We start from the raw sequence: 72,089 nt of genomic DNA, 5'->3' as shown, positions 1-72,089 counted from the left end.
TCCTTGAGGTGGTGAGCTCCGATGAAATAGCCAACTTGGAGCTCGAGATCACACTCCAGATGTACCACGAGCATGTCGACCGCTTGGACGAATGCTTACACGAGTTCAGCCAGAGCCAAGAGCTACCGTAGGCAAGGGCTGCTGGTCATGGTCTCATGGACGCGTTTTATTTTGTTGAGTCGTTTCGATGTGGATAGCTATGTATTCACATCAATCATACTATTGCTCTATTTTTGCTCTGTTTCAATGTGTGTACTCTGTTTTCTGTTCTTATATGTTCTGTTTCAATGTGTGTTTGTACGCTTTCCATTCTGTATATGTGGATGATAACAGATAGATTCAAATTAGTATATAGAAACAAATTGAAAATGGAATTCATAATATATATAATATTAATTGTTCATTAGTTCATCACAGAATATATATAATATCATCACATATACATGATGATACTTAACTACTAGGTACAATGCATAAAATTGAAAACGAACAAGACTAAAACTAATAATCCCTCCTAGGGCCATTATTCTGGCAGCCCCTCACCAGCAGCTCCCTGGTGTGCGGCGTATTCCCAGAGCGGAGGCAGTACTCCGCCTCCTTCGCCTCACAGCGCTTGATGTGCTGATCTGCCTCTTGCAGGCGGACGCACGCGAACGATCTTGCCATTTTGTTGGGCACCCACTAGAGCTCCTCATTAATGGCACGCTAGAGCTTATCGGCCCAGCTCCACGTAGCGATGAGGCGCCTAGCGCCTCTGGCCTTCCTCGCGAAGTACCCCTCTTCGTACACCTCCTCCGCACGACAACGCACCCGCCCCCAAAGCTCTGCCGCCTCCTTTTTCCAGGCGGCATCACGGGCTTCACAGGCCGTTTGGTACCTGGCATCCTCCTCCGCCATCTCCTTCTTGAAATTTACTTGCCTGGCTTTCTTAGCCGGCGGTAGCAACTTCCAAAGACAAAGATCGTACTCGCCCCAAAACCAATCCAAAGTTGGGGGGTCCGGCGCAACCTCGTCCGGCGGCGCGTAGGTGTCCTTGTCGCTGCTCTTCAGGTGAGCATCCTCAGGGGATGGCGACTCCTCGTCGGCGCGTGGGCAGACCGGCGGCGCCGTGATAGAGATTTGAGAGAGAGGGAGGGAGGGAGAGAGAGAGAGAGAGAGAGAGAGAGAGGGCGAGCAAAGGGAGGATCTAGATGAGAATGCAGGCGGGACGACGTGAGCAAGGTAGTATTTATTGGTGGCCAGAATCTAGATCGATGGGAACAGTACACACGCCGGTCACTGGAATTTACGAGTACTATAGTGTGAATTACACATGATTCTCGCAGCAAAATCCGTGTGTGAACATAATAGCTGACTGTTCCCAATGCAGAACCATGTCTGATTAATAAAGCCCACCACTCACCTTCCAAACCTCGAGGCACGAAATAGAGTGTCAATCGTGTGGGCCGGTTGTCTTGCCAGATTTTACATTTTCTTTTTTGAACACCAAATATTTACATTGTCTGATAATTTTTTAACTCACACACAAGTACACAAATATGATTTTTCAACCCGTTATGGTTAGCCGTTGCATGTAGATGTAGTTCAAATTTGAATTACGGTCATTAAATGGCTAGAAAATCACTTAAATGTCTTCAAAAGGTCAAATGACCCCTGAAATTTTCCAAGTTTCCACATGACAATTGTATTAGTGCACATTACACGTAAAAAAACTGAAGGCCGTAAGAGGAAGCTATCTGTCGTTCATCATCAAACATGCATTGTTCCCTTGTCGGAACCACGAGCCTTCTAGTGAGTTGCCCCGGTTTGTGAGGGTGTGTGTCCAAACTTTTGTCAAACAGGCCAATTTTTTTTACCACATAACCTTGGTGGCATGACATTACATCAAGCAAGTTTCATGTTTTCCTGATCATTTTTTAATTTTTTGGAATTAAAATGCATGTGTCCATGTCGTGAGACCAATATGCTTGAAAATTCCTTCTAATTTACTGCACATGGAATTAACTCTCACACAAGTACACAAATATGATTTTTCAAACCGTTATGGTTAGCCGTTGCATGTACATCTAGTTCAAATTTGAATTACGATCATTAAATGGCTAGAAAATCACTTAAATGTCTTCAAAAGGTCAAATGACCCCAGAAATTTTCCAAAATTTTCACATGACAGTTTGTATCAGTGCACATTACACGTAGAAAATTTTTGAAGGCCGTAACAGGAAGCTATCTGCCATTCGTCATCAAACATGCATTGTTCCCTTCTCGGAACCATGAGCCTTCTAGTGAGTTGCTCCGGTTTGTGAGGGTGTGTGTCCAAACTTTTGTCAAATAGGCCAATTTTTGTACCACATCATCGTGGTGTCATGACATTATATCAAGCAAAGTTTCATGTTTTGCTGATCATTTTTTATTTTTTTGGAATTAAAATGCACGTGTCCATGCTGTGAGACCAATATGCTTGAAAATTCCTTCTAATTTAATGTGCACGGAATTAACTCGCACGCAAGTACAGAAACATGATTTTTCAAACCGTTATGGTTAGTCGTTGCATGTACATCTAGTTCAAATTTGAATTACGGTCATTAAATGGCTAGAAAATCACTTAAATGTCTTCAAAAGGTCAAATGACCTCTGAAATTTTCCAAATTTTCACATGACAATTATTATAAGTGCACATTACACATAGAAATTTTTTTAACGCCGTAAGAGGAAGCTATCTGCCGTTCGTCGTCAAACATGCATTGTTCCCTCTCGGAACCATGAGCCTTCTAGTGAGTTGCTCCGGTTTGTGAGAGGTGTGTGACCAAACTTTCGTCAAATAGGCCAATTTTTGTACCACATCATCTTGGTGGTATGACGTTACATCAAGCAAGGTTTCATGTTTTTAATTTTTTGGAATTTAAATGACATGGCACTCCATGCTTAATTGTGTCATAGCCGTTAGACCAATATGTTTGAAAATTCCTTCCAATTTACTACACGTGTGAAAGTGCTAGTATTCGACTAGACGGGGGGGTGAATAGGCGATTTTTATGGAAGTCTTCAAAACAGGGATGTTTCAAAGACAAACGATAGAAATGAACCTATTGATATGCAGCGGAAGGTAGACTACACTAGACATGCCATAGTCAAGTAAGAAATGAAGCAAAAGTACGAAGACTATAAGCAGCTAGGTAGATTGGATCAGGATGGAAGATAGTATGAAGCCAAACAGACAATTGTCTTCACTCAGTGAAGTCAAACAGATAAGGCAAGTAGGCAAAGACTTCACAAAGACAAACTGTAAGTAAGGCAAGAGAGGTAGGATAGAACCAGTTGCTCAGAGAGGACAAGGGATTTGTTCGACCAGTTCCAGTTGTTGTGACAATTGTACGTATGGTTAGGGAGGCTGAGATTTAACTCAGAAGACTGCGTCTTCACCTTATTCCCCTTGAGCTAAGAGCACTTAGTCCTCGCCCAATCACTCTGATAAGTCTTCAAGGGAGACTTCCAAACCTTCACAGACTTCGTTCACCGGCAATCCACAATGAATCTTGGATGCTCAGAACGCAACGCCTAACCAGCTGGAGGATTCACAGTCCTCAAGTGTAATAAGTCTTCAGATCACGCGGACAGAAAGACTTCAGTGATGCCTAACACTCTTTGGCTCTGGGTGTTTTGGGCTTTGTCCTCGCAAGGATTCTCTCTCTCAAAGGCTTCGGAGGTGGGTTGCTCTCAAACGACAAAAGCCGTGCACTAACTCTGAGCAGCCACCAATTTATGGTGTAGGGGGTGGGCTATTTATAGCCAGGAGGCAACCCGACCTGATTTGTCCAAAATGACCCTGGGTCACTAAGGAACTGACACGTGTCCAACAGTCAGATTTCAAACACACGCGGAAGCTTGACTTGGGCTACAAGTAAAGCTGACTCACCCAACTCTGGATAAGATTTGCTCTCATTGTCTTCGCTCGAAGACATAGGATTTGGTTGAGCATCACATCAGTCACTCTGACTTTGTTCACTTGGACCCCACTTAACAGTATGGTGGTTCCTATGACTCAACAAAGAAGAAAAGGAAACTACGAAACAACTATGTCTTCGCACTCCATAGTCTTCACGCGATGTCTTCTCATGTCATAGACTTCAATGTGAATATCTTCACAGACCACCATGTCTTCAATGTCTTCACACGTTTTTAGGGGTCATCTCTGGTAGGTAAACCGAATCAATATGGGACTACTACCTGTGTTATCCTACAATTCTCACAAACACATTAGTCCCTCAACCTAGTTTGTCGTCAATACTCCAAAACCAACTAGGGGTGGCACTAGATGCACTTACAATCTCCCCCTTTTGGTGATTGATGACAAACTAGTTGAAGTTTTCAACGGGGATAAAAGTATGTGAAAGTTTAGTGTTGTGAGTATTGTCTTCATACATAAGATGAGGCTCCCCTGAAGATGTGCATATAAATGATTTGCGCTTGAATGCAAATGCACATGGCAGGTTTTGCTTTGTGGAGGCCATCATCAAAGTGTTAAGACAAAGCATTATGCATATAAGAAGTAACGAAGATAATGATATGCATAATGACAAATGGTCATCTGCAGAATGACTTCATGCGGGATTTATCATCACATCACAGGATCGCAAATAAAGTAGCAGGCGACCATGAAGTTTAAGTGTTACAACTCAGAGAACCAAATGTATCAAAAGACGAGAGTTTTAAGACTTGGCAAAATAATGCAACCACCCATAGGGACCCGAAGACTATCAACTCATATGCTTCTCCCCCTTTTGTTAGTAATGACCAAAAAGGTTTGAAGACATAGAGCGTCTACTCATTCCCAGAAGGAGCAGGGTCGATGTTGGAGTTTGGTGGTGCAGACGGGCCTGGTGAAGTGTCGATACATGCTAAAGTGGTTGTTGGTGATGTAGCATCGTCTTCATCATCGATGACTCTGGCATTGACAGTTGCTACCAAAGAGGAGTACTCGGAATCTTCGAGTGAAGGAGTCCGACGTAAGACAACATTCCTGGGAGGAGTGGAATCAAACTTGAATCGCTCTATGAAGCCATCTTGTTAAAGATCTTCTTCAGAACTGAGGAGTGTCAGACTCTTCCACGAATGCCGACAGGTTTCATCAGTGACAAATGCATTCTTGGTGGCAAGATTGCTAATGCAATTAACATCCATCAAGAGACTCTGCATCTTTCACTTTAGCCAGTAGTGATGCTTATTGTGTTTCTGATGTAAGGCCACGAGGAGCTCTTGGTCATTGAGCACACGAGATTTCTTCCGAGGCCTTGGAGCAATAGTGCTTTCAGTGGCTTCAGTACGAGCACGACAAGGTGCACGTGTATTTCTAGACAAAGGATAAACATGAGTGGCAGCATGAACTCCTTCAACATGTTAAGAGAAACTTTGACGATTGACATTGTGAAGATAAATCGCCTCCTTGGCAGGCTCTGGGTATATGGCTTCTACAGACATATCAACCTCTAGCAAGAATAAGAGATGGTTGCGTGCAGATGGCTGATAGTTAACAGCAGAGTGAAGCTTGATAAGACGCATTACCCATGGAGCAAAGAATTTCAGATCAAATATATCTGAGCCAGATGCAGCAAGTTGGCAAATGAAGAAATCCTGAGCATTGAAGTTGATGCCATTGAGAATATAGAAGACCAAAGTCTTCATTGAGCCTTCAAGCTTTGCTGGAGAACAATGTCCTTTGACGGGCCATAGGGTTCGCCTGATAATGTGATAGATGGTGCGGGGCAGATACTCTAGGTCATCAACAAAGAACTCCTTAGGATATTCAGCATCTTGTGGCAGAGACTTCATCATACTCAACATTTGGCTCATCTTGGGCTCAGGCTTTTGGAATATGCTTTCCAAGGCATTGCGGTGAAGCTGACAACCAAGTTCATATAGTTCACCTGGAGTGGGCAGGCCAGTAAGCTCAATGAGATCAAGAGCTTTGGCTTCATGGTGCACATTGCCTGTCATCCATTCAAGGACCAAGTTTTGATGTCCTTGTTGTAGCCGCGGATGTGAAGTGTAGCATAGAATTGTAATAGAAGCTCTTCATTCCAATTTTCCTTGTCAGTCATGAACTGCGGAAGGCTAGCATCTCTGAAGCAGTCTAGGGCTTCTTCCAAACAGGGTAGTCCAGCAATGGCTTCACAGTCAAGACGCATATGAGGAAAAATGCTCCCTTGATTGTATAAGACACAGGAATAATAATTGCGTTGCTGATAGCTCTAGAACCGATTAGATGAAATTCTGGGTTTTGAATATGGGTTCTTGGATCTATCAAAGAAAGTGTTGTGTTCAATGAAGCCATTTGCATTGAACGATCCTGGCGTAGATGCAGTAACTGGAAACCTTGGCAGCCTTGGTTTTGGCTTCTGAACCTGAGGCATGTGCTCCACATGATGATCAAATTGAGGTCTGAGAGCAGGCGGAGGAACCAGAATGGGCCATCTGATAGTGACAAGCTCGCCTTGATAAAATGCTTGCTCAATGGTGTGTGGCCTTGGAGGCGGTACAGGAGCAGTGGCATTGACAAGGGCTTCAGGCTGCACATTGGTGGAATGTGTGTCATTAGCTTCAGGCACCGTGTTCACTGTAGGCGCCACATTAGCTTCAGCCATGACAACATCATTGGCTTCAGTAGTGTTGTTGGTGGCCGCCTCAGTATTTTCAACCTCCACTTGAGTAGCTGGAGGGTCGGGCACAAACACGTTCTCCTCGAGAACATTTTCTTGATTGGTGGGGGGTGTGACAACACGCTCTTCCTCTTCACGGGGTTCTTGATTTTCATCGGCTGATGTAGCCGGTATATCTTCAACAGTTTTGGCTTCAGACTTAGAGACATTCACAGTAGGAGTGGCTTCAGGAAACACTTGTCGTGCTACTGAGTTGGGTTGCACTGCTCCTGCTGGAACGCTCGACATAGCAACTTGTAGCCTTGGTCCTTTGCGAAGCCTACGGAATGCAGGCATCGCTCTTGGAGTGGTAGTTGGATGGACCACATAGTCATCATCATCAAGAACCGAAGTGGTGACTTGAGGTGGGGGAGTACTTGGTGAGCTTCGACTTGGAGTTTCTGGTTGGGGGCGATTAGCCCATGATGCATCCTGAGCAATTGGCGTCAAGGGACGACCAATGCTGATGATTTCGCTATTCGTGAGAACAGGCAATGATACCATATTATGCTCGATCTGAGGAAGAACTTCATCATCTACTACATTGTCTTGGGGACCAATGTCTTCAGCTGTGGTGGGGTCAACAGCTGGAACTTCTCCAGCTTTAGGAGCCTCTGTGGAAGCAGTCTCATGAACAACTAACTGGCGCTCTTGGAGGGGGATGCAGGACGAGCAACTGATAGGAGCTCGACAAGAAGGGGCTCTGAAGGAGCAGCCCGATTCTTCTTCAAAGACTTTGTCTTCCACTTCTTGGTCAGTGGAGCATCATCAGAAGCATTCTTGTTCTTGTGTTTTCTGGCTTCAGCCTCGGCTGCCCTTGTCTTCTTCAGTTCTGAAGCCACTGTGGGGACCTTAGGCTTCGAGCATGTCATGCTGGCAGGGAAGACAATGCGAGGTGCTTCTTGTCTTGATGCCTCAGCTTGAGTCACAGTAGGCTTCTTCCTTTTGGCAGCCATCTTAGGATCAATGCCCGGATACCCAAGGGCCTTGTGCTTTTCATCTTCATTATGATCCTGAACACACTTGGCAGCAAGGTGTTTCATCCGCTCTCTTGAACCTTTTGCTTCTTCACGTTTCTTGTGAAACGCTTCCTTGAGATCATTCAACAACTTCTTGAACATCTGAACATTAGTGACACTAAACTTGGCCATGTGCTTCTTGAACTGAGCCTTTTCATAGTCAATTTTTTTCTTCTGAGCCAGAGCTAGCTCATTTGCAATGGGGCTGTGAAAAGCGACACTGATGCCAACGGGAAGTTGAAGATCATCAATGCTGAGATCCGGATTGGCAAACCATTCATCAATGAAGTTTGAGGATGTCCACATCAAAGAGGGGCAAATCATTGAAGATTTCTGCCTCTTGTTTGCTCTTTATCAGCAGCTCAAGAGCATCTTCACCAAGATCATCGTCACTTGACAGATCAATGGCTTCATTCTCGTTCCTCAAAACGGCAGCTGGGGTCAATGCTTGAACAGAACTCAGGATGGGCTTCTTCTTTTGCATAGACTTCTCGGCCTTCTTGGAGACGCGAGAGAGGTCTTCAGATTGCATACTTGATGCAGGAGGGGCAGTTGCCAATGGCTTCACACGTGAAGCTTTTAGTGCAGCAGAGGGTTTTGAAACCTTAGTTTTCTTCTACTTTTGTGGCTTAGGAGGAGCTGGCGCTTCATTAGAATTTGCGTCATCAGCTGAGTGAGCCACATTTGCACCTTGGACTGCAATGTGAGTGATGAGGCCTTCGAGGTTGTAGAAGGGGCCGATTCTGTTTTGATTGGCTTCACGGGTGCCATCATCTCAAGGAGCAGATGGACCAGGGTTGAACTTAAGTCCAAATGCCTTCTTGTTCTTCATAGCATAATCTTTGGCAAACTTGAAGTTGCGCTTGAATAGATTGTCTTCTCGACGCCATAGCAGAGAAGATGGGTCAGCATTCTCTGGCTGTGGTCTACGAACCATGCACGGATAGAAACCTTGATCAACAGCTTCTGACAAGAACTGGGGTTGAAGATTTTTGTATAATATATCTCCCCAGGGCGGCTTGATGGCATTCTTCTTAGCATACTCAGTCGTGACAAATTTGTACTTGTACCACTCTTCAGCCCAATATCTTCGAATCCATTGGATTCGAGTTTTGCGTTCACCATAAGTTTCTTTAGGGTCTGTCTTGTACATTTCATGCAGATCTGGTGGCAAATCCTTGGATGTATTCCCACGGTGTTGTCTGCCGCCCTTTCTAGCTGACTTTTCAGTTGTCATGAAGCTTAAATTGAATGGCTTCAGAACTTCCAAAGGCTTCTGACGGCTGGTCAGACAAGAATTGGCTTCAGGAGAATTTATGTGGCATTACAAGAATTCTGCAAATGAATGCAGACTATGAGAACCAAGGGATTCTCCCGCGGATATGTACCTATGACAGCATTAGAGGTGCAAGGGAAGGGGAAGAGGTCATATGCATTCTTAGAAGATTTTGTAGATAAATTAGTTTGAAGACATTGACCTCATAACACGAAGACATTCACTTATTTGTTGTGAGTTGGTTCCAGATTTGTACGAATCCAAGAATAGGTACAAGTGAGGAATCTAACTTGTAGTGAAGCATAAGTGAATATACTAGGCATAATATGAGAGGCAGAACATTGATAGATTCAACTTTGGAAGCATAGAAACCACTTTTGGTAGAGAAGGATGAATCTATCAGATCAAAAAGACAGTAAAAAGTGAGTTTTAATTACCATACGAAGAACTGCTAGACAGAACGGAGTTGGAGGCCGAGCAGTTCAATCTCCCGTGCCCTAACTTGGCGATGAAAGACACCTACGGCGGCGGCGGAGAAGACGAGGTCCGTGGCCGGCATGAGGACGGCGTCGGTGAGGTCGCGGCAGCTAAGCGCTTTGTCACCGGCGTCGTCATGAGCTAGTGGTGGCGCTAGGGTTTTGAGCGAGGTGCGGAGGTGGAAGAAGGATTTTTTTACCATGATGTGATGTGTATTTATAAGGAAACGGATAGCACAACACAATTACTCAGGTGCCCCTGGCGGTTCACATCTGATGTACACATGGCAAACATGCAACGCATTGGAAGTTGTTCCATGTTCCCACGCACGCCTGGATTGTCGGATGGTCGTTCCTATTTCTCCGGTTTTCAGGCAATAGGGATGTAGCATTAAAACAGATTAAATGTTTGTCAGATTGACTTCAGCTGACAAGGTCTCAGTGAAGACAATCGACAGGTTTCAATAGAATTCATATGATTTGGATAGATAGAGTTGAGGTAGAAGCATAGACAGATTAGGGTCCGATCACATTCACTTAGATCAAAAGATTCAAGAGTGAAGACATAGCTATAAGTGAGTGTTGTAGAGGACAGAACACTAATTTATATGCATATGTATATGAACCAAATCAACATTGTGAAGATAAATCATGAAGATAGTTTAATGTTGAAGACAATCCAAATTTGAAGACTTTGCAATTTTAACGCCAAGAGAAACACTTCAATAAGAATTTTGGTGGTGGTGTTACCCACCGTATAGGAAGTATTAGACCTAGACACGGCGCACAATTATCGTGGCGCTCCGAAGTCAAATTCCACATTAATGTATTCACACTCAGAAGGTAAGTCTTCATTAATTGAAGATATACATTACTTCGTGTGTTGCACATCTAAGTCGTCAACATGCATAAGCGTTAGGATGTGTGTCCATTCACAGGACATTCGAGGATTCTAGGATATTTAGCTCACACCGCAACTTGCAAAATCTTTTCTCATCCAAGGGCTTAGTGAAGATATCTGCCAATTGTTCTTCAGTGTTGACGTGAATGATATCAATGTCTTCCTTGTTGACATGATCTCTGAGAAAATGATGACGGCTCTCAATGTGCTTTGTCTTCGAGTGTTGAACTGGATTCTTGGAGAGCTTGATGGCGCTTTCATTGTCACAAAAGAGTGGCACATTCTTATTGTTGATGCCATAGTCCTTGAGAGTTTGCTTCATCTATAGAAGCTGAGCACAGCATGATCCAGCAGCAATGTATTCAGATTCAGCAGTGGAGAGAGACACACAGTTCTACTTCTTTGAAGACCAACAAACAAGTGATCAACCGAGAAAGTGACATGTTCCTAAAGTGGACTTGTGATCAACCTTGTCACCAGCATAATCAGCATCAGAATAGCCCATCAGATCAAATGTTGAGCCCTTTGGATACCATAATCCTATTGTTGGCGTGTAAGCCAAATATCGAAGAATTTGCTTCACTGCTAGGTGATGCAATTACTTTGGTGCCGCTTGGAATCGGGCACACATGCAAATGCTAAGCATTATATCTGGCCTAGATGCATATAAGTAAAGTAAGGAACCAATCATGGAGCGGTATACCTTTTGATCGAACACTTTACCATTGACGTCAGGACCCAAATGAGTGTTGTATGGCAATGGCGTCGTGTATCCTTTGTAGTCTTGCATTCCAAACTTCTTCAGGCAATCTTTGAGGTATTTTTCTTGCGATATGAAGATGCCATTCCTTTGCTGATGGATTTGAAGACCAAGGAAGAACTTCAGCTCACCCATCATGGACATCTGATATTGCTCTTGCATCATGTGCCCAAACTCATCGTTGTATCTCTTGTCAGTGATGCCGAAGATAATGCCATCCACATAGATTTGGCACACAAACAGTTCTCCATCATATGACTTCATGAAGAGTGTTGGATCTAGTGAACCAGGTTTGAAGCCTTTGCTCTTCAAGAAGTCTTTGAGTGTGTCATACCAAGCGCGAGGAGCTTGTTTGAGGCCATATAGTGCCTTGTTGAGCCTGTACATATCAGGATGTTTTGGATCTTCAAAGCCAGGTGGTTGTGCAACATACACTTCTTCTTCAATCTTGCAATTGAGAAAGGCACTCTTCACATCCATTTGATACAGAAGAATATTGTGATGGTTGGCATATGCAAGCAGTATGCGATGGCTTCAAGTCTTGCCATAGGAGCAAATGTTTCATCGAAGTCAATCCCTTCAACTTGAGTGTACCTTGAGCAACCAGACGAGCCTTGTTTCTGACAACTTGACCATGTTCATCTTGTTTGTTGCGATAGATCCATTTGGTGCCAATGATATTATGCTTGCGAGGATCAGGACGCTTGACTAGTTCCCAGACATTGTTCAGCTCGAACTGATGAAGCTCTTCTTGCATGGCTTGAATCCATTCAGATTCCATGAAAGCTTCATCAACTTTCTTGGGTTCAGATATTGAGACAAATGCAAAGTGCCCACAGAAATTTGCTAGTTGTGTTGCTCTTGAACGAGTGAATGGACCAGGTGCATTGATGCTGTCAATGATCTTCTCAATTTGTACTTCATTTGCAACATGGGGATGTACTGGACGAAGATTTTGCCCTTGTAGATCATTGTCTTCAGCTTCAGCATTGACTTCAGGCTGAGCATTGTCGTCAGGTTGACTTGGTGCAATGATGAGTTCATCTTTAGCCTGAGGTTCGGACGGTATGATCTCTCCAGTACCCATGAGCTTGATAGATTCACTAGGAGGAACTTCATCTAGCACATTTGGCAGGTGCTCTCTTTGCGAGCCGTTAGTCTCATCGAACCGCACATCCACAGTTTCAACCACTTTATAGTGAAAGAGGTTGAAGACTCTGTAGGAGTGCGAGTCCTTTCCGTAACCAAGCATAAAACCTTCATGTGCTTTCGGTGCAAATTTTGAAGTGTGATGTGGATCCTTGATCCAGCACCTAGCACCAAATACTCTAAAGTAACTGACGTTTGGCTTCTTACCAGTTAGCAGCTCATATGATGTTTTCTTCAGAAGCTTGTGAAGATAAACTCGGTTGATGATGTGGCATGCAGTGTCAATGGCTTCAGGCCAGAACTTTCTTGGAGTCTTGTACTCATCTAGCATCGTCCGAGCCATCTCGATGAGGGTTCTGTTTTTGCGCTCCACGATGCCATGTTGCTGAGGTGTGTAGGGAGCAAAAAACTCGTGAGTGATGCCAAGTGTATCAAGGTAAGTGTCAAGGCCAGTGTTCTTGAATTCTATGCCATTATCACTTCTGATATGCTTGATCTTGACACCATAGTTCATCATGGCACGATTGGCGAAGCGTCTGAAGATATCCTGCACTTCAGTCTTATAGAGAACTATATGCACCCAGGTATATCTTGAATAATCATCAACAATAACAAAGCCATAAAGGCAAGCAGTGGTAGTAAGAGTAGAATAGTGAGTAGGGCCGAATAAGTCCATATGAAGCAGCTCGAAGGGTTGATATGTTGTCATGATTGTCTTCGAGGGATGCTTGGCCCTAGTCATCTTCCCAGCTTCACAGGCACCACACTGATGGTCTTTCTTGAACTTGACGCCTTTGATGCCCATGACGTGCTTCTTCGAGAGAGAGTGTACAAGTTCTTCATGCCCGCATGTCCTAGCCTACGATGCCAAAGCCAACACTCTGAAGCTTTTGCTAGAAGACATGTGGCAAGTTGTGGTCCTGCTGAGAAATCTACCATATACAGATCATCTTTTCGATACCCTTCAAAGACTAGAGATTTGTCAGATTCCATAAGGACAAGGCAACGATATTTTCCAAATATCACAATCATATTCAAATCACATAGCATTGATACAGACATTAAGTTGAAACCAAGGGATTCAACAAGCATCACTTTATCCATGTGCTGATTCTTTGAGATTGCAACTCTACCAAGACCCAATACCTTACTTTTATCTGACGGTCGAAGAGTTGAATCCATCAGAAGACTTTGATCACCAGTCATGTGGTTGGTGTAGCCACTATCCATAATCCATTCTGAACCTTGAGGTGTCATAGCCTATAGTACAGTTTGGGGGATAGGCTTCACCAAGAGAGTTGTGAAGCAAAAACATTTGACGAACAAGCGGAACATAGAAGTTCAAATCTTGGTTAGGATAGATAGGATGAGTGTCAAGGAATCCCGGGACGAAATACATAGTAAGACCATTTGGGCATTTTATCTTGCGCCCCACAAGATGTTTAAGGTCCCCAGCATAAGCATCATACGCCTTTGATTTCCGGCTGGAGACCTTTCCCTGCAAGAGAGAGTTAAGTTTTCTTAACCACCCATATTTTCAGGGGTGGCTTAGAAGCAATGAGTCTAAGTGCAGCATCTGAGAACTTCGGCCTTGAAGCCCTAGCAAATAGCCTAGCAGGAGGAGAATAATACTCATAAGAATATGCAGAAAAGTTCTTAGATTTGTGAACATAGCGGTTTGATGAAACACGCTCATATTCAAAGGTTTGAGTATGATTTCCCTGCAAGATAGTGGCGTAAGGGTGACTCAGGTGAGTCCTATGTTTGTATGAAGCCTTTGGACCATATGAAGCATTTGGTCTGGGGTTTGTCTTCTTCCCAGGTGGTGTCATAACGACATTCACGGGAAGACTCTCAAGACACCTTTTGGGCACCCAGATCTTCTTCAGAGGTGATCCAGTCCTGTAGTTAGTACCAATATACCTGGCAAACACTTCACCAATCTGATTCCTGAACAGTTTATAGTTTGCATCAAAGGATTCACCAATGATAATTGGGTTAGCACTAGTGAAGTCAGATAAGGTAGATGGATCTACTGAAGGTCCCTTAGCAGCAACCCATGTGGTTTTGGGGTACTGCTCAGGCATCTAGTAAGAACCATCGACATTCATTTTCCTCTCGAACCCAACACCCTCTTTCCTAGGGTTTCAGTTCAGAATCTGCTTTTTAAGGACATCACATAGTGTGTGATGCCCTTTGAGACTTTTGTACATTCCTGTGTCAAGTAATGACTTCAACCTAGCATTCTCATCAGCAATCATAGTGGTATCCTTAGATGAGGGGTTAGTTACCACATCAGCAGTTGAAGATATTGCAACAGTAGTAGCAGTTGAACATTCAGCAACAGATATAGCATTATCTCGCTCAATACATTTTAGACATGGTGGTTCAAATTCTTCCTGAGCGGAACTGATCTGTTGAGCGCGGAGTGAATCATTTTACTTTTGAAGATCTTCATGAGCCGATCTCAATTTCTCAAGTTCCTACTTCCTTTGAATGTAATCATATGAAAGCTTTTCATGAGAAGTTGAGAGCGATTCATGTTGACCTTCAAGTTCCTGGTACTTAACATGAAGATTTTTTATGTCTTCAATTAAGGACCGGGATCGGGTCATTTCCATGTCCAATAGGTCATCGCTTTTGTCTAACAATTTTTGAATATGTTCCATGGCATTTTGTTGTTCAGTTGCAATTTTAGCAAGTGTTTTGTAGCTAGGTTTAGATTCACATTCAGAGTCATCTTCACTTGATGTTTGAAAGTAAGCATCACATGAGTTTACCTTGGCACCATTTGCCATGAAGCAGTAGGTGGGGACAGAGTCATCCTCATACTTGGCATCAGCGTTGGTGACGAGGCCATTGTCTTTAGTGTTGAAGATGGACTTGGCAACGTATGCAGAAGCTAGAGCAAGGCTTGCCACTCCAGAATCAGATTTCTCCTCGGACTCCACCTCTGCCTCCTCAGATGCAGATGTCACGCCCAATATGCGATACTATCCTAAAGAGACTCGAAGGTCCCACCAAGGATAGAACCGCATATTGAAATGCTTTTGCAAGGTGGATATCATTACATCAACATTACATAATAGATGGGGATACATACAAGAGGCATACAATGCTATACATATATAACATCACAATACATCAGAGCATCATCCGACTACAGATGAAACACAAACAGAAACTCAAACGACATCCACCCTGCTAGCCCAGGCTGCCGACCTGGAACCTATCCCCTGATCAAAGAAGAAGCAGAAGAAGAACTTAAGACAAGCGAGCATCGCCCTCGCGTCATGAACATCGCGTGAACCTGTACCTGCAACTGTTGTTGTAGTAATCTGTGAGCCACGAGGACTCAGCAATCCCATTACCATGGGTATCAAGACTAGCAAAGCTTAAAGGGAAAGGAAGGGGTAAAATGGTGAGGCTGCAGCAGTGACTAAGCATATATGGTGGCTAACATACGCAAACAAGAGCGAGAAGAGAGTAAGCGGAACGGTCGTGAAACTAGCAATGATCAAGAAGTGATCCTGAACTCCTACTTACGTCAAACATAACCCAGAAACCGTGTTCACTTCCCGGACTCCGCCGAGAAGAGACCATCACGGCTACACACGCGGTTGATGCATTTAATTCGGATCTGGTGTCAAGTTATCTACAACCGGACATTAACAAATTCCCATTTGCCTATAACCGCAGGCACGGCTTTCGAAAGATTATACCCTGCAGGGGTGTCCCAACTTAGCCCATGACAAGCTCTCGCGATCAACAAAGGAATAGACCTTCTCCCAGGAAGACCCGATCAGACTCGGAATCCTGGTTTACAAGACATTTCGACAATGGTAAAACAAGACCAGCAAGACCGCCCGATGCGCCGACAATCCCGATAGGAGCTGCACATATCTCATTCTCAGGGCAACACCGGATAAGCTAAGCGTACAGGTACCGACGTAACCCAATTTGCCAAGGGATGGTCCCGCACGGTGCTCTAGTTTGGACCAACACTTGGACAAGCATTGGCCCGGGGGGGCTGTAATAAAGATGACCCTTGGGTTAATTACTCCCAAGGGAAATATAGGTGGTGGTGAGGCAAATGGTAAAACCAAGGTTGGGCCTTGCTGGAGGAGTTTTATTCAAAGCGAACTGTCAAGGGGGTCCCATAAATCACCCGACCGCGTAAGGAACGCAAAATCCGGGAACATAACACCGGTATGACGGAAACTAGGGCGGCAAGAGTGGAACAAAACACCAGGCATAAGGCCGAGCCTTCCACCCTTTACCAAATATATAGATGCATTAATAATATAAGAGATATTGTGATATCCCAACCAAAATCCTGTCCACCATGGAGAAATCTTCAACTTCACCTGCAACTAACAATGCTATAAGAGGGGCTGAGCAAAGCAGTAACATAGCCAAACAACGGTTTGCATAGGAAAGGTGTCAAAGGTTAGAGGTTCATGGCAACATGGGATGGCTTGACAAACAGATGATAGGTAGCGCAGCAAAGTGATAGAACGAAGCAACTAGCATAGCAATGATAGTAGTGAGATCCAGGGTAGCGGTCATCTTGCCTAAAATCCCGCAAGGAAGAAAAACGAGTCCATGAAGAAGACAAGCGGACATAGTCGAACGAATCCTCACAACTCCGGAACGAAACCGAAGGCAACCCGGAAAGAAGCAAACAACATGGTAAACACACATCACATAAACATGGCATGATGCACAAACAAGTATGATGCATGTCCGGTTTAATAAGGCATGGCATGGCAAAGTGCAACAAACAATGCTACAAGTTAAGTGGAGATCAATATGTAACTAGTTGCATATTGACGAAACACCACATCAATTATTTAGTTCTCTCTCGGTTTTGTACCCAACAATATTAAATGTTATTAAACATGGCAAGAGGTGAAGCATAATTAATCTACCTATCTAGGCAAGTTTAAGTGAGGCCGGAAACAACAAACAACAATTCCGGAAAATCCCCATATGCATATTTTAGATTCGGTACTGTTCTGCCTATTACATAATTTTAGAGTTGTTAAACAGGAAAATAAAGTGCACCATGTTAATCTAGGCATTTTTCCACCCCATTTACATATAAAGTTTATTTAAAACCGAGCTACGGTTATTTAGATATGAAATAAATCATTTTAACATGGCATTATGCAAAATGAACACAAACAGCATGTTAAACATTTTAAACATGGATGAAAATGGCATATTATTAATCTACACAATTTTCTGAGCATTTTACATATATAAATTATTTTAATCCGATGCACGGTTGTGGAGTTATTATATGCATGAACTTCAGGGGTTTTTCTGAAAATCTGTTAATTCTATGGATAATGTTAAAATCGCTGGACAGGGAAAAAAATAGCAACGGGCCAAATCTAGTCAGCCCACAAGTGCACAGGAGAGGGGGCGGGGGCTGCTCACCCTGGGCCAAGGCCCGGTCGGTCGGAGCTGGGCCGCGGGCAGGCTGGAAGGGGGCGCTGGGCCTGGCTGGCTTCGGCTGGGCCTGGCGCTGGCTGCGGCTGGGCCTGGCGCGCTGGGCTTGAGGCGCTGCGGAGGAAGGCCCATGCGGGGGAGGTCGTCGGCCTTGCCCGAGGCCGAGGCGAGGCTTGGCGGCGGCGGCGGGACGAGGGGAGCCGGCGGCGGGGCGAGGGATGGCCGGAGGAGTCCGGGATGGGGCGGATCCGGCGGATCCCGACCGGATCCATCCGTTCCCGGTGGCGGCGGTGGCAGAATGACTCCGGTGAGGTTCCTGGAGAGAGAGAGAGAGAGAGAGAGAGAGAGAGAGATAGACAGAGAGAGAGAGAGACCTGAGAGAGAGAGAGAGAAGCGAGAGGGAGAGGGGCAACAGGGAGGCGCGACCTGGACGGAGGTGGTCGGCGACGGTGAAGCCCGGCAGGGTTCCGGCGGCGCGCGCCGGCGCGAGGCAGCGGCAAGGCGGCGGAGGTGCTGGGCGGCGGGGCTGGCGAACGGGAGGAGGTCGGGCTTGCGGGAGAGCGGGGACACGGCGGCGCGGGGTCGGGCCGACCCGGGCCCAGATGGGCTTGCGCGGGCCGCGCGCGGGCTTGGGCGGATGGGGCGCTGGAGGGAGGCGCAGGGGACGCGTGGAAGGCGGGGAGTGGGCGCGGGGGCGGCGCGGCTGACTTGGCGGCGGCGCTGGGTGGTTAGGGGAGGATGCTAGGGGTAGGTTTAGCCCAAAATGGCAAGGGGAGGGGGTTTATATAGCATTTTTTGGCTAGGGTTTGGTCTAGGGGGGTTTTTAGAGCCCTCCGATCTCGATCGGGCGGTTCCGGACGCGAGGGGGGTTAGGCAGGCCTAGGAGGGATTAGTGGGTTGCGAGAGAGAGGTTTTGAGCTGAGGGGAGAGAAGAGAAATGCAGCCCGGCAATAGTTTCCGAATACCGAAAACGTCTGACGCTAGACCGACTATATCGCGGTTATAGGTTTAACGGTTGGGCTATCAAATGGACTCCGAATGCGACAAAACTTGGCAGGCGGCCTGTCTACACTATAATAAGACCGCACGACAAGTTGCAACCCATTCCGAGAACATTTTTATGCCACTTATAAAATTAATATTTCGGAGGTGTCGCGGGCGCGTGCGAGTGTGTCTGGCTCAGAACGGACAACGGAGAGAACCGGCGGAACACGAACGGATGCAAGTTTTATGAAAACGATGCTGATGCAATGCACATGATGCTATGAGATGAGATGCATAACAAGAACAAAATGCAAAACAACAGATAAAACCCAACCACGAAGGAAATATCATATAGCATCTCCAGAAAAGGCAAGAGTTGGAGTTACAAATATGCAAAGTTGTATCCGGGGCGTTACAACACTCCACCACTACGAGAGGATCTCGTCTCGAGATCTAGGATGGCACCGGAGGGAAAAGGAAGAGGAAGATAAGCGGTAAAACTAAGTTGCTTCTTCGACCAAAGAGTGAAACTAAAGAACCTTGAGAGGTTGAAAAGTTGAAAGAAAGAACACAACGGAATTGAATACAATTGAGAGCACTGCGGTAGAGAATAGAAACAAGGGGCACCATGTGAACCTTGGAGGTTGCGAAGACACAAATCAGGAGTTTAATGGACAAGAAGGAATTGAAACCACTCTGGTTGAAACGAGATAAGAATGAATAATAATGATATAATTTGGACAGCACTCCGACTGTAAATGGAAGGAATTGAACATGAACATGAGAAGATGGGAAGATACTTGATGAAATCAACAACACACTGCCTCCAGAACCATTGAAAGAATGGCACAATGGGTAAGAAGGATTTCAGACAGCACTCAGGTTGAAAAGAGAGGCAAAAGTTGATAAGATGAAAGAACTTGAAGAGATGACACAATACTCCGGTTAAATGGAGAAGCAAAGAGAAGAACATGATCTTGCCAAAGCAAGATGATGAGTGAAAAGCGCAACATCACAATGCCTCCGGAATGAAAGAATAGAAGCTAGATTGTTGGGATAAAGGGACGGAGACGAAAATGACAACTTCTTCCACAAATGAGCTTGGAAAGCACCCTTCCAAAAAGGTTACAACGGGGTTGTTGGAAAACCAACAACGAGAAGGACAAGTTTGTAGTGGGCTTATGGAAACATCTCAACATTATGAGGTGACAACCGACCACTAAAGGAAACAATTGCTTGTTTGAGATCAACGAAGAGATGAAAAACCTCTTTCACCGAGAAGGATATGGAGAAAACTTGGATCAATGATAAGCACCACAAATAGCAACATTCCCAATGGAAGGCTTTAGGTGAAATATAACCCAAGATAACTCCAAAAAAGAGATTGATGGATTTAAAATACCTCATTCTTGAAAACAATATGAATCATGAACCATGAAGGAAATTGTCAAGAGTGACATAACACCACCACAAAAGATAAGGTAGAAATAATTGCACTTCAAAATGCAAGATGAAGAATACTTGCGCTCCTCAAAACAAAACATGTGTTGAGCACCATGTTTATTTTAGAGTATAGCTTGGCGGGTCATTACTTCGAGAGAAGTCTTGAAGAACAAAATGAGAATGAAAGAAATCCTTGATGAACCATCATGTAGAGCCTCCATGAAGAACTCCGGTAATAAAAAGATGATAAAAAGAAAGAGAAGTTGAAAACACAAGGTGCTTGCGATGATTTAGATGGAGCTTTGCAACGATATAACCAAGAAAACTTGGAACTCTGGAAATAAAAGAATTGAATCACCTCGAGGAAATAAGAATAAGATTTATTGTATGCTTATCCTTCATCAAATTAAATTGATGACAAGCAATGGATTTGGCATACTACTTATTCTCGTAGAAAGGATTAAAAGAGATATAGAGCAAACTTGAGAAGGTCTTGATGGAACCACCGGTGGGATTGGAAACAACGAATGAAATGATACGGTAGCAAAGGAAGAGGAATCTTGAACGAACCACCGTAAGAATTGAAAATGAAAGTAGCAAAGGCACAATTCCCCGGGAAGAATTGGAAAACGAATGAAGATACTTGAGGGAATTTGATACAAGAGAACGAAGAGATCACGAGCTGATTAGAGGGTATTTGAGCGATGCACCGGAAGAATTCCAGAACGAGAGTTGAAAGCTGAGAATGAATAATTCTAAGATGATGGGCTACGGAGAATCAATCTGAAAAGACTCTTGAATTGCTCCGGATGGATGAAAAATTTTTAAGAGAACCATGAATCTTCGAGAGAAGGGACAAGATTTAGAGGAAACACTTCTTCGGTCTTCAAATGTTGAGAATGAAGATGAGAACCACCATGACAATTTATGCGACACTCCGGAGCAAAGAAGAATAGAAATGTTGAACCAATGATGAAAATGTTTTAAAAGCGATCTTGAAGAAGGAATATGACTGATGATAATTCATTCTTACGTCAAACTTCGAAAGACTTTGGGAATGGCTCCAGGAAAATTAAAAGAGTCAGGTAAGATCCTGGGAAAAGACCTGTGGGTTAGGGCCCACTAAAAGATACACCGTTGAACAATTGATTGAAAGGGGGGATTGCACCGGTTGAATTAAATGACTTGAATGAGATAACAATCTCGAAATAACTTGAACAGATTAAGAATGGAAACATGAATCTTGTGAGATATCTTCAGCACTCCGGAACAAATGGAAAGCGAGAGGTGAACGATTAAGAGATACACCGGCAAGAGAAAAACATTTGAAACAAGGAAAGGATATGATCAACACTGAAAGCTTGAATTAAATCCACCGGGAAAAAATACGAGAATGAAAAATAATGAACTGGAAGCTCGTGAGCATCTTCACGAGGGATCACCGGATCAGGACAATGATTGAAAAGAGTGAAGAGACTTCACATGAATAAATGGATACTTATTAAAATATATGAGTCCTTGAAGAAAAAGGGTGGGAGGGCGGGAAAACAAAGGCAACTTGGGGACGGATGAAACCGATACCGTTGAGAAAACTTAGAATTGATCTCGCGAATGTTGAAATGATTGGAACCACTTGAAGAGAAGCACACCGGTTGGAAAGAATTGACATGACAATCTCGATGATCAAAAGGATTGGTACTCCCATAGAAATATGAGAACACCATTTAGAAAAGGTATGGAATCAACACTTGACTTCGAAGCAACTCGAATACCACGAATAAAACAAAACAAAGGATTTGGCTTGAGGAATAAGCCGGAACAAACATAAGATGGAGATTTTGTTCGAAGTTTTTGTGGTGGGGCCCACACGGGCTCGAGTGTACAGCACCATCATGTACAAGGCAGTGCACATGACATACGAAGTGTCCCCGAACCAGCATAGCCAAGGGTTCTTTAAGACACAACGAGACCACTGTAAAAACGACCGTAGAAAGGCGGACCACTAGACGTCGAACCCCAATCTCATATCATGCATCTGTCAAAAAGATATTCTAGGAGCTACTTGAATTCCCACCTGTAAAACTCCCGAAACTTTCTGGTTATGCAATCTGGTGTTGGGGATAGAGGGGAAGCAATATATCTCACCCAAACTAACAATCCCTACATCCAGCTGTATCCATCCGTCAACACATAACCAAGAAAACTCCGGAAATCGTGTACCTCAACCTTCGAAAAGCATCCGTTATACGAGTTATGGCAATACTCCCAAACTCCCCAGTACTGGGTGACGTTGAGGTTATCTCACCAACAACTGCATAAAAGAGATTTTCGATGTCGGCAAAACTCAGGTATTCCAGAACTGCAACGATAAAATTGTGACGACAACACCTCGGAGCTCAACTCCCCGGGACACTGCCACAACCCCTAAATGTCAGGAGGCACCAAGAACAATGTTCTCGTCACAAGACTATCGGAATGATTCCAAGATACCCGCGTGATACTAAAAAAATTCATGAAATTTGAGGAGAGGAAAGTCAAAACATCTACATCAAGATACCTCACCAGAGCGACGAAGGGGCTGAGGAGTAAAAAGAATCCTACTCTCCGATATATATAATCCTAAGACTCAAAATAGTTTTCTTCTAGACTTAACAACGGCCAACAATCAAGGGGGCTCCTAAGGTCGGTCGAGGCTCTGATTACCAACTTGTCACGCCCAATATGCGATACTATCTTAAAGAGACTCGAAGGTCCCACCAAGGATAGAACCGCATATTGAAACGCTTTTGCAAGGTGTATATCATTACATCAACATTACATAATAGATGGGGATACATACAAGAGGCATACAATGCTATACATATACAACATCACAATACATCAGAGCATCATCCGACTATGGATGAAACACAAACAGAAACTCAAACGACATCCACCCTGCTAGCCCAGGCTGCCGACCTGGAACCTATCCCCTAATCGAAGAAGAAGCAGAAGAAGAACTCAAGACAAGCGAGCATCGCCCTCGCGTCATGAACATCGCGTGAACCTGTACCTGCAACTGTTGTTGTAGTAATCTGTGAGCCACGAGGACTCAGCAATCCCATTACCATGGGTATCAAGACTAGCAAAGCTTAAAGGGAAAGGAAGGGGTAAATGGTGAGGCTGCAGCAGCGACTAAGCATATATGGTGGCTAACATACGCAAACAAGAGAGAGAAGAGAGCAAGCGGAACGGTCGTGAAACTAGCAATGATCAAGAAGTGATCCTGAACTCCTACTTACGTTAAACATAACCCAGAAACCGTGTTCACTTCCCGGACTCCGCCAAGAAGAGACCATCACGGCTACACACGCGGTTGATGCGTTTAATTCAGATCTGGTGTCAAGTTATCTACAACCGGACATTAACAAATTCCCATCTGCCCACACGCGAGGGATGGCCGGACGAGTCCGGGATGGGGCGGATCCGGCGGATCCCGGCTGGATCCATCCATGCCCGGTGGCGGCGGCAGCAGAACGACTCCGGCGAGGTTCCTAGAGAGAGAGAGAGAGAGATCTGAGAGAGAGAGAGAAGCGAGAGGGAGAGGGGCGACAGGGAGGCGCGACCTGGACGGAGGTGGTCGGCGACGGCGAAGCCCGGTGGGGTTCCGGTGGCGCGCGCCGGCGCGAGGCAGCGGCAAGGCGGCGGAGGCGCTGGGCGGCGGGGCTGGCGAACGGGAGGAGGTCGGGCTTGCGGGAGAGCGGGGACACGGCGGCGCGGGGTCGGGCCGACCCGGGCCCAGATGGGCTTGCGCGGGCCGCGCGCGGGCTATCACATCCCTAGTTCTGGTATGACCTAGACTAGTTAGTCATTTGTGCATCATGTTTAAATTCCATTTAAATTTGAAATGAGGATCTGTGAAACCCTCAGAATCATTTCTGGAAATGACCCAGATAAAAAAATTGCTCCAAAAAGGTCCAAGAAAATGTTCATATTGCTCTCTGAGAATATTGGACAGAGATAAAAATCAAACCAATATTTTTAGGAGCTCATAAGTATTTATTTTGGGCATTTGGAATTAATGCATAAATATTTGCATTGGATATATATTTGGTATACATATAATATATGTCCAAAAATTGTGCCACTTGTTGGGGAGCTCTGGAATAATACCACTAGTTCCTACAAAAATTGGCATAAGAAGATAAAATGATTTAGTATTTTTATTAAATCAAAACAAATGTCAGAAAAATAAAAAAAGGAAACAAAACAGAAAGGAGAAAGAGAAGCCCACCTGACTTACCTGCGGCCTGCTACTGTAGCAAAGGCCCAGCCCACCAGGGCGAGGCGGTCATCCTCAACCTCTGCCAGTAGGCAGAGGCGTGTCGACGCGCGAGCAATCGCCGTGGCCACCTCCCTGCTTGCTTCCTCTCCTTCCCCGACCCTTCTCGAGACGCCAGGAGACATGCACGAGCCCCCCTCTTGCTCTCCCCTCTCTCTCTGGTTGTTCTCCCTCCTCCCCCTCACGTTCCCACAGCCACCCAAGAGCCACCCGTCGCCGCCGACGAGCACCACCGCGGCCATCGCCGTCCCCTCGCCCCTCCCTCGTGCCCAGAAGCTCCGCTGCGTCTCCCTCATCCTCTCCGACGAGCCAAACAAGCTGTAGCGCCTTGCAACGCCATCCTCGACGCCTTTTTCAACCGCCGGCCACCGTGGATCTCCGTCGCTGCTCGCCGCCGTCAGCGCCTCCCCCGAGCTCGCTGTCGTCTCTTCCGGTCCCCTGTGAGACCTCCCGCGTCGGTTCCCCTCCTCTCCTGCCTCCTCGTGCGCTGTAGCCGCGCGCCCGCTTGAGCCGAGCTCCGGCCTCCGCCGCGAGCCCCGCTCCGGCGAGCTCCGGCGCCCCCGCGGCTTCCCGTCTGCTCCTCTGGATGCGGACGAGCCCGGGCTACGCCCCAGTGCCCTTAGCCGCCGCCCCCGTGGCCTGTAACGCGGACGCCGCCGCGTCCTGAGGTCGCCGACGACGACCTCGCCGGCCTGACGGGTGGGCCCTATCGGCCAGGTGATTAGCTTAGTGCTAATCACCGCCTAATTAACCACTGACACTGACCAGTGGGCCCCGGCCCCCTAATCCTTTTAATTAAGCAAATAACCCCCTGTTTAACCTCATGTCACTGACGTGTGGACCCCACATGTCAGGTTTGACCCCAGTCAGCCGCAGTTGACTTGCTGACGTCATGCTTACTCAATGCTGACGCAGTAATGCAATTTTCTGGATTTATTCTTATTCAGGAATTTCCAGAAAATGCCCAAAACTTCAAAAATTCATAGAAATTCAACCGTAGCTCAGATTGAAATAATTTATATATGAAAAATTATCAGAAAAATTCAATCTTTCCATCTGTACTTGTTTCATGCATGACAAAACAACTTATACCTACTGTATAAGTGAAACACTAAAAATGGCATATATAAGAGCTTAATTTGGAGTTGCATTTGAACTCTTGGTTCAAATGAACTTCAACCAAATGATTGCTAGATGCATTAGCACAAACCACATCACATCTTCATGCCATGTTCATGCATCATATTGTTGCATATGCTTGTGTTTTGATTGTCGACACCGTTCCTTCTCGGTAGGTCCTGCTCCGGAGAGTGTTCCAAAGTACCTGTCTGAGGAGCAGTGCCCCTTGTTGATCTACCAGGCAAGCAAACCCCCTTGTTCATTCTGATACAATCCTACTCTCTCACTCCTGCTCTCAGTTATTGCATTAGGACAATAACGATTCATGTGCTACTTTGTGCTGCGGTAGTTGAACCCATTCCTCTGCATGACCTGTCATTGTCACAGTAAATAGTTGAAACCCACTAGCATGTGTAGGAGTTGATTGAAGCCATTGTTGTGTTCCTACCATGCTATGCCTGCTATTGCTTAGAGTGTGTCAGGTCTGATTCATTGGGAATGAATTGGAGTACAGTGCTATGTTCTGATGCTGAGAGTTAAGTGTGTGAACACGATTTGGTAAAGGTAGCGGTGAGAGGCCATGTAGGAGTACATGGTGGGTTGTCTCACTGGAACCGTCCTTAAGCACTGAGTTCTATGTATGTTGTCCAATGACTCGATACCACCACACATTGGGATCCTTAATTGACTCTCTCGACTTATTAACCAACTTGGTCTCTGTCCAGGAGTCGCAACTAGTTTCTGGTGTTTGTAGTTAGTGCTATTTTTCTACCAAGTGGCACCCGGTAGGGTGGGCTTGGGACAGACTAGGCACACGTGGCCTAGTGTACCGAGTGGCACCCGGATGGTGGGCTCGGGAACCCTGCACACATCGTTTGGGGCTGTGAGCAACACCCCGGCCGGATCTCCTTGCGGATGGAACCCGAATAGGCGATAAACCTGGGCTAGAGTCTTGTGTGGTTAGTCAGGTCGTGTCCGACACCCTCGCCAGGCTTCCACTTGAAGGTTGCCGAGATACATGACGTGTACATGGCGGTAAGTGGCGAGAGCGTGTGTGAAGAAGTACACCCCTGCAGGGTTAACATGATCTATTTGAATAGCCGGGTCCACGGTTATGGACTTCTTGGATGCTTACATGGTACATAGAAAACTTGAAGTGGATACTCTAAAATGCTCAAGACAAGTGTGAGTGCTATGGATGGCCTTCTCGTAGGGAGACGGGGATGAATCCATAGTAGTGTATTGTGTGGTGATTAGTGCACTCGTGTGCGCCTTATCACCTCAAAGAAGTTCTGGTAGTCGTAGAACAGGATAGCCACAGAGTCAAAGCTGGCTTGCTGCAACTAAACCCCACATTACCTTCTTGATACAAATGCATGTATGATAGGATCTAATGTAAGTCTTGCTGAGTACCTTTGTACTCATGTTGCTTTATTTACGTTTTTGCAGCGGAGACTTCGGTCTTACTAGTGTTCTCGTGGACTTCGACAAGTAGCTTGCACCTCAGCTACGATCTTGATCGGACGTTGTAGATTGTTAGGCTCTTCAGCCTTTTTCATTTGTAGATGTCTCTCTTACGTGTAATGTGTATTGCTATGTGTGGGATCTGACTATATAGTTGTTTATCCTTAGTAGTCTCTCTTACCGGGAAATGTCTCCTAGTGCTTCCACTGAGCCATGGTAGCATGCTACTGCTCCGGAACACTTAGGCTGGCCGGCATGTGTCCTTCTTCGTTCCTGTGTCTGTCCCTTCGGGGAAATGTCACGCGATGAATACTGGAGTCCTGTTAGCCCGCTACAGCCCGATTCACCGGAGTCCTGTTAGCCCAGTGCTACAGCCTGGATTCACTCGCTGATGACCGACACGTTCGATGTTGGGTCATGGATGCCTGTCCCTGTAAGTTTGTGCCACTTTGGGTTTACGACTAGCCATGTCAGCCCGGGTTCTTTGTCATATGGATGCTAGCGACACTATCATATACGTGTGTCAAAAGGCGCAAACGGTCCCGGGCATGGTAAGGCGACACCCGTGGGAATACCGTGCGTGAGGCCGCAAAGTGATATGAGGTGTTACATGCTAGACCGGTGTGGCATAGAATCAGGGTCCTGACAGCTTTGGTATCAGAGCCTGACTGCCTGTAGGATTACCAAGCCAAACTGGTCGAAGTTGAGTCTAGAAATTCTCTAGTTATGTAAGGGAATTGATTGTGGGAAGGAACGTAAGGCTCTTTTTACTCCTTTACCTCATGGCCTTCTGATCTGAGTCATCCTATCTTTCCTGCGGGGTTAAGGAACTAGGCTTTCTCTCCTATCTATGAGGATCACGTGTTACTACTTCGTAGTCCCATAGGTTTGGTTGATCAGAGTCATACCCCAGTTTCGATTACTTCCGGTGTAGTCTGTTTAGTACTATCCCAGAACCTTGAGTGGTGTTGTTGAGTTGTTGTACTACCCCATTTTTGGCAGGATGTCTCATTCTAAGCATTTTACTGCCGTTATGCTGCCGGAATTGCCCTAGGAGTTCGAGAGATACTAATTTCCTTATCCTACATTCTATAGCCTATAATTGATGTTGATTCCGTCCCTGGTTTCGTTTCTTAGGATGTCATCAAGTTCTATTGTTCGTAGCCAGAACCACGGAGATGGTAGGGACGAGGATCCTCCTGACCCGCCTTCGTTGGCAGAGTTCATGTTAGAGATGGAGAGGAACAAGCGTGAGTCTAATCGCTTGTTGGCACGTATCGAGGAGAACACCGCACATCAGTTCAAAGGATATGTGACCATTCATGACTTCATCCGCTTGCACCCACCCACCTTTCATCACTCCATTGAGTCGCTCGATGCAGATGACTGGCTCCATAGCATCAATCATAAGCTGCATTCCACAAACGTAGCTGAAAATGAGAAGGTCACCTATGCCACATACCACCTGGAAGGTCCTGCTAGTCTTTGGTGGCAGAACTATGAGGCTATGCTTCCAGCTGGCCAGATTCCAACCTGGAGAGATTTCACTGAGGCTTTTCGCGAGCATCACATTCCTGAAGCCCTCATTGATCGCAAGAGAGAAGAGTTTTGTAGTCTCACCCAGAGTAAGATGGCTGTTGATGCTTACAGTAGAGAGTTTGAGAACCTCGCCCGCTATGCCACAGAAGAGGTGTCCACAGACGCCAAGAAGCAGGCTAGGTTCCGGAAGGGTCTCAACCCCAAGTTGTGTCGTGATCTCCACCTACATCATTGTGATACATTCCAGGCTCTTGTGAACAAGCCCATTAATGCAGAGACAGCTCAGCTCACTTACAAGGAGTCCCATAAGCACACTCGTGAGTTGGGATCTTCTTCCGGTTCAGGCTCGCAGAAGCGCCGGATTTGGGTTCCAAACTCCGCTCTTCCTTCCAGATATTCACCAAGGCCATCTCATGTGGTGCCTCACCCAGCTCAGTCGTATGTTCCACCCAGGCCTACTGGTAGACCGCTTGTCAGTGCGGGTCCACGTCCAACCTCAGGGACTTGCTTCACATGCGGGAAGCCAGGACACTATGCACGTGACTGTTCTCAGACTAGTTATGCTCCACCCCCGCCTGAGAAGTCTGTTGGCCATGGTAAGCCATCACGCAAGATGATCAGTGTCAAGTCAGCCCCCACTGAACGTGGACGTGTGCATCACGTCTCAGCTAAATACGCTCATGATGATCCAGATGTCGTTCTTGGTACACTCCTTGTCAATTGTCATCCAGCATCGGTTCTGTTCGATACTGGAGCATCTCACTCCTTCATTTCTAAAGGCTATGCTCGTTTGCACAACATGTCATTTTGTGACATGCCAACTCCGCTTGAAATCCAAACCCCAGGGTCTAGATGGCAGACCACCAGAATCAGCCATGGTAATGAAATCCTTGTTGATAGACTTGTATTCCTTGCATCACTTGTAGCCCTCAAGTCCTCAGATATTAACATCATCTTGGGTATGGACTGGATGACAGCTCATCATGCCAAGATTGATTGTTACACAAGATCTGTTCAGCTTACACACCCATCTGGCAAGATAGTCACTGTCTCCACCAGAGTTGCAAAGCGCCAACTCTATTCTCTTAATGCCAGCCCTCTCCCAGACCTTGAAGATATCCCGGTAGTCCGTGACTTTCCGGATGTCTTTCCAGAGGAACTGCCAGGTGTTCCACCTGACAGAGATGTAGAGTTCATCATAGATCTTATCCCAGGAACAGCTCCAATCTCTAGGAGACCTTACAAGATGGCACCCTTAGAACTAGCCGAGCTTAAGAAACAACTTGATGAGTCCTTGCAAAAGGGTTTCATTCGTCCTAGTTCTTCTCCTTGGGCTTGCCCCGTCCTCTTCGTCAAGAAGAAGGATGGTACGGACCGGATGGTTGTAGACTATCGTCCCATTAATTTGGTCACGATAAAGAACAAATATCCGCTCCCCAGGATCAATGACCTGTATGATCAGCTCGCTGGATCCTCAGTCTTCTCCAAGATGGATTTGAGGTTAGGCTACCACCAAATCAAGATCAGAAATGGGGACATTCCCAAGACAGCCTTTGTCACTCGTTATGGCCAGTACGAGTACACCGTCATGTCTTTCGGTCTAACCAACGCCCTAGCCACTTTCTCCCATTTGATGAACTCGATCTTCATGTACTTAGATAAGTTCGTCGTGGTTTACCTCGATGATATTCTTATTTACTCGAAGAACGAGGAAGAGCATGCCGAACATCTTAGACTTGTGTTAGAAAAACTCAGAGAGCACCGCCTTTATGCCAAGTTCTCCAAGTGTGAATTTTGGTTGCCAGAAGTGACCTACCTAGGCCACGTAATCTCTGGTAAGGGCATTGTTGTCAATCCCGAGAGAGTTAAGGCCATTCTCGATTGGACTCCACCTGAAACCGTTAAACAAGTTAGGAGTTTCCTTGGTCTAGCCAGCTATTGTCGCCGCTTTGTTGAAAACTTCTCCAAAGTAGCCAAACCTCCAACGGAACTTCTCAAGAAAGATAAAAAGTTTGAGTGGTCCCCACAGTGTGAGTATAGTTTTCAGGAACTGAAAAGACGCCTGACTTCTGCTCCCATACTTGTGCCACCGGATTTCACAAAGGACTTTGTTATCTACTGCGACGCCTCACGATAGGGACTAGGTTGCATTCTTATGCAGGATCGTCATGCGATTGCCTATGCATCTCGACAGTTGCATCCACATGAGGAGAATTATCCTACACATGATCTAGAGCTTGTAACCGTAGTCTATGCACTCAAGACCTGGCGACATTACCTCCTTGGTAAACATTGCGAGATCTACACCGATCACCAGAGTCTCAAGTATATCTTCACCCAACCGGATCTGAACCTTAGGCAAAGACGTTGGTTGGAAGTGATCTCAGATTATGATCTAGGGATTACTTACACTCCAGGCAAAGCCAATGTCATGGCTGATGCGCTAAGTCGTAAATCCTATTGCAACAGTCTCATGTTGTAGCAGGGCCAACCACTTCTCCATGAGGAATTCTGTAAGCTTAATCTTCACATTGCTCCTCACGGATTCCTTTCTACCTTGGTGGCGAAACCTACTCTTAAGGATCAGATCATAACTAGCCAGCAGTACGATACGGGTATTTCTCGAATCAAGGATAACGTGAAGAAGGGAGCTGCTGGTAGTTTCTCTGTTGATGATCGAGGTGTTGTTTTCTTCGAGAACCGTCTGGTGGTTCCCAAGAAGCAACATCTTCGGCAACTGATACTTAAGGAAGCTCATGAATCCCCTCTCACGATTCATCCCGGTAGTACTAAGATGTATCGGGACCTACGCCAGAGGTTCTGGTGGACTAGGATGAAGAGAGAAATTGCTCAGTTTATTGCTAACTGTGACGTTTGTTGTCGCGTTAAGGCAGAGCATCAAAGGCCTGCTGGCACCCTTCAGACTTTAGCTATTCCTGAGTGGAAATGGGATAAAGTTGGTATGGACTTCATTACCGGTTTTCCCAGGACCAAAAGAGGGAATAATGCTATCTTCGTACTCATTGATCGTCTTTCCAAAGTGGCTCACTTCCTTCCTGTTCGAGAGAGTATCACTGCTAGTCAGCTCGCTGACTTATATATTTCTCGAATAGTATCACTTCATGGTGTTCCACTAGAGATCAATTCAGACTGTGGCAGTCTTTTCACTTCTCATTTCTGGGAGAGTTTCCAAACTGCCATGGGAACCCATCTTTCCTTCAGTACCACTTTCCACCCTCAGTCGAGTGGTCAAGTGGAACGGGTCAACCAAATTCTCGAAGACATGCTTAGAGCTTGCGTTATCTCATTCGGTATGGATTGGGAGGAATGTCTTCCTTTTGCCGAGTTTGCTTATAACAATAGCTATCAATCCAGTCTCAAGAAAGCTCCTTTTGAGATTCTCTATGGGCGAAGATGTCGAACACCTTTGAACTGGTCAGAAACCGGTGAAAGACAATTCTTTGGACCGGACATGATCCAGGAGGCAGAAGAGCGAGTTCGCATCATTCGTGAGAACTTGAAAACAGCCCAGTCTTGTCAGAAGAGTCAGTATGACCGCCATCCTAAGGATCTGACTTATGAAATTGGCGACAAAGCTTACCTTCGGGTCACTCCTTTGAAGGGTACCCATCGATTCGGTATCAAGGGCAAGTTGGCTCCTCATTACATTGGTCATTTTTGCATTCTCGCTAAACGAGGAGAGGTTGCCTACTAGTTGGAACTACCCCCACATCTTTCTCGAGTTCATGATGTCTTCCACGTTTCTCAACTCAGTCGTTGCTTCTCGGATCCTATCCGTGGAGTGGACCACGAAACGCTTGATCTCTAAGATAACCTCACATATCGAGAGTATCCAGTTCGCATTCTTGATCAAGCAGAGCGTGTCACCCAACGTCATAACATCAAGTTCCTCAAGGTTCAGTGGTCTCATCATTTCGAGAGAGAAGCTACCTGGGAGCGAGAAGATCGTCTTCGACTGGAGTACCCCGATTTCTTTCCGTCGACCCCTGAATCTCGGGACGAGATTTTTTCAAGTGGGGGCGAGTTGTCACATCCCTAGTTCTGGTATGACCTAGACTAGTTAGTCATTTGTGCATCATGTTTAAATTCCATTTAAATTTGACATGAGGATATGTGAAACCCTCAGAATCATTTCTGGAAATGACCCAGATAAAAAAATTGCTCCAAAAAGGTCCAAGAAAATGTTCATGTTGCTCTCTAAGAATATTGGACACAGATAAAAATCAAACCAATATTTTTAGGAGCTCATAAGTATTTATTTTGGGCATTTGGAATTAATGCATAAATATTTGCATTGGATATATATTTGGTATATATATAATATATGTCCAAAAATTGTGCCACTTGTTGGGGAGCTCTGGAATAATACCACTAGTTCCTACAAAAATTGGCATAAGAAAATAAAATGATTTAGTATTTTTATTAAATCAAAACAAATGTCAGAAAAAAAAAGGAAACAAAACAGAAAGGAGAAAGAGAAAAGCCCACCTGACTTACCTGCGGCCTGCTACTGTAGCAAAGGCCCAGCCCACCAGGGAGAGGCGGTCGTCCTCAACCTCTGCCAGTAGGCAGAGGCGTGTCGACGCGCGAGCAATCGCCGTGGCCACCTCCCTGCTTGCTTCCTCTCCTTCCCCGACCCTTCTCGAGACGCCAGGAGACACGCACGAGCCCCCCTCTTGCTCTCCCCTCTCTCTCTCTGGTTGTTCTCCCTCCTCCCCCTCGCGTTCCCACAGCCACCCGAGAGCCACCCGTCGCCGCCGACGAGCACCACCGCGGCCATCGCCGTCCCCTTGCCCCTCCGTCGTGCCCAGAAGCTCCGCTGCGTCTCCCTCGTCCTCTCCGACGAGCCAAACAAGTTGTAGCGCCTTGCAACACCGTCCTCGACGCCTTTTTCAACCGTCGGCAGCCGTGGATCTCCGTCACCGCTCGCCGCCATCGGCGCCTCCCCCGAGCTCGCCGTCGTCTCTTCCGGTCCCCTGTGAGCCCTCCCGCGTCGGTTCCCCTCCTCTCCTGCCTCCCCGTGCACCGTAGCCGCGCGCCCGCTTGAGCTGAGCTCTGGCCGCCGCCGCGAGTCCCGCTCCGGCGAGCTCCGGCGCCCCCGCGGCTTCCCGTCTGCTCCCCTGGATGCGGACGAGCCCGGGCTACGCCCCGGTGCCCTTAGCCGCCGCCCCCGTGGCCTGTAACGCGGACGCCGCCGCGTCCTGAGGTCACCGCCGACGACCTCGCCGGCCTGACGGGTGGGCCCTATTGGCCAGGTGATTAGCTTAGTGCTAATCACCGCCTAATTAACCACTGACACTGACCAGTGGGCCCCGGCCCCCTAATCCTTTTAATTAAGCAAATATCCCCCTGTTTAACCCCGTGTCACTGACGTGTGGACCCCAGACGTCAGGTTTGACCCCAGTCAGCCGCAGTTAACTTGCTGACGTCATGCTTACTCAATGCTGACGCAGTAATGCAATTTTCTGGATTTATTCTTACTCAGGAATTTCCAGAAAATGCCCAAAACTTCAAAAATTCATAGAAATTCAACCGTAGCTCAGATTGAAATAATTTATATATGAAAAATTATCAGAAAAATTCAATCTTTCCATCTGTACTTGTTTCATGCATGACAAACCAACTTATACCTACTTTATAAGTGAAACACTAAAAATGGCATATATAAAAGCTTAATTTGGAGTTGCATTTGAACTCTTGGTTCAAATGAACTTCAACCAAATGATTGCTAGATGCATTGGCACAAACCACATAACATCTTCATGCCATGTTCATGCATCATATTGTTGCATATGCTTGTGTTTTGACTGTCGACACCGTTCCTTCTCGGTAGGTCCTGCTCCGGAGAGTGTTCCAGAGTACCTGTCTGAGGAGCAGTGCCCCTTGTTGATCTACCAGGCAAGCAAACCCCCTTGTTCATTCTGATACAATCCTACTCTCTCGCTCCTGCTCTCAGTTATTGCATTAGGACAACAACGATTCATCTGCTACTTTGTGCTGCGGTAGTTGAACCCATTCCTCTGCATGACCTGTCATTGCCACAGTAAATAGTTGAAACCCACTAGCATGTGTAGGAGTTGATTGAAGCCATTGTTGTGTTCCTACCATGCTCTGCCTGCTATTGCTTAGAGTGTGTCAGGTCTGATTCATTGGGAATGAATTGGAGTAGAGTGCTATGTTCTGATGCTGAGAGTTAAGTGTGTGAACACGATTTGGTAAAGGTAGCGGTGAGAGGCCATGTAGGAGTACATGGTGGGTTGTCTCATTGGAACCGTCCTTAAGCATTGAGTTCTATGTATGTTGTCCAATGACTCGATACTACCACACATTGGGATCCTTAATTGACTCTCTCGACTTATTAACCAACTTGGTCTCTGTCTAGGAGTCGCAACTAGTTTCTGGTGTTTGTAGGTAGTGCTATTTTTCTACCAAGTGGCACCCGGCACGGTGGGCTTGGGACAGACTAGGCACACGTGGCCTGGTGTACCGAGTGGCACCCGGATGGTGGTCTCGGGAACCCTGCACGCATCGTTTGGGGCCGTGAGAGACACCCCGGCCGGATCTCCTTGCGGATGGAACCCGAATAGGCGTAAACCTGGGCTAGAGTCTTGTGTGGTTAGTCAGGTCGTGGCTGACACCCTCGCCAGGCTTCCGCTTGAAGGTTGCCGAGATACATGACGTGTACATGGCGGTAAGTGGCGAGAGCGTGTGTGAAGAAGTACACCCCTGCAGGGTTAACATGATCTATTCGAATAGCCGGGTCCGCGGTTATGGACTTCTTGGATGCTTACATGGTACATAGACAACTTGAAGTAGATACTCTAAAATGCTCAAGACAAGTGTGAGTGCTATGGATGGCCTTCTCGTAGGGAGACGGGGATGAATCCATAGTAGTGTATTGTGTGGTGATTAGTGCACTCGTGTGCGCCTTATCACCTCAAAGAAGTTCTGGTAGTCGTAGAATAGGATAGCCACAGAGTCAAAGCTGGCTTGCTACAACTAAACCCCACATTACCTTCTTGATACAAATGCATGTATGATAGGATCTGATGTAAGTCTTGCTGAGTACCTTTGTACTCATGTTGCTTTATTTACGTTTTTGCAGCGGAGACTTCGGTCTTACTAGTGTTCTCGTGGACTTCGACAAGTAGCTTGCACCTCAGCTATGATCTTGATCGGACGTTGTAGATAGTCAGGCTCTTCAGCCTTTTTCATTTGTAGATGTCTGTACTCAGACATGTAATGCTTCCGCTTGTTGCTTGTATGCTCTGTATGATGGGTCCTTTGACCCCTGTTTGCAATAAATGCTATGATGGCTCTTTGGGCCTTATCTATATGAGTTGTTGAGTTATGCTGTGATGCCATGTTGTACAACACATACTTGCATGTTATGCGTACGTGTAATGTGTATTGCTATGTGTGGGATCTGACTATATAGTTGTTTATCCTTAGTAGTCTCTCTTACCGGGAAATGTCTCCTAGTGCTTCCACTGAGCCATGGTAGCGTGCTACTGCTCCGGAACACTTAGGCTGGCCGGCATGTGTCCTTCTTCGTTCCTGTGTCTGTCCCTTCGGGGAAATGTCACGCGATGAATACCGGAGTCCTGTTAGCCCGCTACAGCCCGGTTCATCGGAGTCCTGTTAGTCCAGTGCTACAGCCTGGATTCACTCGCTGATGACCAACACGTTCGATGCTGGGTCATGGATGCATGTCCCTGTAAGTTTGTGCCACTTTGGGTTTACGACTAGCCATGTCAGCCCGGGTTCTTTGTCATATGGATGCTAGCGACACTATCATATACGTGTGTCAAAAGTCGCAAACGGTCCCGGGCATGGTAAGGCGACACCCGTGGGAATACCGTGCGTGAGGCCGCAAAGTGATATGAGGTGTTACATGCTAGATCGGTGTGGCATAGAATCGGGGTCCTGACACGGGCTCGAGCGGATGGGGGCACTGGAGGGAGGTGCAGGGGACGCGTGGAAGGCGGGGAGTGGGCGCGGGGGCGGCGCGGCTGACTTGGCGGCGGCGCTGGGTGGTTAGGGGAGGATGCTATGGATAGGTTTAGCCCAAAAATGGCAAGGGGAGGGGGTTTATATAGCAGTTTTTGGCTAGGGTTTGGTCTAGGGGGGTTTTTGGAGCCCCCCGATCTCGGTCGGGCCATTCCGGACGCGAGGGGGGTTAGGCAGGCCTAGGAGGGATTAGTGGGATGTGAGAGAGAGGTTTTGAGCTGAGGGGAGAGAAGAGAAATGCAGCCCGGCAATAGTTTCCGAATACCGAAAACGTCTGACGCTAGACCGACTATATCGCGGTTATAGGTTTAACGGTTGGGCTATCAAATGGACTCCGAATGCGAGGAAACTTGGCAGGCGGCCTGTCTACACTATAATAAGACCGCACGACAAGTTGCAACCCATTCCGAGAACATTTTTATGCCAGTTATAAAATTAATATTTCGGAGGTACCGCGGGCGCGTGCGAGTGTGTCTGGCTCAGAACGGACAACGGAGAGAACCGGCGGAACACGAACGGATGCAAGTTTTATGAAAACGATGTCGATGCAATGCGCATGATACTATGAGATGAGATGCATAACAAGAACAAAATGCAAAACAACAGATAAAACCCAACCACGAAGGAAATATCAAATAGCATCTCCGGAAAAGGCAAGAGTTGGAGTTACGAATATGGAAAGTTGTATCTGGGGCGTTACAGCAGACTCCTCCTCTGAATCCATCTCCTTGCCAACAAAAGCACGAGCCTTGCCAGATGAGCTCTTCTTGTGTGAAGAAGACTTTGACGAAGATTTGGAAGAAGACTTTGAGGATTTCTTCTTCTTGTTGTCATCAGAATCATAGTCATTGCTCTTCTTCTTCTTCTTCTTCTTTGTCTCGTTGTCCCGCTGAGGACACTCAGAGATGTAGTGACCAGGTTTCTTGCACTTGTGACAGGTTCTCTTCTTTTGATCATGAGAGGAAGCTTCATCATTCCTTGAGCTGGATCTTGAAGACTTTCTGAAGTCTTTCTTCCTGGTAAACTTCTGGAACTTCTTCACAAGCATCGCAAGTTCCTTTCCAATGTCTTCAGGATCACCAGAATTGCAATCAGATTCTTCTTCAGACGAGGAGACGACCTTTGCCTTCAAAGCATGAGTACGGACATAGTTGGGACCATAGATATCTCTTTTCTCAGATAGATGGAACTCATGTGTGTTGAGCCTCTCAAGTATGTCAGATGGATCGAGAGTCTTGAAGTCAGGGCGCTCTTGAATCATCAGGGCCAGGGTGTCAAATGAGCTGTCGAGAGATCTCAGTAGTGTCTTGACGATTTCATGCTTGGTGATCTCAGTGGCGCCGAGTGCATGAAGCTCATTGGTGATGTCAGTGAGGCGATCAAATGTGAGCTGGACATTCTCATTTTTATTTCTCTTGAAGCGGTTGAATAGATTGCGAAGAACACTGATCCTAGAATCTCTCTGTGTTGAGACGCCTTCATTAACCTTGGAGAGCCAGTCCCAGACCAGCTTTGACTTTTCCAGAGCACTCACACGACCATACTGCCCCTTGGTCAGATGACCACAGATAATGTTCTTGGCAGCTAAATCCAGTTGCATGAACTTCTTGACATCAGCAGGAGTGACACCTTCACCAATCTTGGGAACGCCGTTCTTGACGACATGCCAGAGATCAACATCAATGGCTTCAAGATGCATGCACATCTTATTCTTCCAGTAGGGGTAATCAGTGCTATCGAAGATAGGGCACGCATCGGAGACTTTGATTATCCCTGCGGTCGACATAGCTAAACTCCAGGTGGTTAAACCAAAGCACACAGAACAAGGGAGCACCTTGCTCTAATACCAATTGAAAGTGCTAGTATTCGACTAGAGGGGGGTGAATAGGCGATTTTTATGAAAGTCTTCAAAATAGGGATGTTTCAAAGACAAACGATAGAAATGAACCTATTGATATGCAGCGAAAGGTAGACTACACTAGATAGGCCATAGTCAAGTAAGCAATGAAGCAAAAGTACGAAGACTATAAGCAGCTAGGTAGATTGGATCAGGATGGAAGATAGTATGAAGCCAAATAGACAATTGTCTTCACTCAGTGAAGTCAAACATATAACGCAAGTAGGCAAAGACTTCACGAAGACAAACTTTAAGTAAGGCAATAGAGGTAGGATAGAACCAGTTGCTCGGAGAGGACAAGGGATTTGTTCGACCAGTTCCAGTTGCTGTGACAACTATACGTCTGGTTAGGGAGGCTGAGATTTAACTCAGAAGACCGCGTCTTCACCTTATTCCCCTTGAGCTAAGAACACTTAGTCCTCACCCAATCACTCTGATAAGTCTTCAAGGGAGACTTCCAAACCTTCACAGACTTTGTTCACCGGCAATCCACAATGACTCTTAGATGCTCAGAACGCGATGCCTAACTGGCTGGAGGATTCACATTTCTCAAGTGTAATAAGTCTTCGGATCACGCAGACAGAAAGACTTTAGTGATGCCTAACACTCTTTGGCTCTGGGTGTTTTTGGCTTTGTCCTCGCAAGGATTCTCTCTCTCAAAGCTTTGGAAGTGGGTGGCTCTCAAACGACAAAAGCCGTGCACTAACTCTGAGCAGCCACCAATTTATGGTGTAGGGGTGGGCTATTTATAGCTAGAAGGTAGCCTGGCCTGATTTGTCCAAAATGACCCTGGATCACTAAGGAACTGACACGCGTCCAATGGTCAGATTTCAAACACACGCGGCAGCTTGACTTGGGCTACAAGTAAAGCTGACTCATCCAGCTCTGGATAAGATTTGCTCTCATTGTCTTTGCTCGAAGACATAGGATTTGGTTGAGCATCACATCAGTCACTCTGACTTTGTTCACTTGGACCCCACTTAACAGTACGGTGGTTCCTATGACTCAACAAAGAAGAAAAGGAAACTATGAAACAACTATGTCTTCGCACTCCATAGTCTTCACGCGACGTCTTCTCATGTCATAGACTTCAATGTGAATGTCTTCACAGACCAGCATGTCTTCAGTGTCTTCAATGTCTTCACACATTTTTAGGGGTCATCTCTGGTAGGTAAACCGAATCAATATGGGACTACTACCTGTGTTATCTTGCAATTCTCACAAACACATTAGTCCCTCAACCAAGTTTGTCATCAAAACTCGAAAACCAACTAGGGGTGGCACTAGATGCACTTACAACGTGGAATCAAATCGCACACAAGTAAAGAAAATATGACTTTTCAAACCGTTTTGGTTAGCTGCTGCATGTACATGTAGTTCAAATTTCAATTACGGTCATTAAATGGCTAGAAAATCACCTAAATGTCTTAAAAGGTCAAATGACCCTTGAAATTTTCCAAAATTTAACATTGTATTAGTACTACAAATTTTCTTGTACATTTAAAACACCATCCGTTGCCACTTTACTCCAAATTCGTCTTTCACGGCTAATAAAAATATCTACAACATCACACACAGTTGTTTTGTAGGAATCGTTTGCGATGAAAAATTTTGGGTCTATTTAAGTCTTCCTCCTTAAGCTTCGTCGGCTCGTCTGCTCCAGTGTCGGCAACCCCCGAATCCATAAATCCTGATCCCCATTCCCGCACCCCCTTCTTGCAAAGATGATGTCGTGGAAACGCTTCGTGAAGGCCCGTACGATGGCCGGGTCTCCCCCAAGTGCCCCCGCCTGCGCCAAAAGCGCGGCCGCCTACGCCGAAAGTGTCACCACATCCGCATTGAGCGTGGCCGCTTCCGCCGAGAGGGCATCTGCGGCAGCCGATAGGGCAGCTGCAGCAATCGAGTCTGCTGCAAACGCTGAGAGCGCTCGAGCTACCGTCGGTGCCGCTGATGTCACCCTGGCCCGGGTCGAGGCCATCCATGCTAAGATATTCTAGGCCACCTCGGAATCCAGCATGTAACCCATGTCCAAAAAGGCGGCGGTGGCCATGGAGCACTTGCTTCCTCATGAGGTCGTCGAGCGGGAGCTGGAGATGCAGGAGGCGGCAGAGATTGAGGAGCGCCAGGAGGAGGAGTTGCGCGTGGCCCGTGTCGAGGTAGAGAAGAGTCTGTCTGTCGAGGAATCGGAGGTGGAGTACCAACGTGAGCTCTGGCGCGGCCACTACTACGAGTACTACAACCTTGAGGGTGGCGCTGAGGACGAGGACGATGATAACTTCAGCAGGGGGACACGGAGTCCACCAACGGCGGCATGTCGCCAGGACAAGTCATCGACGTCTCATATCACACTGGCGATGCATAGGCTCGCGCGGCGGCGGATTTGTTAAAATTATTCGTACATAGGCTTTGTTTTAATGTTGGTATTTTGTTAGAGCAATATTTAGGTGAACTATCTCTGTTTAATTACTAAAATTGCTTGATTCAGTAAGCTGGTCTGTGTGTTGTACGCTCTTTTGTGTGCCCAAATTAGCAAGCGATGTTAAATTATGCAATGACGTACGCGGGGAAATTTCCACCAAAATTTCAATTATCAAACTCATCCCATGCGCGTTAAGCAGAAGAATCATTTGCGATACACACTATCATTCAAAGTGAATGGTGTCCGGCGGCACCGTGCACAAAGTTTCCCTTCACATTTTGAATTTTTTTGGCCTACCTCCGAAATATCTACCCTCCCCCTCCCCATCCCCTTTTCTCCCCAACCACAAGTCACATTTCCCCTGTTCCCCCCTTCCTTCCTTCCTTCCTAAGCTATAGCCTCTTCCTCGCTTGCTTCCTCGCTCTCGCTGTCTCACATCCTACCGCCAGGGTCGCCAGGGTCTTCTTCAAAGACCTCTCCAGCGGTTCCTCCTCCGACGATGATGACTCCTTCACCACCCGGGTATGCCTCTCTTCTCTCTCTCGGGCTATGACTTGGACAGAAGGATTTTTACCCGACGGTCGATTTGAGTCATTTCTTCCTCTTGTAGTTCTCTAGGACCATCAGTTGCAACGAATGGAGCAAGGTGGCTGAAGGTCTGTCTGCTTGTTGTCACCATCAATCTCCATGCGTGAAGCTAGTTGCGTTTGAATCTGTGGATAGTGGGAGGAAGTTTCTAGCATGTGCAGAGAAGGTTAGACCCTCTTTCAATGTTACAAATCATTTGTTAGATGTGATTCAGACACTGTCACGGTCCCAACCCATTCATACCACACCTTCAACCAAACGCATCCTAAGACAGTGTCACAATTTGTACCTAGTATCTAAAAATGTTGCCATCTCATTAGTGGTGCCATTAGAAAATTATTTCGCACTGCTTCAGTAGTTTGTGGAGCCAACTTGTCCACCCATCTGAGCAGCCAAGCGGTAAAATACTAAATCTTTATGGCATGAAGGAACTGGGCGTTGGAGCAACTAGGTGCTCCGGAGTTCGGGTCCCTGATTTTTTTTCCGCTGCATCAGCTCGCCAGTGCAAGGCACCGGTGTGAGATGTAGCAACAGTTGTCTTTACATCGGTTTTGGCATACATAGTGGACGCCTTAGTGCTATTAGTTCTATGTTACTAAATTTGTGCATGTACACACCTGTTAGTATCAATTTGCTGTCATCCAAACACTGTCGCTATGTTGTTGCAGTTATATTTACCTTCCTCTTAAAATGTTCAATTTGTTATTTATAGTACATGAGTAAGAACTTTTAGCGTGTTGTGGTTAATTATAGCTTCTGATGTTTCAGAATTTCGTTGCTGTGTCAGTAGCAATTAATTCATTTGCACATTGATCTTTTTGAGAAGATATGTCATAATTAACCTGTTTCTTTAGTTTTTCAAAAAAAGTATTGGTGATTTTCTATGTTGCTATAAACCCATTTTCCCTAGAATTGTTATTGATCTAGTTTTAAATATTATAGGATGAACGGAAGTGTTCTTACTTGGAGTGGGTTGATCAAGAGTGGCCACAGTCTTTGAAGATGTGCCTAGCAAAGCTCTGGAGCATGTATCAGGAAGAGAACAGAGGTAGGCTTAGGGAAAGTGTTGTCAACACTGAAGAATATTTGAAGATGCAGGATAAAAAGAGGAAGGTGGAGAATGAGCTCAGATTTTTTAAATCAGACTTTGCTAAGATGGTGTTGGCGAAGGAGGAGGAACTTTCCCAGTTGTCCAGTGCAAAACAGGTTCTTACTGAACTGAAAGCAGAGGTGGGTAAGGCGAGCCTGGATGATCTCGATTTGGGAAATGAATATATTATTCTAATATTGTTCTTATGAAGTTGAACTATCTATATGTTGTATTGTGTTGTTTTCCGATAGCTATCATACTATGATGTTAAAATATATCTATGTGCCTGATATGAAATTGGCCAATAGTTGTTCGATATGAAATGTGAATTTGCATAATACTGGATTATTAATTGTAAACTAATAAACCTGCGAAATGGGTCATGGAACATTGCAAACGGTTCTAGAAGTAACAGTGCTTGTGATGGATAGCCCAATGCCACACAGTTTTCTTCATCAAATCATGTGTGATGTAGTTGATAAAAGCAAACAGTTAACCAAGGTAGAGCGTGTATGATAGTTACACGTATCACACACGAGCCTATACATAAACCTGTGTGGAATGTACATACGAACGGAAACGTTTTCCCTGGATTGACTGTGTGGGAAGTACATACAAACGGAAATGTTTTCCCTGGATTCACTGTGTAGGATGTACATGAGAACAGAAACATTCTCCTTGGATTGATTGTGTGTGATATACATACGAATGGAAATGTTTTTCTAGGATTCACAGTGTGGGATGTACATACGAACGAAAACAATTGGGTTTCGATGCCTCGCCAGATCGCACACGAGCCAGCTTGTGTGCCAGGAGAGCCTATCCCCGACGGTTTTTGGGTCATGTGGGAAGGACCCCCACGATCCAGCTTGTGTGCCAGGAGGGCCTATCGCCGACGGTTTCTGGGTCATGTGGGAAGGACCCCCGTATCGCACACACTCACTTGGCGACGGTTCCAAATGTCGTCGTGGAAAGGGGTTAAAAATCGTTTGGATAGCACCGACGCATACCAGTGGGGGTTGGACTAGAGTCATGCATGCCTTCTACATCCAGGAGAGCACAATAGGGCCATTCCGCTTCACCTTGTTCAGCTGTCTGTCGCCTCTTTCTTTACCATCTGTAATAGTACAAGTATAGAACCCCGGTTCATCATTCTTCATTTGGTGCTTATGTAATTCTTAAACATATGTACATGTGAATTGAATAATCCATTGGTTGTTTGAACCTGATGGATATGAATAAAGCTATAGCCTACTTTCAAGTTTAAATTAGGTATAATTTTAAATAGCGGCAATTAAATTAGGGCTAAATTACAGTGTGCAGGTCATTACGGCGCACACAGTTAATAAAGCACAGCGTGTGCGATATACATCATAATCTGACATGGTTCATGGAGTGGAAACGTGTGTAACAATGCACACAGTTGCTGTTTGCAAAGCTTGTGTGATGTTAGACACTATTACATGCGGTGCGGGAAAACTAAATGTGTGTGAATGTCTACCTATCATACACGGTTTATAATCATGAACTATTTGTGATGTGCCAGGCATCGTAAATGTAGAGCCAGTTTGGTGCGTGCCTAGAAAACTCCCGTGTCTGGAATCTTCCTGGTTTTTGGTAAAACCACAAAACTTTGACTGCGATGGCAATGCAAGCACAAACGAGTAGCAAGGATAAAGCATTTTGGATATTCGAGACATCAAAAACGGTTATATAGGGGCAACTGTATGCATCAAGGCTCCCTATCCGCGACAATTTCTGGGTCGTGTGGGAAGGACCCCCTATCGCCCACACTCACTTGGCGACGGTTCCAAATGCCGACGCAGAAAGGGGTTAAAAACCATCTGTATAGCACCTCGATGTACCTGTGATGTTTTTTGATTTCGGTTTTCGCTTGAGGACAAGCGAGGTCTAAGCTTGGGGGAGTTGATACGTCCATTTTGCATCATGTTTACCTACTGTTATTTATGTTGTTTTATTGCATAATAATGCCTTTCAGAGTAATTCTAATGCCTTTTCTCTCATAATATGCAAGGTACACACAACGGAGGAGAATTCCGGCAACTGGAAATCTGGACCTGAAAACTATGTCAGGCTACCTATTCTGCACAACTCCAAATGTGCTAAAACTTCACTCGGATTTTGTATGGAATAAATTAGAATTGTTGGAGCCAATAAGTACCAGAGGGGGTCCACCAGGTGGGCCCAACCCACCTGAGCACGCCAAGGAGCCCAGGCGCGCCCTGGTGGGTTGTGCTCTCCTCGGCCCACCTCCGATGCCCCTCTTCTGGTATATAAGTCATTTTGACCTAGAAAAAAATAAGGAGAGGACTTTTGGGATGAAGCCCCGCCGTCTCGAGGCGGAACTTGGGAAGGAGCACTTTTTCCCTCCGGCGGAGAGATTCTGCCGGGGGAACTACCCCTAGAGGGGGAAATCATCATCCTCATCATCACTAACAACTCTTCCATCTTGGGGAGGGCAATCTCCATCAACATCTTCAACAGCACCATCTCCTCTCAAACCCTAGTTCATCTCTTGTGTTCAATCTTTGTACCGGAACTATAGATTGGTGCTTCTGGGTGACTAGTAGTGTTGATTACATCTTGTAGTTGATTACTATATGGTTTATTTGGAGGAAGATTATATGTTCAGATCCATTATGCAATTTAATACCCCTCTGATCTTGAGCATGATTATCATTTGTGAGTAGTTGCTGTTGTTCTTGAGGTCACAGGAGAAATCATGTTGCAAGTAATCATGTGAACTTGATATGTGTTCGATATTTTGATGATATGTATGTTGTGATTCCCTTAGTGGTGTCATGTGAACGTCGACTACATGACACTTCACCATATTTGGGACTAAGGGAATGCATTGTGTACTAGTTATTAGATGATGGGTTGCGAGAGTGACAGAAGCTTAAACCCTAGTTTATGCGTTATTCCTTAAGGGACCGGTTGGATCAAAAATTTAATGCTAGGGTTAAAATTTACTCTTAATACTTTTCTCGTAGTTGCGGATGCTTGCGGGGGGGTTAATCATTAGGAGGTTTGTTCAAGTAAGAACAGCACCTAAGCACTGGTCCACCCACATACCAAATTATCAAAGTAGCAAACACGAATCAAACCAACATGATGAAAGTGACTAGATGAAATTCCTGTGTACCCTCAAGAACACTTTGCTCATCATAAGAGATTCTTTTGGCCCGCCCTTTGCCTCAAAAGGATTGGGCTACCTTGCTGCACTTTTTTTACTATTGTCGGCGTTTTGGGAACCAGGGTAACCAAACTTTCTTGCCTGCAGCCCACGGCATGGCTCCATCGATGGCCTAATACGGCCCATCTTCAACTACGGCAAGACAAGACCCTCGCGAGGGGCCAAGCCTCACGAGGCGGGCGACATCAAGACCTCCTGAGGGAGCGGCCTCCTCATGTGCCCTCCTGACGGAGCAGAGATTTCTATGCAAGACATAGCCTCAGAGGCTGAAATGACATCAGCCATGACGACCAAGGCCAGGCACACACCAACGGGCGCAGTGCGGCAGGTTTCCTCTTTGGTACAAAGGGGGCAAGCGCATGTGTTGAGTCCCAAGGAATCAACCAAAGGTTTCCATTTGCGTGCAACAAGACCAGGACCGCCAGAACGACAGGGTGGATGTCATCACCGAGCCCACCATGATGCCATGATCAGAAGCTTTGCACATGAAGACCACCTTTCGTCAAGATCACATGTACTTCTTGTACCCTTTCAAAATTGGCCGTTGTGGAATCCCTTCCCGCCTAAGTTTTCGAGGAAGAGGACCAAGGCCACTATAAATATAGCCTAGCCACCACCGTAGAACGCATCGTGTGATCAGCTCATCGAACCACCAAGAGCTCATCACAAGAACAAGTCTCCTGAGGCTATTCTTCCACTTGTACTAGTTCATCCTCAGCCCCCCACGAGGCAAATCCACCACAAAGCAGGAGTAAGGTTTCACACTGCAAGGTGGCTCGAACCTGGGTAAACTCTCGTGTTGATAACCCACAAGTATAGGGGATCAATTGTAGCCTCTTTCGATAAGTAAGAGTGTCGAACCCAACAAGGAGCTAAAGGTAGAACAAATATTCCCTCAAGTTATATCGACCACCGATACAACTCTACGCACGCTTGACGTTCGCTTTACCTAGAACAAGTATGAAACTAGAAGTACTTTGTAGGTGTTGTTGGATAGAATTGCAAGATAATAAAGAGCACGTAAATAAAAAGTAGGGGTTGTTTAGATAAAGAAGCAATGAAGTTAGTATAGCGAGCGTGGAAAAGTGGTGGTAGGAGTTGCAGAATTGTCCCTAAGCAATTGACTACTTTACTAGACCGATAGAAAGTTTTATGTGGGAGAGGCATAAGCTAACATACTTTCTCTTCTTGGATCATATGCACTTATGATTGGAACTCTAGCAAGCATCCGCAACTACTAAAGATCATTAAGGTAAAACTCAACCATAGCATTAAAGTATCAAGTCCTCTTTATTCCCATACGCCACAACCGTCTAACTCGGGTTTATGCTTCTGTCACTCAAGCAACCCACTATAAGCGAATCATGAACGTATTGCAACACGCTACAGCGGGAATCCCTCACGCTTGAGCAACACGGAGAGCACCATAGGACAGCAACATAACCACAAGCAAATTAAACCAATCATAGCAATTCACCAAATACCTATAGGACAACGAAGATCTACTCACACATCATAGGATGGCAACACATCATTGGATAATAATATGAAGCATAAAGCACAATGTTCAAGTAGAGGGTACAGCAGGTTGCGGGAGAGTGGACTGCTGAATATAGAGGGGGGAAGGTGATGGAGATGTTGGTGAAGATGACGGAGGTGTTGGTGTAGATCGCGGTGATGATGATGGCCCCCGGAGGTGTTCCGGCGCCACCGGAAGCGAGGAGGAGAGAGCCCCCCTTCTTCTTCTTCTTCCTTGACCTTCTCCCTAGATGGGAGAAGGGTCTCCCCTATGGTCCATGGTCTCCGTGGCGTGGGAGGGGCGAGAGCCCCTCCGAGATTGGATCTGTCTCTTTGTCTCTCTCTGTTTCTGTGCTCCCAGATTCTGCCCTTTCACCGTTTCCTATATTCCTGGAGATCCGTAAATCCGATTGGATTGAAACCTTCGCCATGGATTTTTTCTGGAAATTAGCTTTCTTGTGGCGAAAGAAGAGCATCAACCCCCTTATGGGGTGCCCACGAGGGTCAAGGGCATGCCCACCCCCCTAGGGCGCGCCCTCCTGCCTCGTGGCCCCCTCGGGCACCGTCTCGCGTTGATTCTTCTTCCCAAAAATCATAAATGTTCCAAAAACATTCTCCATCCGTTTTTATCCCGTTTCGACTCCGTTTGATACGGGGTTTCTGCGAAACATAAAACATGCAACAAACAGGAACTGGCACTGGGCACTGGATCAATATGTTAGTCCCAAAAATAGTATAAAAAGTTGCCAAAAGTATATGAAAGTTGTAGAATATTGGCATGGAACAATCAAAAATTATAGATAAGACGGAGACGTATCAGCATCCCCAAGCTTAATTCCTGCTCGTCCTCGAGTAGGTAAATGATAAAAAAGATAATTTTTGATGTGGAATGCTACCTAGCATAATCTTGATAATATATCTAATCAAGGCATGAATATTAAGACACGAGTGATTTAAGGCTATATTCTATCATTTGACATAAAAACAATAATAATTTGGGCATCCCAACAAGCAATCATGTCTTTCAAAATATCAATGCTAAAGAACGCTATCCCTACAAAATCATATAGTCTTGTATGCTCCCTTTTCTTAATACAAGGTACCCCTCATGCTCATCCTGGTGTCAGCCAAGCAATTGGTTCATACTTTTTAACGCGCTTCAGCTTTTTCAACCCTCACGCAATACATGAGCGCAAGCCATGGATATAGCACTATAGGTGGAATAGAGTATGATGGTGGAGGTTGTGTGGAGAAGACAAAAAGGGAGTAAGTCTCACATCGACATGGCTAATCAACAGGCTATGGGGATGCCCATCAATTGATGTCAATGCTAGGAGTAGAGATTGCCATGCAACGGATGCACTAGAGTTGTAAGTGTATGAAATCTCAAACTGAAACTAAGTGTGTGTGCATCCAACTTGATTGCTCATGAAGACCTCGGGCATTTGAGGAAGCCCATCATCGGAATATGCAAGCCAAGTTCTATAATAAAAAATTCCCACTAGTATATGAAAGTGAAAGCATAGGAGACTCTCTATATGAAGAACATGGTGCTACTCTGAAGCACAAGTGTGGTAAAAGGATAGTAACATTGCCCCTTCTCTCTTTTTCTCTCATTTTTTTATTTTTCTTCTTTTTTATTTTTTTATTTTTTTGTGGGCTTCTTTGGCCTCTTTTTTTATTTGGGCTTCTTTGGCCTCTTTTATTTTTTTAAAGTCCGGAGTCTCATCCCGACTTATGGGGGAATCATAGTCTCCATCATCCTTTCCTCGCTGGGGCAATGCTCTAATAATGATGATCATAACACTTTTATTTACTTACAACTCAATATTACAACTCGATATCTAGAACAAAGATATGACTCTATATGAATGCCTACGGTGGTGTACTGGGTTGTGCAATGATCTAGCATAGCATTGACATCAAAAAAGGACAAGCCATGAAAACATCATGCTAGCTGTCCTACAATCATGCAAACCAATATGACAATGAATGCTCAAGTCATGTATATGATGATGATGGAAGTTGCATGGCAATATATCTCGTAATGGCTATGGAAATGCCATAATAGGTAGGTATGGTGGCTGTTTTGAGGAAGATATAAGGAGGCTTATGTGTGATAGAGTGTATCATATCACGGGGTTTGGATGCACCGGCAAAGTTTGCACCAACTCTCGAGGTGAGAAAGGGCAATGCACGGTACCGAAGAGGCTAGCAATGATGGAAGGGTAAGAGTGTGTATAATCCATGGACTCACATTAGTCATAAAGTACTCATATACTTATTGCAAAAGTTTATTAGCCCTCGAAGCAAAGTACTACTACGCATGTCCTAGGGGGGAGGTTTGTAGGAGTTAACCATCGCGCGCCCCCGACCTTCATGCAAAGATAAACAATCAAAATACAATGCGCGCCAATTTGGTTACATAGTTAGGAGACCATATGTGCATGCTTCGGGAATCACAAACTTCAACACCAATATCCTTACTAAACACAACCATTTACTAGTACCTCCCACATATTATCATCTCTATATCGCAAAACTATTGCAAGGAATCAAACATATCATATTCAGTGATCTGCAAGTTTTATGTAGGATTTTATGACTAACCACGTGAATGACCAATTCATGTCATCTCTCTAAATAGATATAAGTGAAGCAAGAGAGTTTAATTCTTTCTACAAAATACATGCCCATGCTCTAACTAATATAAGTGAAGAAAAAGAGCATTCTACAAATGGCAGTTTTCTATGTGAAGAGAAACAGGCAATCTAAACTTCAAATGATACAAGTGAAGCACATGAAGCATTCTATAAAGCCATACTCAAAAGATTTAAGTGAAGTGCAATGAGCATTCTATAAATCAACCATGGACTATCTCATACCAGCATGGTGCATAAAAGAAAAGTGAAAACTAAATGCTAAAGACGCTCCTAGATTTGCACATATCGCATGAACGAAACGAATCTGAAAACATACCGATACTTGTTGAAGAAAGATGGGATGCCTTCCGGGGCATCCCCAAGCTTAGACGCTTGAGTCTCCTTGAATATTTATCTGGGGTTCCTTGGGCATCCCCAAGCTTGAGCTCTTGCCTCTCCTCCTTTTTCTCATATTGAGACCTCCTCGATCTTCGAACACTTCATCCACGCAAAACTTCAACAGAAAACTCGGTAAGATCCGTTAGTATAATAAAGAAAATCACTACTCTAAGTACTGTTGAAAACCAATTCATGTTTTGTTTTTGCATTATATCTACTGTAATATAACTTTTCCATGGCTTAATCCACTGATAGGAATTGATAGTTTCATCAAAACAAGCAAACTATGCATCAAAAACAGAATCTGTCAAAAACAGAACAGTCTGTAGTAATCTGAACATTCACCATACTTCTGATACCCCAAAACTTCTACCAAAATTAGGAAAAATAAACAATTTGTATAGAAAGACAGTGCAAAAAGTTTCAGAACCTTTTGATGTTCCAGTAAAAAAATGTAAAATCGCGCACTACAACCAAAGTTTCTGTTCTGCACCGCACAAACCAACAAGCATTGTAAACATCCTAAAGGCAAACCTTGGCACATTATTTTTATAATACAATGGAATTGTACAAGGGGATAATTATTTTTGATGAAAAATTTCTGTAATTAAGATTCACAAAGTTTCCGTGAGCATGAACAAAGTTCAAGGAGCTCCCCCACTTCAACGATGCTTGTCTTTCTCACTTTCACTTTCCTTTTTGAAAAGTTTTGGGTTCCCCTATTTATTTATTTTGTTTTTTAAACTATATAAAAGAACTCAACAGAAATAAATGACTCTCTAAAACTTCCGGGTTGTCTCCCTAGCAGCGCTTTCTTTAAAGCCATTAAGCTAGGCATAAAGTGCTCAAGTAATGGATCCACCCGGATCCCAAGGTATATCAAAGCCAATTTTAATTAACAATGATTTGTAATTTAGTAGTGAGCACAAAGTAACATATATCATGCAAAAACGAAGTCTAACTCTCTTCCTATGCATCGGCATGTCATAAAAGAACAATTCATGCACACCAAGTAAAGGCCAATGCATAGTATAAGCAGTTTCTTGCAATTTTATCATATTGGAAACATAGAGAGGTGGAGATATAGTTCCTCTCTCATAATAATTGCAAGTAGTAGAAGCAAGCACATGCATATTATGTCTATCAAAATCATCATGTGTAGTAGTAAAACACAACCCATCAATATAATCCTTAATAAGGGCAAACTTCTCCGATATAGTCTAGTCGAGAGAATTCAAAAGGATAATAGGACTAACATGCGTGGGTGAAATAGCAACAATTTCATGTTTAACATAAGGAACTATAGCAAGTTCCTCTCCATAAGCATAATTCATATTGGCATCTTGGCCACAAGCATAGAAAGCATCATCAAAAAGGGGTATTTCAAGAGAATCAACGGGATCATAACAATCATCATAGCAATCATCCTTCGCTAAGCACGAAGGGGAATTAAACAATGTATGATTTGAAGAGTTACTCTCATTAGAAGGTGGGCACGGGTAGCTAACCCGCTCTTCCTCCTTTTGTTCTTCGCTCTCCTCGTCATATTTTTCATCTAATGAGCTCACAGTTTCATCAATTTCCTCTTCCATAGACTCCTGCAAAATATTAATCTCTTCTTGGACAGCGGAGGAGTCCTCAGTATATGGTTTAATATAAGGATTAGAATCATAATTATCATAGCAATATTTAAGTATGGCCAAATTTTCAGATTTGTAAAGAGTAGCATCATACTTTTCAATCAAAGAAGCAATTTCATAAGCACCCTTAAAAGCAACAAATTCTTCAATTTGTTGAACATCATAGTAATTATAACACCCTTAGCATACAAAGATATGATTCCATTATCACTAAAATCACATTGGTAGGGAAGGTGTTTCTTAGGGTTTTCAGAACAACAAGTCACATCATATATTTCACACAAATTCCAAGCATAGCATTGCAAACGATGAATTTGATCCAGTAAAAGTTTCCCTTTTTGAGATAAGCAGTGTCGCACATAACAGGAATGCTCATCTAAATATTTTCCCTCAACTAAGCTAGTTGGGGTTTCAGCACAAGCACATAGGGATCGAAGATGATCCAAGTAAAAAGCTTCAGGAGTGTGATAGATTTTGAGTGGTTCTTCAACCATTGGTGTAGTAGGTACAACTAATTTTTTTGGTATTTTTCGTTTCCTACCCATAATTAAAGATAGAAAACAAATAAGAACAACAAATAAAAATTACTTAGTGATATAGCAAACAAGCACACACGAGAATATTCACCGCACGCTATGACTCCCCGACAACGGCGCTAGAAAAAGGTCTTGATAACCCACAAGTATAGGGGATCAATTGTAGCCTCTTTTGATAAGTAAGAGTGTCGAACCCAACGAGGAGCTAAAGGTAGAACAAATATTCCCTCAAGTTCTATCGACCACCGATACAACTCTACGCACGCTTGATGTTCGCTTTACCTAGAACAAGTATGAAACTAGAAGTACTTTGTAGGTGTTGTTGGATAGAATTGCAAGATAATAAAGAGCACGTAAATAAAAAGTAGGGCTGTTCAGATAAAGAAGCAATGAAGTTAGTATAACAAGTGTGGAAAAGTGGTGGTAGGAGTTGCGGAATTGTCCCTAAGCAATTGACTACTTTACTAGACTGATAGCAAGTTTTATGTGGGAGAGGCATAAGCTAACACTTCTTGGATCATATGCACTTATGAATGGAACTCTAGGAAGCACCCGCAACTACTAAAGATCATTAAGGTAAAACACAACCATAGCATTAAAGTATCAAGTCCTCTTTATTCCCATACGCCACAACCCCCTTACTCGGGTTTATGCTTCTGTCACTCAAGCAACCCACTATAAGCGAATCATGAACGTATTGCAACACCCTACAGCGAGAATCCCTCACGCTTGTGCGACACGGAGAGCACCATAGGACAGCAACATAACCACAAGCAAATTAAACCAATCATAGCAATTCACCAATTACCGATAGTACACCGAAAATCTACTCAGACATCATAGGATGGCAACACATCATTGGATAATAATATGAAGCATAAAGCACCATGTTCAAGTAGAGGGTATAGTGGGTTGTGGGAGAGTGGACTGCTGAATATAGAGGGGGAAGGTGATGTAGATGTTGGTGAAGATGACAGAGGTGTTGGTCTAGATCGCGGTGATGATGATGGCCCCCGGCGGCGTTCCGGCGCCACCGGAAGCGAGGGGTAGAGAGACCCCCTTCTTCTTCTTCTTCCTTGACCTTCTACCTAGATGGGAGAAGGGTTTCCCCTCTGGTCCATGGTCTCTGTGGCGTGGGAGGGGCGAGAGCCCCCCGAGATTGGATCTGTCTCTCTATCTCTCTCTGTTTCTGCGCTCCCAGATTCTGCCCTTTCACCGTTTCTTATATTCCCGGAGATCTGTAACTATGATTGGATTGAAACCTTCGCCATGATTTTTTTCTGGAAATTAGCTTTCTTGCAGCGAAATAAGAGCATCAACCGCCTTACGGGGTGCACGAGGGTCAGGGGCGCTCCCACCTACCTCATGGCCCCCTCAGGCATCGTCTCACATTGATTCTTCTTCCCAAAAATCATAATTTATGAAGCATTCATGCTATTATATTATCTATTTTGGATGTTTACGGGCTTTATTATACACTTTTATATTATTTTTGGGACTAACCTATTAACCAGAGGCCCAACCCATATTGTTGTTTTCTTGCCTATTTCAGTGTTTCGAAGAAAAGGAATACCAAACGGAGTCCAAACGGAATGAAACCTTCGGGAAAGTTATTTTTGAAATAGAAACAATCCAGGGGACTTGGAGTGCACGTAAGGGAAGCTTCGAGGAGGCCACGAGGCAGGGGCGTGCCCTCCACCCTCGTGGGCCCCTCATGGCTCCCCTGACCGACTTCTTTCGCCTATATATCTCCATATACCCTAAAACCATCGAGAAAAACAATAGATCGGGAGTTCCACCCCCGCAAGCCTCTGTAGCCACCAAAAACCAATTGGGACCCTGTTCCGGCACCCTACCGGAGGGGGGATCCCTCACCGGTGGCCATCTTCATCATCCGGCGCTCTCCATGACAAGCAGGGAGTAGTTCACCCTCGGGGCTGAGGGTATGTACTAGTAGCTGTGTGTTTGATCTCTCTCTCTCTCTCTCTCTCTCTCTCTCCTGTTCTTGAGGTGATACGATCTTGATGTATCGCGAGCATTGCTATTACAGTTGGATCTTATGTTGTTTCTCCCCCTCTACTCTCTTGTAATGGATTGAGTTTTCCCTTTGAAGTTATCTTATCGGATTGAGTCTTTAAGGATTTGAGAACACTTGATGTATGTCTTGTCGTGCTTATCTGTGGTGACAATGGGATATTCAGGTGATCAACTTGATGTATGTTTTGGTGATCAACTTGCGGGTTCCGTGACCTTGGGAATCTATGCATAGGGGTTGGCACACATTTTGTCTTGACTCTCCGGTAGAAACTTTGGGGCACTCTTTGAAGTACTTTGTGTTGGTTGAATAGATGAATCTGAGATTGTGTGATGCATATCGTATAATCATGCCCACGGATACTTGAGGTGACAATGGAGTATCTAGGTGACATTAGGGTTTTGGTTGATTTGTATCTTAAGGTGTTATTCTAGTATGAACTCTATGATAGATCGAATGGAAAGAATAGCTTCATGTTATTTTACTACAGACTCTTGAATAGATAGATCAAAAAGGATAACTTTGAGGTGGTTTCGTACCCTACCATAATCTCTTCGTTTTTTCTCCACTATTAGTGACTTTGGAGTGACTCTTTGTTGCATGTTGAGGGATATTTATATGATCCAATTATGTTATTATTGTTGAGAGAACTTGCACTAGTGAAAGTATGAACCTTAGGCCTTGTTTCCTACCATTGCAATACCGTTTACGCTCACTTTTATCGCTTGTTACCTTGCTGTTTTTATAATTTCAGATTACAAATACCTTTATCTACCATCCATATTGCACTTGTATCACCATCTCTTCACCGAACTAGTGCACATATACAATTTACCATTGTATTGGGTGTGTTGGGGACACAAGAGACTCTTTGTTATTTCGTTGCAGGGTTGTTTGAGAGAGACCATCTTCATCCTACGCCTCCCACGGATTGATAAACCTTAGGTCATCCACTTGAGGGAAATTTGCTACTGTCCTACAAACCTCTGCACTTGGAGGCCCAACAACGTCTACAAGAAGAAGGTTGTGTAGTAGACATCAAGCTCTTTTCTGGCGCCGTTGCCGAGGAGGTGAGTGCTTGAAGGTATATCTTTAGATCTTGCAATCGAATCTTTTTGTTTCTTGTTTTATCACTAGTTTAGTCTATAAAATAAAACTACAAAAAAATGGAATTGAGTTTGTCTCATACGCTTCATCTTTTTAATATCTTTCGTGAGAATGATGGTAAGGAAAATTGTGCTCAAGTGCTAGAAGAATAAATCTATAAATGTTTGTCACTAAAGCTTTGAATGATGAGCATGATTGCAATGTTATTAGTATGAATTCTTTGAATACCCATGATTCTAATGATATACAAAGCCACAAGCTTGGGGATGCTATGTTTGATGAATATGATATTTTTTGCCCCCCAAGTTTTGATGAGAATATTTATTATGATGAAAGCATGCCTCCTATCTATGATGATTATTGTGATGACTTGTATGATATTAAGAATAATGATAACCATGAAACTTGTCATCATGATTATAGTTTTCAGTTGGATTATGCCTCACATGATAATTATTTTGTTGAGTTTGCTCCCACTACTATTAATGAGAAGAATTTTGCTTATGTGGAGAGTAGTAAAAATTCTATGCTTGTAGATCATGAAAAGAATGCTTTAAGTGTTGGTTATATTATTGAATTCATTCATGATTCTACTGAAAATTATTGTGAGATAGGATCATATGCTTCTACATATTGCAATAATATCAAGTTTCCTCTCTATGTGCTTAAAATTTTAAAGTTATGCTTGTTTTGCCTTCCTATGCTAGTTGATTATTGTTCCCATAAGTTGTTTGCTCATAAAATCCCTATGCATATGAAGTGGGTTAGACTTAAATGTGCTAGTCATATTATTCATGATGCTCTCTTTATTGTTTCAATTCTTATCTTTTATGTGAGCATCATTTAAATCATCATGTCTAGCTAGGGGCGTTAAACAATAGCGCTTGTTGGGAGGCAACCCAATTTTAATTTTGTTCTTTGTTTTTGCTCCTGTTTAGTAATAAATAATTCATCTAGCCTCTGGTTAGATGTGATTTTATATTTTAGTTAGTGTTTGTGCCAAGTAGAACCTTTGGGAAGACTTGGGTGAAGTCTATATGATCTTGCTGTAAAAAACAGAAACTTTTGCGCTCACGAGATTAGGTGTCATTGTTTACTTGAGAGTGATTTTAGGTTGAATCTTTTTGCAGATTATTTATAGACAAATTCCTCAGGTCCACCAATTTATTTCAGAATTTTTGGAGGTCCATAAGTATTCGAATTATACAGATTACTACAGACTGTTCTGTTTTTGACAGATTCTGTTTTCTATGTGTTTTTTGCTTATTTTGATGAATCTATGAGTAGTATCGGAGGGTATGAACCATAGATAAGTTGGAATACAGTAGATATTACACCAATATGAATTTAGAATGAGTTCACAACAGTACCAAAAGTGGTGACTTATTTTCTTATACTAACGGAGCTTACGAGTTTTGTTTTGAGTTTCGTGTTGTGAAGTTTTCAAGTTTTGGGTAAATATTTGATGGACTATAGAATAAGGAGTGGCAAGAACCTAAGCTTGGGTATGACCAAGGCACACCAAGGTAATATTCAAGGACAACCAAGAGCCTAAGATTGGGGATGCCCCGGAAGGCATCCCCTCTTTCGTCTTCGTTCATCGGTAACTTTACTTGAAGCTATATTTTTATTCACCACATGATATGTGTTTTGCTTGGAGAGTCATTTTATTTTGTTAGTATTTGCTTTCTGTTATTCGGAATAATGTTTTGCATCTTTATTTTCAATAAAAATGTCAAGGATAGCCTTTACCATGCTTATTTTGCAAGTATACATGTTGCTGTTTCAAAACAGAAAGTTTATCGCTGTTGCAAAAATTCCCTAGAAAAGTTAGAGAGTGATATAATGTTGAATATTTTTGCATATTGAGATCTGATAAATCTTCTACAGCATAGTATTTTTCTTATAATTTTTGGAGTTAGGGAAGTATGATGAATCTTGCCTTCTTTACAGACTATACTGTTTTGGCAGATTGCTGTTATGTTTGCATTGTTTGCATATGTTTGCTTGTTTAATAAATCTATTTGAGGATAGGAGTATCAAATATGCAGAGACATTTAGTATGCAATGTTGAATAATAATGTTAGTAATTTTTTACAGTAGAAAATGATAAGGTTTTTGCATTGTTTTATACTAACTTATCTCATGAGTTCTTGTTGAGTTTTGTGTGGATGAAGTTTTTGAGATTTAGGGAAACCGTGATATAAAAGGAATTAAGGAGACATAAAAGCTCAAGCTTGGGGATACCCAAGGCACCACAAGATAAATTTTCAATAAGTCTCAAGCATCTAAGCTTGGGGATGCCCCGGTAGGCATCCCACCTTTCTTCTTCAACAATTATCAGTTAGTATCGGTTGAACCTAAGTTTTTGCTTCTTCACATGAGTTGTGCTATCCTTGAAAGGTCATTTTGTTTTGTTTTGCTTCCTGTTTGAATAAAATACCAAGATCTGAAATTCTTAAATGAGAGAGAGTCTTCACATGGCTACATAATTATTTAACTACTCATTGATCTTCACTTATATCTTTTTGGAGTAGTTTGTCATTTACTCGTGTGCTTCACTTATATCCTATGAGTAAATGGTTGAATGAGTTGAATGTCATAAATCTGAAATTATATATGTTTCATATGCTTACCTCGTTGGGAGTAATGACTTCACATCTAAGAAGTAGAGGTAGTAAATTTATTGAAGGTTAGCAAGCATTGTATTGGTCACTTGAATAATTCATGAAAGAATATTGAAGGAAGAGAAATTTCACATATGAATATACTATCTTAGACATCTTCTATGATTGTGAGCCCCATTAATTATTTTCAAACCTGAGCAATTTAGTTGAAATTGGACAAGGAAGACAACATCATGAGTTATGCTTGGGTATATTTGTATAGAAGTTATATTGTTATAGATCCTCCAACATGTGGTGTTTGCTATTTAGAATCCTTTGCTAAGCCTAAATATCTGTACTAAGCGAGAATACTGCTTGTGCATCCAAATCCCTTGAACCAAGTTTCTTCCATGAGTGTCCACCATATCGACCTATTTGCGGTATTTACCTGCCGTTCCAAGTAAATTTGCATGTGCCAAACTCTAAACCTTAAAATAATAATATGTTTTGTCTGCCTGAATCGCTCATGTAGCGACTAGGGGCTGTCGGTATCTTCCATGTTAGGTGGGTTATTCTCACGATGAGTGGACTCCGCTCATCATTCACGAGAAAAATTGCTGGTAACTGGGATGCCAACTCCCATGATCAAAAGATCAAAATCAAATCAAAAATAATTGCAAACAAAACTCCCCTAGGATTGATGTAGTTGGAGGCACCCGTTGTTTTGGGCAAGCCATGGATTGATGATTGTTGGTGGAGGGGGAGTAAAAACTTTACCATTCTGTTTGGGAACCGCCTATAATGTATGTAGTATGAAAGATATTGGGAACTCTTGGTTGTTATGTTGACAATGAGATCATACCTCTCAAAATTATTTATCTCTATTTCGAAATCGAGCTCTGGCACCTCTGCAAATCCCTACTTCCCTCTGTGAAGGGCCTATCTTTTACTTTTATGCAAGAGTCAGTAGTATTCCTTCTCATTCCTACCTACTCTTTAGTTGGCAAGCATCGTGTGTTGGCGAAAGATCTAAGCATATATGGCCATGCAAATATATTTGATCATGAATTATTATTGTTGACAATTATCTATATGATAAGTGAGCTGGGAGGCGAAACACTAAGCCCCTATCTTTCTCTGTGTTCGATGGATACAATTTGTCCTAAGAATATGCTTTGAGTGGTAGCAATCATGGAAGACTATATGATAGTTGAGTATGTGGAGTTTGCTAAATCAAAGCTCTGACATAGACCCTTCCTGAAAATAAGATGAATGGTAATTGTTTGATGACTGAGAATGAAGTTTGCTAGTTTTCAAGAAAGTTTATGGTCTATGCTTTAACATGTGAATAGCTTGTTACTTGATCTTGAGAAGTTTTATGAGATGAACTACTGTTATGACATATAATCATGCTAGAAAAGGTGATTGAAATTATCATGATCAAACTTGTGCACCTACTAGCATTCACACTTCATAAATTCTTTCTTTTATCATTTACCTACTCGAGGACGAGCAGGAATTAAGCTTGGGGATGCTGATACGTCTCCAATGTATCTATAATTTATGAAGCATTCATGCTATTATATTATCTGTTTTGGATGTTTACGGGCTGTATTATACACTTTTATATTATTTTTGGGACTAACCTATTAACCGGAGGCCCAGCCCATATTGTTGCTTTCTTGCCTATTTCAGTGTTTCGAAGAAAAGGAATATCAAACAGAGTCCAAATGGAATGAAACCTTCGGGAAAGTTATTTTTGAAATGGAAGCAATCCAAGGGATGTGGAGTGCACATAAGGGAAGCTTCAAGGAGGCAACGAGCCAGGGGGCGCGCCCACCCACCCTGGGCATGCCCTCCACCCTCGTGGGCCCCTCGTGGCTCCCTGACCGACTTCTTTCGCCTATATATCTCCATATACCCTAAAACCATCGAGAAAAACAATAGACCAGGAGTTCCGCCGCCGCAAGCCTCTGTAGCCACCAAAAACCAATCAGGACCCTGTTCCGGCACCCTGCCGGAGGGGGGATCCCTCACCGGTGGCCATCTTCATCATCCCTGCGCTCTCCATGACAAGGAGGGAGTAGTTCACCCTCGGGGCTAAGGGTATGCACCAGTAGCTATGTGTTTGATATCTCTCTCTCTCTCTCTCTCGTGTTCTTGAGGTGATACGATCTTGACGTATCGCGAGCTTTGCTATTACAGTTGGATCTTATGATGTTTCTCCCCCTCTACTCTCTTGTAATGGATTGAGTTTTCCCTTTAAAGTTATCTTATCGGATTGAGTCTTTAAGGATTTGAGAACACTCGATGTATGTCTTGTCGTGCTTACCTGTGGTGACAATGGGATATTCACGTGATCAACTTGATGTATGTTTTGGTGATCAACTTCCGGGTTCCGTGACCTTGGGAATCTATGCATAGGGGTTGGCACACGTTTTCATCTTGACTCTCCGGTAGAAACTTTGGGGCACTCTTTGAAGTACTTTGTGTTGGTTGAATAGATGAATCTGAGATTGTGTGATGCATATCATATAATCATGTCCACAGATACTTGAGGTGACAATGGAGTATGTAGGTGACATTAGGGTTTTGGTTGATTTGTGTCTTAAGGTGTTAATCTAGTATGAACTCTATGATAGATCAAACGGAAAGAATAGCTTCATGTTATTTTACTACAGACTCTTGAATAGATAGATCAAAAAGGATAACTTTGAGGTGGTTTTGTACCCTACCATAATCTCTTCATTTGTTCTCCGCTATTAGCGACTTTGGAGTGACTCTTTGTTTCATGTTGAGGGATATTTATATGATCCAATTATGTTATTATTGTTGAGAGAACTTGCACTAGTGAAAGTATGAACCTTAGGCCTTGTTTCCTACCATTGCAATACCGTTTACGCTCACTTTTATCGCTTGTTACCTTGCTATTTTTTATAATTTCAGATTACAAATACCTTTATCTACCATCAATATTGCACTTGTATCACCATCTCTTCGCCAGTGCACCTATACAATTTACCATTGTATATTGCGTGTGTTGGGGACACAAGAGACTCTTTGTTATTTGGTTGCAGGGTTGTTTGAGAGAGACCATCTTCATCCTACGCCTCCCATGGATTGATAAACCTTAGGTCATCCACTTGAGGGAAATTTGCTACTGCCCTACAGACCTCTGCACTTGGAGGCCCAACAACGTCTACAAGAAGAAGGTGTGTAGTAGACATCATTCACCACACGCTTTGCGGTCCCGGCACACCACGCCGTCACGGCCTCCTCGCCGGGTCGCAGGCGCCAGCTTCAAACCGCAACACCAAGCAGTTCTTCCGTTAGATGGGGGCTTCCCCGCCCCTGCGAGGGACCCCTTTGGGCAGGGCGGTACCCCAGGCTGACCTCACCTTCGACACCAGAGATCACCCCAAGACCATGGCCGGCGCCGGCCCACTGCCCATGCTCTGACCCCCACCATCTGCAACATAGCATTTACCAGGACTCTCATCAATGGCGGCGTCGACCTCAACATCCTCTTCGTGGAGGCGTTTGGCTTGCTCCACGTGCCTCTTGACCGGCTCCTCCCCATCAAGCCATTTTACGGAGTGGTCGGCGGCTCTACCTACCCCGGGGGGCAGATTCGCCTCCCCGTCACCTTCAGAACGTGCGACAACTACCACGCCGAGCTCATCGACTTCGATGTTGTGTGCATCGGGTCCCGTACAATGCCATCCCGGGTACCCGACCCTCGCCAAGTTCATGGCGGTGACTCATCCCGGCTACAACATCATGAAGATGCCAGGAAGAAGCGGCTTCCTCACCGTGGTGGGAGAACCGGGGATGCACTGACAGCCCTCAGGCTCACCTTCAAGGCCGCAGCGGCCGTGCGGCCAAGTGCGGAGAGCGCTTCGGAGGGCCCGGGGGCTGCCCCGGCAAAGAAGAAACCATTGTTCTCTCAAGATCAGGCAGAGACAAAGCAACTACCGGTCGACGAGGAAGGGGAGTCAGGGGCCACCTTCACTATAGGCGCTGGTCTCCCCCGAGGCCAGAAAGAGGCGCTGGTCAGCTTCCTCTGTGCAAACAAGGATGTCTTTGCATGGCAAGCAACAAACCTGGTAGGCGTCCCGCGGGGGGTGATCGAACACCACCTCATGGTGTGCCCCCATGTGCGCCCCGTGAAACAGAAGGCGGTGCCAAGCCCCAGAGAAGTAGTTGTTCATCGTCCAAGAGACCCACAAGCTACAGGAGGTCGGTGTTACCCAGGAAGTGCAGCACCCGGAGTGGTTGGCAAACCCAGTCATCGTCCCTAAGAAGGGCGGGAAAGAGCGCATGTGTGTTGACCTCATGAGCCTGAACAAAGCTTGCCCTCAAGATCCATTTCCTCTTCCTTGCATTGACCAGATCATCGACTCCACGGCCGAGTGCGATCTACTGTGCTTCCTGAATGCCTTCTCAGGCTATCATCAAATCAAGATGGCGGTGGAATATGTAGAGAAGACGGCCTTCCTGACCCCGTGCGGGGTGTATTTTTACACCTGCATGCAGTTTGGGTTGCGTAATGCCAAAGCAACCTTCCAGCGGTTGATGCATATCGCTTTGGGAAAGCAGCTCGGAAGAAATGCAAAGGCTTGCGTTGATGATATAGTGGTCAAGTCCCTGGAGGCAAGAACCCTTGTTGGAGATCTGGAAGAGACGTTCGCCAACCTGTGCGAGGTGAAGCTGCGGCTTAATCCTGAGAAGTGTGTATTCGGTGTCCTGTCAGGCAAGTTGTTGGGATTCCTGGTGTCGCACAGAGGAATTGAAAGGTCAAGGCAATAGAAAGGATGAGCCCACCTCAAACTCTCAAGGAGATGCATAAGCTGGCAGGTTGCGTGACCTCGCTTGGGCGCTTCATCTCCAAGCTAGGTGAGCGCGCCCTCCCATTCTTCAAGCTGATGAAGAGGAAGGGCCCGTTCGAATGGACTCCAGAGGCTGATGCGGCTTTCCAAGACCTCAAGAAGTACCTCACCAGCCCACCGATGATGGTGGCGCCTCGCCGCTCGAGCCTCTGGTGCTCTATTTGGCTGCCACGCCACAATCAGCCAACACAATGCTGGTGGTGGTCCACGAGGAGCATCCAACCAAGGGTGTGCGGCGCGGGGCCACGCACCCATCTAAGGCGTCGCGGCCTCAAGATAACACGCCTGAGGCCAGCGATCCGCCCTCAGGAGACGGGACTCCTGAGGTCAGGGCCCCAGAAACAACATAAGACGGGACTCCTGAGGCTTCATCACTTCAAGAGGAACAAGACTCGGCGGACACTTCCTCCCTCGTCGAGCATCCTGTTTACTTTGTCAGCACCGTATTGTGTGATGCGCGGGCGTGTTACCCCATGCCGCAGAAGCTCCTCCTTGCACTCCTTGTCGCTTCCAGGAAGTTGTGCCACTACTTCCAGGGCCACCCTATCAAGGTCGTCTCAGCCTACCCTGTGGAGAGGGTGCTTTGAAGCCCCAATGCCGCAGGAAGGGTTGTCGAATGGAACATCGAGTTGCAGGCGTTTCAGCTGGAGTTCAGCACCACCCGAGTCATCAAGGGCGCAGCCCTTGCTGACTTTGTGGCTGAATGGACTGACGCACCAAGTCAAGAAGTGGCGAGGGTCCTCGCCCCAAGGGACGAAGCGCCTGATGGTTGGGTCATGTACTTCGATGGTGCGTTTGCACCTCAAGGCGCGGGGGCTAGAGCCATGCTCATCTCGCCTACCCAAGACGAGCTCTACTATGTTGTGCAGCTCTACTTCTAGCACAGTGAGAAGGTCTCCAACAACATCGCCAAATTCGAGGGCCTAATTGCCGGACTCAGGGTCGTGGTTGCCCTGGGGGTCAGGCACCTCACCATCAGGGGTGACTCCCGGCTCCTCATCAACTTCTCCAACAAGGAGTATGATACGTCCATTTTGCATCATGCTTTTATATCAATATTTATTGCATTATGGGTTGTTATTACACATTATATCTCAATACTTATGGCTATTCTCTCTTATTTTACAAGGTTTACCATGAAGAGGGGGAATGCCGGCAGCTGGAATTCTGGCTGGAAAAGGAGCAAACATTGGAAACCTATTCTGCACAACTCCAAAAGACCTGAGACTCCACGAAACAACTTTTTGGAATTATTAAGGAATTATGAGCAAAAGAAATGGCCAGGGGGCCCACACCCTGTCCAGGAGACAGGAGGGTGCCCCCCTAGGGGCGCGCCCCCCTATCTCCTGGGCCCCCTGGTGGGCCTCCGGCATCCATCTTCTGCCATATGAAGGGTTTTGTCCTAAAAAAATTGTGGGCAAGCTTACGAGACGAAACTCCGCCGCCACGAGGTGGAACCTTGGCGGAATCAATCTAGGGCTCTGGCGGAGCTGTTCTGCCGGGGACACTTCCCTCCGGGAGTGGAAAATCATCACCAACGTCATCACCAACGATCCTCTCATTGGGAGGGGGTCAATCTCCATCAACATCTTCACCAGCACCAACTCATCTCAAACCCTAGTTCATCTCTTATATCCAATCTTGTATCCAAAACCACAAATTGGTACTTGTGGGTTGCTAGTAGTGTTGATTACTCCTTGTAGTTGATACTTATTGGTTTACATGGTGGAAGATCATATGTTCATATCCTTAATGCATATTATTACACCTCTGGTCATGAACATGAATATGCTTTGTGAGTAGTTACGTTTGTTCCTGAGGACATGAGTGAAGTCTTGCTATTAGTAGTCATGTGAATTTGGTATTCGTTCGATATTTTGATGACATGTATGTTGTCTCTCCTCTAGTGGTGTTATGTGAACGTCGACTACATGACACTTCACAATTATTTGGGCCTAGAGGAAGGCATAGGGAAGTAATAAGTAGATGATGGGTTGCTAGAGTGACAGAAGCTTAAACCCTAGTTTATGCGTTGCTTCATTAGGGGTTGATATGGACCCATATGTTTAATGTTGTGGTTAGGTTTACCTTAATACTCCTTTTTGTAGTTGCAGACGCTTGCAATAGGGGTTAATCATAAGTGGGATGCTTGTCCAAGTTAGGGCAGTACCCAAGTGCCGGTCCACCCACATATCAAATTATCAAAGTACCGAACATGAATCATATGAGCGTGATGAAAACTAGCTTGACGATAATTCCCAATGTGTCCTCGGGAGCTCCTTCCTCATTATTAGAATTTGTCCAGGCTTATCCTTTGCTACATAAAGGATTGGGACACCTTGCTGCACTTTATTTACTTTTGCTCGTTACTATTTATCTTATCACAAAAGTATCTATCACCTACTATTTCAATGCTTGCAGAGAAAACCTTACTGAAAACCGCTTATCATTTCCTTCTGCTCCTTGTTGGGTTCGACACTCTTACTTATCGAAAGGACTACGATAGATCCCCTACACTTGTGGGTCATCAAGACTCTTTTCTGGCACCGTTGCCGGGGAGCGTAGCGCTCTTGGTGAGTGGAACTTGGTAAGGAAACATTTATATTGTGTGCTGAAATTTTTTGTCACTTGTCACTATGGAAACTAATCCTTTGAGTGGCTTGTTTGGGGTATCTTCACCCCAACCAGAAGAGAAAAGAAATTCTCCTCAACCTACTGAACCTTATGAAAATGTTCACTTTGAGATTCCTTCGAGTACGATAGAAAAACTGCTAGCTAATCCTTTTGCAGGAGACGGAACATTGCATCCCGACTTACACCTTATCTTTGTAGATGAAGTTTGTGGATTATTTAAGCTTGCAGGTATTCCCGATGATGTTGTCAAAAGGAAGGTCTTCCCTTTATCTTTGAAGGGAGATGCAATGACATGGTATAGGCTATGTGATGATACAAGATCTTGGAATTATAAGCGATTGAAATTGGAATTTCACCAAAAGTTCTATCATATGCATCTTGTTCATCGTGATCGTAATTACATATATGATTTCTGGCCTCGTGAAGGAGAAAGCATCGCTCAAGCTTGGGGGAGGCTTAAGTCAATGTTATATTCATGCCCCAATCATGAGCTCTCTCGGGAAATGATTATTCAGAATTTTTATGCTCGGCTTTCTCTTGATAATCGCAACTTCCTCGATACCTCCTGTGTTGGTTCCTATATGCTGAAGACTATCGATTTCAAATGGGACTTATTGGAAAGAATTAAACGCAATGCTGAAGATTGGGGTTCCAATGATGGTAAGGAGTCAGGTATGACACCTAAGTTTGATTGTGTTAAATCTTTTATGGATACCGATGCTTTCCGTGGATTTAGCTCTAAGTATGGACTTGACTCTGAGATAGTAGCTACTTTTTGTGAAACTTTTGCTGCTCACGTTGATCTCCCTAAAGAGAAGAGGTTTAAATATAATCCTCCTATTGAAGTGAAAGTAGTTGCACCTATTACAGTCGAAGAGAAGGCTATTACATATAATGATCCTATTATTCCTATTGCTTATGTTGAAAAACCTCCTTTTCCTGTTAGGATAAAAGATCATGTTAAAGCTTCGACTGTTGTTCATAAGAGTAATACTAGGACCTATACACCTCCTGAGCAAATTAATGTTGAACCTGGTATTGCTATGATTAAAGATCTCTTGGATGAGGACTTAGATGGGCATGTTATCTCTTTCTTGGGTGAAACTGCTAATATTGCTAGACCCGATACTAAGACACATAGACCTGTCGTAGGCACGCCTGTTATTTCTATTAAAATTGGAGATCATTGTTATCATGGCTTATGTGATATGGGTGCTAGTGCTAGTGTGATACCTTATGATCTTTATAAAGAAATTATGCACGATATTGCACCAGTTGAATTAGAAGATATTGATGTTACTATTAAGCTTGCTAATAGGGACACCATTAAACCTATTGGGATTGTTAGAGATGTTGAAGTCTTGTGTGGGAAGATTAAATACCCTGCTGATTTTCTTGTTCTCAGTTCCCCACAAGATGATTTTTGTCCCATTATTTTTGGTAGACCCTTCTTGAACACTACTAGTACTAAAATTGATTGTGAAAAGAATATTGTCACTATTGGCTTAGATGGTATGTCTCATGAGTTTCATTTCGCTAAGTTTAGTAGACAACATCGTGAAAAGGAACCATCTAGTAAGGATGAGATTATTGGTCTTGCTTCCATTGCTGTTCCTCCAACTGATCCGTTAGAACAATATTTGCTAGACCATGAAAACAATATGTTTATGAAGGAAAGGGAAGAAATAGATGAAGTGTTCCTTAAACAAGAACCTATGCTAAAAAATAATCTTCCCGTTGAAATTCTTGGGGATCCCCCTCCACCCAAGGGTGATCCCGTGTTTGAACTCAAACCATTACCTGATAATCTTAAGTATGCTTATCTTGATGAAAAAGAAATATATCCTGTTATTATTAGTGCTAACCTTTCAGACAAAGAAGAAGAAAGATTATTGAAAACTCTGAAGAAGCACCGAGCTGCTATAGGATATACCCTGGATGATCTCAAGGGCATTAGTCCCACATTATGTCAACACAAAATTTCAGTGGAGAAAGATGCCAAACCTGTTAGAGATCCTCAAAGACGATTGAATCCCAAAATGAAGGAAGTGGTGAGAAAGGAGATACTAAAACTCCTTGAGGTAGGTATTATTTATCCCATTGCTGATAGTGAATGGATAAGCCCTGTCCATTGTGTCCCTAAAAAGGGAGGTATTACCGTTGTCCCTAATGATAAAGATGAATTGATCCTGCAAAGAATTATTACAGGCTATAGGATGGTAATTGATTTCTGCAAGTTAAATAAAGCTACTAAGAAAGATCATTACCCTTTACCTTTTATTGATCAAATGCTAGAAAGGTTATCCAAACACACACATTTTTGCTTTCTAGATGGTTATTCTGGCTTCTCTCAGATACCTGTATCAGCGGGGGATCAATCTAAAACTACTTTTACTTGCCCTTTTGGTACTTTTGCTTATAGACGTATGCCTTTTGGTTTATGTAATGCACCTGCTACCTTTCAAAGATGCATGATGGCTATATTTTCTGATTTTTGTGAAAAGATTTGTGAGGTATTCATGGATGACTTCTCCGTCTATGGATCCTCTTTTGATGATTGTTTGAGCAACCTTGATCGAGTTTTGCAGAGATGCGAAGACACTAGTCTCGTCCTGAATTGGAAAAAGTGTCACTTTATGGTTAATGAAGGCATTGTCTTGGGGCACAAGATCTCCGAGAGGGGTATTGAAGTTGATAAAGCCAAAGTTGATGCCATGTCCCAAGGACATAAAAGGTATAAGAAGTTTCCTTGGTCATGCCGGTTTTTATAGGAGGTTCATTAAGGACTTTTCTAAAATCTCTAGGCCTCTGACTAATTTATTGCAAAAAGATATTCCTTTTGTATTTGATGATGATTGTGTAGAAGCATTTGAAACACTTAAGAAAGCTTTGATCACAACACCTATTGTTCGGCCACCTTATTGGAATTTACCTTTTGAAATTATGTGTGATGCTAGTGATTATGCTATAGGTGCTGTTTTAGGGCAAAGAGTCGATAAGAAATTGAATGTTATCCATTATGCTAGTAAGACTCTTGATACTGCCCAGAGAAATTATGCTACCACTGAAAAAGAATTCTTAGCAGTTGTGTTTGCATGTGATAAGTTTAGACCTTATATTGTTGATTCCAAAGTTACTATTCACACGGATCATGCTGCTATTAAATATCTTATGGAAAAGAAAGATGCTAAGCCTAGACTCATTAGATGGGTTCTCTTGCTCCAAGAATTTTACTTGCATATTATTGATAGAAAGGGAGCTGAGAACCCCGTTGCAGACAACTTGTCTAGGCTAGAGAATGTTCTTGATGACTCACTGCCTATTAATGATAGTTTTCTTGATGAATAATTAGCGGTTGTCAATGCTTCTCGTACTGCTCCTTGGTATGCTGATTATGCTAATTACATTGTTGCTAAATATATACCACCTAGTTTCACATACCAGCAAAAGAAAAAGTTCTTCTATGATTTAAGACATTACTTCTGGGATGATCCACACCTTTATAAAGAAGGAGTAGATGGTATTATTAGACGTTGTGTGCCTGAGCATGAACAGGAACAAATCCTACGCAAGTGTCACTCTGAATCCTATGGAGGACAGCACGCTGGAGATAGAACTGCACACAAGGTACTACAATCTGGTTTTTATTGGCCTACTCTTTTCAAAGATGCTTGTTAGTTTGTCGTATCTTGTGATGAATGTCAAAGAATAGGTAACATCAGTAGATGTCAAGAAATGCCTATGAATTATTCTCTTGTTATTGAACCATTTGATGTTTGGGGCTTTGATTATATGGGACCTTTTCCTGCCTCCAATGGTTATACACATATTTTAGTTGTTGTTGATTACGTTACTAAGTGGGTAGAAGCTATTCCAACTAGTAGTGTTGATCATAACACTTCTATTAAAATGCTTAAAGAAGTTATTTTTTCGAGGTTTGGAGTCCCTAGATATCTTATGACTGATGGTGGTTCACACTTTATTCATGGTGCTTTCCGTAAGATGCTTGCTAAGTATGATGTCAATCTTAGAATTGCATCTCCTTATCACTCGCAGTCTAGTGGCCAAGTAGAGTTGAGCAATAGAGAGCTCAAATTAATTTTGCAAAAGACTGTGAATAGATCTAGAAAGAATTGGTCCAAGAAACTTGATGATGCATTATGGGCCTATAGAACTGCATACGAAAATCCTATGGGTATGTCTCCATATAAAATGGTTTATGGAAAAGCATGTCATTTACCTCTTGAACTTGAACATAAAGCATATTGGGCTATTAAAGAGCTTAATTATGACTTCAAACTTGCCGGTGAGAAAAGGTTATTTGATATTAGCTCACTTGATGAATGGAGAACCCAAGCATATGAGAATGCTAAGCTTTTCAAAGAAAAAGTCAAACGCTGGCATGATAAGAGGATACAAAAGCATGAGTTTAACATAGGAGATTATGTGTTATTGTTCAACTCTCGTTCAAGATTTTTTGCAGGAAAACTTCTCTCAAAATGGGAAGGTCCCTACGTTATCGAGGAGGTCTATCATTCTGGTGCTATAAAAATCAACAACTTTGAAGGCACAAATCCGAGGGTGGTAAACGGTCAAAGAATTAAACATTATATTTCAGGTAATCCTATCAATGTTGAAACTAATATTATTGAAACCATAACCCCTGAGGAATACATAAGAGACACTTTCCAGAACGTTCCAGACTCTGAAAAGGCATAGGTACGTGGTACGATAAGTAAACCGACTCCAAAACAACTCTAATGGAAATTTTCATCAGTTTTGGATTATTTAAGGATTTTAGGAAGAAAGAAGTAGTCCGAAAGGGACACGAGGCTCCCACGAGAGAGGAGGGCGCCCCCCCTGTAGGGCGCGCCCCCCATGTCTCGTGGACACCTCGTGTGCCTCCCGGACTCCGTTTTCTTGTATGTTACGTATTTTGGTCGGTAAAAATTCATTATATATACTCTCGAAGGTTTTGACCACCGTATCACGCAAATATCCTCTGTTTTTGTTTCGAGTTGTTCCTGTTGCAGATTAAAGCAAGATGTCTTCTCAGGAATCAGTTGGGGAGAGTCGGGTGTCTCACCCAACGCCGGGTCCAGGAGTAAACGGTGATGCCTATCACTTTGGACCATCAACAGAGGATGAGATGGAGGCTGATTTGAAAAGGATAGATGACATGGAGGAAGATCAAGAAGTTACCTCTCGTCTCCAAGCAGATTTCATTATGGGGGAACTACCTAGCCTGGCTGTCCCTGCCTCGGTCATCCCTTCCAACTCTAGATTCCTTTCTTATGAAAATATGAAAAAGAGTTTCATGTGTTCTCCAGAAGCTATGCAGCATCCTTGGGTAAAAGGAGCCCTGGCCGTTACGGGCAAGCTCCGTAAGAAATTTTGGACCTCAAACGACAAATCAATAAGCTCGAGGAGAAGAACCGTATCCTGAAGGGCATCATCGCCAAGAAGATCACAACACCGACCGTGAAGAAGGAGAAATAATCACATAGGTATGGGCACTCCCCTTGGCAACTGCCAAGCTTGGGGGAGGTGCCCCGGTATCGTATCACCATCACACTCCTATCTTTACCGCTTTATTTAGTTTGATCCTTTTAGTAGTATCTTGATCTATTAGTTCGAAGTTTTGATATCAAGTAGTTTTGAGTTTTCGTTGTGATCTCTTTATGTAAGCGAGTCTGTGTGCTATCTATAATAAAGATTAGTGTTGAGTCAAGGGCTTTGCTATGTTGCTATGATCTTGAGAAAGTAGAAAGAACAAAAGAGTTCATATTGATCTTATGGATAATGATAACTTCACACGTAGAAAGTATGAGGCATAAAAATTGTTGAGAGTTGATGAACGTAGCCTTGGTCATCGTTGCAATTAATAGGAAGTGATAAGGAAAGAGGGGTTCACATATAGATATATTATCTTGGACATCTTTTATGATTGTGAAGCACTCATTAAGTATGAAATGCTAAAAGAGTTGACGTTGGACAAGGAAGAAAACGAAATGGTTTATGTTTTCCGACATCTCAGTTAAAGTATATTGTCAGTGACCTTCTAAACATGTTGAGCTTGCCTTGCCCCTCATGCTAGCCAAAACTCCTTGCACCAAGTACAGATACTACTTTTGCTTCCAATTATCCTTAAACCCAGTTTGTCATGAGAGTCCACCATACCTACCTATGGATTGAGTAAGATCCTTCAAGTAAGTTGTCATCAGTGCAAGCAATAAAAATT

This window comes from Triticum aestivum, chromosome 4B, assembly GCF_018294505.1.
Source record: "Triticum aestivum cultivar Chinese Spring chromosome 4B, IWGSC CS RefSeq v2.1, whole genome shotgun sequence".
Taxonomy (NCBI): Eukaryota; Viridiplantae; Streptophyta; class Magnoliopsida; order Poales; family Poaceae; genus Triticum; species Triticum aestivum.
Note: the sequence above shows the minus strand (reverse complement) of the source record.